General features: G+C 51.1%; 1 protein-coding gene across 1 annotated transcript; it reads left to right on the top strand.

Moving 5' to 3' along the window:
* Nucleotides 1-22976: 22976 nt before the first annotated feature.
* Nucleotides 22977-61703, top strand: IGFBP5 (insulin like growth factor binding protein 5). Its single transcript, XM_029063026.1, has 4 exons — nt 22977-23346; nt 57818-58050; nt 58491-58610; nt 60630-61703. Exons 1-4 carry the CDS (start codon nt 22977-22979, stop codon nt 60759-60761), a joined length of 855 nt encoding a protein of 284 aa, XP_028918859.1. The 3' UTR covers nt 60762-61703.
* The last annotated feature ends 9549 nt before the right edge of the window (nt 61704-71252 follow it).

Raw genomic sequence — 71252 nt, 5'->3', positions numbered from 1 at the left:
CCCCACTTTTGTGACGATGGGGGCAGGAAACGCCAGGAGCCTCTGGAAATGGCTTCCCCGTCTGAGATCCCACCTGGGTCGGGGACGGGAGGAAGATGGGCACTTCCTCGTGGATGGACCGTCTATTGGTGCTGGTCAGGTGGTGGTCATGCAGTAGCCAGACCGTGGCTGGACAGTGACCAGACGATGACTTGAAGGTGGCTGAACCGTAGCTGGGTAGTGGCCGGATGGTGGCCAAAAGCAGTGTGGCCTATTGGATAGAGCCCGGACCTGGGAGTCAGAAGAATCCGTGTTCTAAACCTAGGTCTGTCCGCTGTGTGACCTTGGACAAGTCACTTCACTTCTCTGGGCCTCAGTCCCCTCATCTGGAAAATGGGGATGAAGACCGAGACCCCTCTGTGGGACAGGGACTGGGTCCAACCTGATTATCTTGTACTCCAGCGTTCAGGACAGTGTCTGGCACAAGCAGCGTGGCTCAGTGGAAAGAGCATAGGCTTGGGAATCAGAGGTTATGGGTTCCAATCCCGGTTCAGTCGCTTGCCAGCTGGGTGACTTTGGCCAAGTCACTTTACTTCTCTGTGCCTCAGTTACCTCATCTATGAAATGGGGATGAAGACTCTGAGCCCCACGTGGGACAACCTGATCACCTTGTATCCTCCCCGGCACTTAGAACAGTGCTTTGCACTTAACAAATGCCGTCATTATTATTATTAGTAGTGAGCGCTTAACAAACACCTTAATTATTACTATTATTAGATGGCCAGGAAATGGTAGGACAGTGGGCAATCCAGGCTTTTCCCAGTGACTGTATGTGTTCAGAGCACTGTACTAAGCACTTGGGAGAGTACAACACAACAACAGAACAGACGCATTCCCTGTCCATCGCTATTACTACTATACCGTGGCCCCCGAGAGGATAGCCTGGAATGTCCTCAGTCAATCGTATATATTGAGCACTTACTGTGTGCAGAGCACTGTACTAAGTGCTTGGGAGACTACAATACAACAGAATTAGCAGACTCCTTCCCTGCCCAGAGCGAGCTTACAGGCCAGAGGACTGTATTTATTATCCTATTTATTTTGTTAATGTTTATATCTCCTTGATTCTATTTATCTTGATGATGTTGTCTTGTTTTTGTTTTGTTCTTTTTTTCTTTGCTGTCTGTCTCCCCAGTTTAGACTGTGAGCCAGTCGTTGGGCAGGGATTGTCTCTATCTGTTGTCAAATTGTACATTCCAAGTGCTTAGTACAGTGCTCTGCACATAGTAAGCGCTCAATAAATACTATTGAATGAATACTACTACTATTGCTATGACTGCTGCTACTACTACTGCTCAGAAGGTCATGGGTTCAAATCCCGGCTTTACCCCTTGTCTGTGTGACCTTGGGCAAGCCACTTCACTTCTCTGTGCCTCAGTTACCTCAGTTACCTCAGTTACCTCATCTATAAAATGGAGATGGCGGCTGTAAGCCCCACGTGGGACAGGGTCTGCGTCCAACCTGATTTAATTGTATCCACCCCAGAGCTTAGTACAGTGCCTGGCACATAGTGAGCACTCAACAAATACCATTATTATTATTATTATTACTGCTACTAATGCTACTACTGCTGCTGATATTGCTACTGCTGCTACTGCTATTTTTTAATCGTATTTGTTAAGCACTTACTATGTGCCAGGCACTGTACTAAGCACTGGGGTAGAATCAAGCTACACTTACTATGTGCCAGGCACTGTACTAAGCACTGGGGTAGAATCAAACTAGTCAGGTTGGACATGGTTCAGGGGATTTACTTCTCCATTTCTCAGACGAGTTAACTGATTTGCTCAAGGTCACACAGCAATTAGAACCCAGGTCCTTCTGACTCCCAGGTCTGGGCTCTATCCATTAGACCACACTGCTTAACCTGGGAAGGCTTCCCAGAGGAGATGGAGATTCCCTCAGCCTTTCATTCAGATGTTCATTCATTCAGTCGTATTTACGGAGCGCTTACTGTGTGCAGAGCACTGTACTAAGCGCTTGGAAAGTACAATTCGGCAACAGATAGAGACAATCCCTATCCAACAACGGGCTTACAGTCTAGAATGGGGAGAGAGACAACAAAACAAAACAAAACAAGTATGATCAGGTCAGACACAGTCCCTCTCTCACAAAAATGGAGGGGTGTGGGGGGGGCATTGGAGGGGTGAGGATTCTCTTAGCCTTTCACGGAGGGAAGATGGGATGATGACCTGAGAAACTGGGGGCGGGTGGGCATTCCATGATCTATGCACGAGTGAAGATTGTGTGGCATTTGGTGGATAGCTGTAATAATAATAATAATAACTGTGGTATTTGTTAAGCGCTTACTATGAGCCAGGGATTGCACTAAGCACAGGGGTAGATAGATATATTCCGTGGCATAGTGGAGAGAGAACAGGCCTGGGAGTCAGAAGGTCACGGGTTCTAATCCCAGCTCTGTCACTTGTCTGCTATGTAACCTTGGGCAAGTCACTTCACTTCTCTAAGTCTCAGTTACCTCATCTGTAAAGTGGGAATTGCGACTGTGAGCCCCACGTGGAACTGGGACTGTGTCCAACCTGATTTCCTTGTATTCACCCCAGCACTTAGTACAGTGCCTGACACACAGTAAGCATTTAACAAATGCCATAATTATTATTATTACTATTATTATTACAAGTATATTGGGTTGGACACAGTCTCTATCCCATGTGGGGCTCAGAGCCTCAATCCCCACTTTTCAGATGCAGTAACTGAGGCCCAGAGAAGTGAAGGGATTTGCCCAAGGTCACACAGTAGACAAGTGGCAGAGTCTGGATTACAACCTCTCACCTTCTGACTCCTAGGCCTGTGCTCTCTTCACTATGCCATGCTGCTTCTCAAGTATAGCATGCTTAGGGAACAGCTTGGCTTAATAGAAAGAGCCCGGGCTTGGGAGTCAGAGGTCGTGGGTTCTAATCCCAGCTCTGCCAATTATCTACTGTGTGACATTGGGCAAGTCACTTCATTTCTCTGTGCCTCAGTTACCTCATCTAGAAAATGGGGGTGAAGACTCTGAACCCCACATGGGACAACCTGATTATCTTGTGTCTACCCCAGCACTTGGAACAGTGCTTGGCATATAGTAAGTGCTTAACAAATACTATTATTATTACTGTGTGCAGAACATGTATTAAGCGCTTGGGAGAGTAAAATACAACAGAGTTGGTAGACACATTCCCTAGCCATAATGAGCTTACAGTCTAGGGGTTTGGAAAGCACCAGGAGAGTGAGGGCAGTTAATAATGAAAGCCAATTAATCCATGGAAAGTGTTGAGGGATTACTGTACTGAACACTTGGGAGAGTACAGTATATTTAGAAGCAACAACCCCTGCCCTCAAGGAGCTAAAGCTATTGGAGTGGATTAATCAGTGATCTTTATTGAGTACTTACTGTTTACAGAGCACTGTACTAACCACTTGGGAGAATACACTACAACAGAGTTAACAGACCCAATCCCTGCCCACAAGGAATTTACAAACTCCTGAGGGAGAGAGAGAGATTAAAATAAATTAGGGATAGGGGAAATAGTAGAGTATAAGAATATTCATTCATTCAATCATATTTATTAAGCGCTTACCGTGTGCAGAGCACTGTATGAAGCACTTGGGAAAGTAAGATACAACAACAGTGACATTCCCTGCCCCCAGCAAGCTCAGTGGATGAGTTCTCGAAGGGAGTGAATGTAGATAGAGAATAGAAGAGGACTCAGCCGTGAGCCTTGAAGGATCCCCACAGTTAAGGGATGGGAGGAAGAGGGGGATACGGACTGGGGAGAGAGCCCGGGCCTGGAAATCAGAGGACCTGGGTTCTAATTCCTGCAGGGGCTGTAGCAGACACAGGGAGGTGGTGGGGAAACAGTGGGTACCGGGCAGCATGGCGTAATGGCTAGAGCACCGGCCTGGAAGGCAGAAGGTTATGGGTTCTAATCCTGCCTCCGCCACTTGTCTGCTGTGTGACCTTGGGCAGGAGGAGGAAGAGGAGGAGGAGGAGGATGCAGTGGTGGAGGTGGTGAGGTGCAAGAGGAGGAAGAGGAAGATGGGGGAAGAGCAAGAGGAGGAGAAAGTAATAGTAATAATAATGAATGATTGTGGTATTTGTTAAGCACTTAATATGTACAAGGCAGTGTGCTAAGCACTGGGGTGGATACAAACAATTCGGGTTGGACACAGTCCCTGTCCCACGTGGGACTCAGTCTCAATCCCCATTTTCCAGATGAGGGAACTGAGGCCCAGAGAAGTGAAGTGACTTGCCCAAGGCCAAACTGCAGACAAGTGGCAGAGCTGGGATTAGAACCCATGACTTTCTAGTTCGCAGGTCTGGGCTCTATCCACTACGCCATACCTTGGAAGGGGGGGTGGGGGGGGGTTGGAGCTGGGGAGAAGCAAGAGGAGGAGGAGGGGTGGAGGAAGATGGGGAAGAGCAAAAGGAGGAGGAAGATGAGGAAGAAGGAAGAGAAAGGGAGGAGGAGGGGGAGAAGGCGGAGGAGGAAGAAGGAGGAGGTGGAGGAGGAAGAGGTGGTAAAACAGGGATGTGGAAAGAGTTCTTGGCAGATCTGGTACATTGGAGGGGGAGGGGGAGAGCAGGGAATGGGTTGAAATTAAAGCAAAGCCCATATAAAAGTCCTCCCTTTTAAAGGAGATTTTTTTTCTTTGTTCCTGCACCAGAAGTGCCTATAAAAAAAACCTCTGTTGCTCCAGCAACAGAGACACAACCAGGTCAAGAGAGTTTTTAAATTCCCCTTTGAACACTCCCCATCAGAGAGAAGGGTCAGAGGTCTGTTGAGGCCAACCCAGGCCAGAATCCTGGTTGGAACACAACCCTTCTTTCACTGGGGAGGTTGAGGCAGGAGAGGCACATGGGCTGGGCAGAGAGGGAAGGAGAGAAGTGGAGGAGAAAGGAAGGGAGGTGAGAGGGAGCAGCACGACATAGTGATTAGAGCCCGGGCCTGGGAGTCAGAAGGTCATGGATTCTAATCCCGTCTCTGCCACCGGTCTGCTGTGTGGCCTTGGGCAAGTCATTTCATTTCTCTGTGACTCAGTTACTTCATCTGTAAAATGGAGATTGAGACTGTGAGCCCCATGAGGGACAGGGCCTGTGTCCAACCCAGTTTGCTCGTATCAACGCTTAGTACAGGGCCTGGCACATAGTAAGCACTTACCAAATACCGCAATTACTATTATTATCGTGAGGGAGGAAGGGAGGGAAGTGAGAGGGAAGGAGGGAGAGAGAGTGGAAGGAGGGAGGGATGAAGGGGGGGGGAGAGAAGAAGATGAGCAGCAGAAATGAGTAAGGGGGGTAGACAGTGGGTACCCCCTCCCCCAAGTCACCATCATCAATGGTATTTATTGAATGCTTACTTTGGGCAGAGCACTGTAGTAAGCACTTGGGAGAGTATAACACAACAGAATGGGTAGACAGGTTCCCTGCCCACAGAGAACTTACAGTCTAGATGAGGAGACAGACCTTAATATAAGTACATTCCAAGCACTTAGTACAGTGCTCTGCACATAGTAAGAACTCAATAAATACCACTGAACGAATAAGTAATTTACAAATATATAATTTATAGCTACGTAAATAAGTCCTGTGGGGCAAATATCAAATGCTCAAAGTTTACAGATCCAAAGGGAAAGATGACGCTAAAGGGAGAGGAAGCTGGGGAAAAGAGGTCGTAGTCAGGGGAGACCTATCCAATCAATCAATCAATGGTATTATTGAACTCTTACTAATGTGGAGAGCATAGTTCTAAGCGTTTGGGAGAGGACAATATAGCAGAATACGAGAGAATTAGCAGACACGCTCCCTGTCCAAAATGAACTTACAGTCTAGAGTGGACAGATGTGACCTCAATAAGGCTTTGAAGGTGGGGAAAGTGGTGGTCTGGTGTATATGGCGGGGGAGGTAGTTCTAGGCCAAAGGGAGGATGTGGGAAAGGGGTCGGCAGTGAAATAGACGAGATCCAGATACAGTGAGTAAGCTGGAGCTAGAGAAGCCATGTATGCAGGCTGGGCTGCAGCAGAAAATCAACAAGGTAAGTGGCTTAGTGGAAAGAGCCCATGCTTGAGAGTCAGAAGTCATGGGTTCTAATCCCAGCTCCACCACTTATCAGCTGTGTGACTTTGGGCAAATCACTTAATTTCTCTGTGCCTCAGTTACCTCATCTGTAAAATGGAGATTAAAACTGTGAGCCTCATGGGAGGCAACCTGATTACCTTGTACCTCCCCCAGTGTTTAGAACAGTGCTTGGCACACAGTAAGCGCTTAACAAATACTATCATCAGAATTATTACTATTAAGGCAAGGTAGAGGGCTGGGTGAGCTGAACGAGTGCCTAAAACTGATGCTAAGGAGTTTCTTTCTGATGCGGAGGTGGTTCTTGAGAACTGAAAAGATTTTTAGAAAAACGATCCATGCAGCAGAGTGAGGTATGGGCTGGAGAGGGAAGAGACAGGAGGCCGGGAGGTCAGCCAGGAGGCTGGTGTAGTAATCAAGAGGGGACAGGATAAAGTGCTTGAATTAACATGATAGCAGTTTGGACAGAAAGGAAAGGGTGGGTTTTAGCAAGCCTTGTGAAGGTTAAATTCCTATTTCCCCCATCATGATGATGGTATTTGTTAAGCGCTTACTATGCGTCGAGCCCTGTTCTAAGTGCTGGGGGAGATACCAGGTAATCAGGTTGTCCCATGTGGAGCTCACAGTCCCTATTTTACAGATGAGGTAGCTGAGGCATAGAAAAGTCAAGTGACTTGCTCAAAGTCACATAGCTGATCAGTGGCGGATGCAAATTAGAACCCAACACCTCTGACTCCCAAGCCCATGCTCTTTCCACTAAACTATGCTGCTTCTACACGCCTCCGCCCCCAAAGTCCATGTGCCCCTCCGTGTCCACACCCTCATGTCCACACCCTTCCCCCAATATCCACCCCCCACACACGATAATAATAACAATAATAGTATTTGTTAAGCCCTCACTACGTGCCAAGCACTGTTCTAAACCCTGAGGTAAACACTAGGTGATTAGGTTGGACACAGTCCCTGTCCCACATTCACTCATTCATTCAGTCGTTTTTTTGAGGGCTTACTAAGCACTTGGAAAAGCACAATACAGCAATAAAGAGAGACAGTCCCTGCCCACACCAAGCTCACAGTCTAGAGGGGGGGAGACAGTCATCATTACAAGTAAACGGACAGCAATAAAAATAAATAAAATAACAAATATATACATAAGAGCTGTGAGGAGGGGAGGGGGGGAAGAGCAAAGGGAGTGAGTCAGGGTGATGCAGAAGAGAGTGGGAGATGAGGAAAAGTGGGGCTTAATCTGGGAAGGCCTCTTGGAGGAGATGGGCCTTCAGTAAGGCCTTGAAGGGAGGGGAGAGTCATCGTCTGGCGAATGACTCTAGATGGGGCTAACGCTCTTAAATTCCCATAAGGCTTTGAAGGTGGGGAAAGTGGTGGTCTGGTGTATATGGCCCGGGAGGTTGAGGTTGAGGCCCAGAGAAGTGAAGTGACTTGCCCGAGGTCACACAGCAGACCATTTAGAACCCAAGTTCATACTCCCTCTGCCCCATGTCCATTCCCTCCCCCACACCCACGCCCTCCCCTGAGTGTGCCCTGCTAGGAGCAGGTCCCAGCTTTCTTGGGGAGTCTTCACTGGTGGTTGTCTAAGCCCCAGGACATTCAGTGCAGTGTGAGCTGCGGGGTCACTGAGGGGGCCCCCAGGCCGAAACTGACCACGCTCCTGCCTCGACCCCCGCCAAGACCCACCGGGCCTCCCCTCTTGCCCCTGCTCGGCCTGCAGTCAGTCTGTCAGCCAGTCTTACTGATTGAGTGCTTATTGTGTGCGGAGTACTGTACTAAGCGCTTGGAAGAGTCCAGTAGAACAATAGAACAGACACATTCCCTGCCCTGTCTGGTCTCCCTCACATCTCTCCCTCCATAACTCGAGCTCTCCCTCCTCTCTCCCTGTTTTTCTCTCCATCTCTCTGTCCCTCCCCTCTTTCTCTCTGTTGCTCTCTCTCTCTTCCTCTCTCTTCTCTCCCTCTTCCTTTCTCTTCTCTCCTTCACTCTCTTTCTTTTTTTCCCTGGCTCTGTCTGAAACTCCCTCTCTGCCCCTCTTTTTCTCTGTATCTCACTTTTTCTCCTTTCCCCTCTCTGTTTATCTGTTTCTCCTCTCTTCCCTCATTCTGTCTCCTCCTTACCTATCTCTCTCTGACTGCCCCCTCTCTTTCTCTGCTCATCTTTCTCTATGTTTGTCTCTTTCCTCCCTGCCTAGCTCTCTGACTCTCACTTCTCTTTCTCTATCTCTGCCAATCTATCTCTCTCTTTTTCCTCCCTGCTTATCTCTCTGACTCTCCCTCCTTTCTCTATATCTCCCTTCTCTTTCTCTCTGTCTTTCTCCTCCCTGCCTATCTCTCTCTGACGGTCCCTCCTCTTTCTCTATCTCTGCCTATCCTCTTTCTCTGTGTTCCTCTCTTTCCTCCCTGCCTATGTCTCTCTGTCTCTCCCTCCTCTTTTGCTATCTCTACCTATCTCTTTCTGTTTGATTCTCTCTCTCAATGTTTCTACCTCTCTTTCCTTGCATTCATTCATTCATTCATTCATGCAATCCTATTTCTTGAGTGCTTACTGTGTGCAGAGCACTGTACTAAGCACTTGGGAGCATACAATATAACAATAAACAGACACATTCCCTGCCAACAGTGAGCTTACAGTCTAAGGTGAGCATGAAACCTCAGAGTTTGGTTGAGGATTATACATTTATAGTTAGCTAAAAAGGACTACACCCCAAATCTGCTTCTTTCCCCTTTTATTAATCAGGCCTGGGCCAAGGGGCCTAGGGGCCTGGGTTGGGGGTGGGGGAAGGCTGGGGGGCTGGGAAGACCTGGGACTTGGCCTTGTCTAAAACCTCTGCCCTGCCCTCCCTTCTCTTCTGGCTAGAGCAGGCTCATTATAGAATGACCCCTGGGCAGGTTTGGGTCCTGTGAGGTCCAATTGGCCCCTAGGGCACTAAGCTGGTTTCTGCCAGGTCTGATTCAGTGACCAAATATCAACTGACTTGATCAGAGCAGAGGAAATTACCCTGGGCTAGAAGAGACTTGAGAAGAGCAAGAAAGAAAACTTTCAGGAAGAAAGATATAGTCATTCATTTATTCATTCATTCAATCATATTTATTGAGCACTCATTGTGTGCAGAACACTGTACTAAGCTCTTGGGAAAGTACATTATAGCAACAAAGAGTGACAGTCCCTGCCCAAAACAAGCTCACAGTCTGGGGGGCGGGGGGTAGACAGACAGCAGTGGGGGTGGGGGTGGGTTGGGCTCAGAGAAGAGCCAGTCCTTATTCATTCATTCATTCCATCATATTTATTGAGCGCTTACTATGTGCAGAGAACTGTACTAAGTGCTTGGAATGTACAATTCAGCAAACAGAGACAATTCCCACCCAACAATGGGCTTATGAATAATAATAATAGTAATAATGGTACTTAAGCACTTACTATGTGTCAAGCACTCTTCTAAGTGCTGCGGTAGATACAAGTTAATCAGGTTGGACACAGTCCCTGTCCCCCATGGGGCTCACACTCATAATCCCCATTTTACATATAAAGGAACTGAAGCCCAGAGAATTGAATCACTTGCCCAAGGTACCACAGCAGACATGTGGCGGAGCTGGGATTAGAACCCAGGTCCTTGTGACTGCCAGGTCCGGGGTCTATCCACTAAGCCACGCTGAATCAAAGCAGCATGGCTTAGTGGACAGAACCCTGGCCTGGGAGTCAGAAGACCTGGGTTCTAATCCTGACTTTGTCACTTATCTACTTGGGCAATTAACTTTTTTGCACCTCGGTTACCTCACCTGTAAAATGGAGATTCAGACTCTGAGGCCTCTGGGGGAGAGGTACTGTGTCCAACCTGATTATCTTGTATCTATCTCAGCGCTTAGTACAGTGCCTGGCACATAGTAAATTCTTAACAACTACCATTAAAAAAAAATCAGCTTGGAAAATCAGCCCTGGCTCCTCCTTTCTGTGGACTCCAGAGACAAGGTGGACAACAAGGAATTCAGGCAGCAAGACCAAAAAAATAAGACAGCTGGTCAGATGATCCTCCAGGCTCCTTCAACATGGCTGAATCTCCAGAAACTGCAGAGTGTTGGCCCGCTGGGGAGGCAGGGGGCAGGGCGATGAAGGGACAAAAGTTGCCTGACTTCCTTCCATCCCACTGCCTGGCTTCTTTCGGGCTCTGGGCTCAAAGTGATTTTCCCGGTGCCATCCTATGAGAGGAGCCGGATGCTAAAAGATGGAAGGTCTCAGAGAGTCACGTGGAAAGGTGGTTCAATTCCAGAGAGCCATGAGGGGTGACAATTTGCTTAGAACAGTGCTTAGCACATAGTAAGTGCTTAACAAATACCATCATCATTGTTATTTGCTCCCAGAGAGCCATGAGGGGAGACAGTTCGCTCTCAGAGACCCATTGGGGGAGACATTTTGCTCCTGGAGAGCTTTGAGGAGGGACAATTTGGTCTTAGAGACCTGCGAGGGGGGAAATTTCGCTTCCAGAAAGCCATGAGGGGAGACGATTCACTCCCCGAGATCCATGAGAGAAGGCAGTTAATTCCCAGAGAGTTCATTCTCAGATGGTTCATTTCCCTTCTAGACTGTAAGCTCGTCATGGGCAGGGAATGTGTCTGTTTATTGTCATATTGGATTCTTCTAAGCACTTAGTACACTGCTCTGTACACAGTAAGCACTCAATAAATAAGACTGACTGACAGAGAGCCGTGAAAAGAGATAGTTCGCTCCCAGAGATCCATGAGGGGAGGCGGTTTGCTCCCAAAGAGCCATGAGGGAAAGTGATTTGCTCCCAGAGAGCTGTGAGGGGAGACGGTTTATTTCCAGAGAGCTGTGAGAAGAGATGGTTTCCTTCCAGCGATCCATGAGGGGAGGCAGTTCCCTTCCAGAGTCATGAGGGGAGGTGGTTTGCTCTCAAAGAGCCAGGAGGAGAGATGGTTTGCTCCCAGAAAGTCATGAGGAGAGATGTTTTGCTCTCAGACAGTACAGTACAGAAGAGTTAGGAGGCTCATGGAGCGTACAGTTCTATTGTGTGCAGAGCACTGTAATGAGTGCTCCGGAGAGCTCAAGAGAGCTAGTTAACATGGTGCCTGCCCTCAGCAGCTTTCAGCCTATTGTATACAGAGCAACAGAGCACTATACTAACAGCTTGAGAGAGTACCATACAATTACTTAGATTGTAGCGTGGCTCAGTGGAAAGAGCCTGGGCTTCGGAGTCAGAGGTCATGGGTTCGACTCCCGGCTCTGCCACTTGTCAGCTGTGTGACTGTGGGCAAGTCACTTCACTTCTCTGTGCCTCAGTTACCTTATCTGTAAAATGGGGATTAACTGTGAGCCTCAGGTGGGACAACCTGATTACCCTGTATCTACCCCAGCGCTTAGAACAGTGCTCTGCACTAGTAAGTGCTTAACAAATACCAACATTATTATTATGAGCCGCTTATGGGACAGGGACTGTGTCCAAACTGATTACCTCATGTCTACCCCAATCGTTAGTACAATGTATGGCACATAGTAAGCAGTTAAGAAATATTATTATTATTATCATGATTGTTGTTGTTGTCATTAGATGGGGAAATCGAGGCCCAGAAAAGTTAAGTCACTTGTAGGTCACAGAGCAGGCAAGTAAGGAATGAAATTAGAACCCGGGTCCTCTGACCCCTGGGTCTGTGGACTTTCCAATGGGCCATACTGTTGTTGCTGAATTGTACTTTCCAAGCACTTAGTACAGTGCTCTGAACACAGTAAGCACTCAATAAATACAATTGAATGAATTAATTAATTAATGTTAAGTTCCTCAGAGGATGAGAGGAGAAGGTCAGAGACTGGAAGAGAAAAACAAAGAGAAAAAATGGAGAAGGAGAGAAAGAGAACAGAGGAGAAGAGAACTGGAAGGCCAAAGATGGACAGATGTTCATTGTGGGCAAGGAATGTGTCCGTTTATTGTTGTATTGTACCCTCCCAAGCGCTTAGTATAGTGCACAGTAAGTGCTCAATAAATACAGTGGAATGAATGTATGAATGAAAACACAGGAGGAGTAGATAGGCATAAAACACTAATGTATGGTGAATGTTTTATGGGTCTTCTGCTAGCTAGCATGAGCATGCCCGTGCTGAGTACAGTGCCCAGTGCTTAGTACAATGCCTGGCACACAGTAAGCACTGAACAAATACTATTATTATAATTATTATTACTATTACATCCTAAAGTCACTCTCTGCAGTGAGCCATGCTCTGGGGTGGTGAGCTACCTTTTGTGACTACCAAGGGACTATCACTCAATCAATCAATCAATTAATGGTAGTTATTAAGCACTTACTATGTGCCAAACACTGTCCTAAGAGCTGAAGGAGATAAAAGTTAAACAATCAATCAATGGTAATTTATCGAGCGCTTACTAGGCATTGAGCACTATACTAAGCATCTGGGGGAGTAAGATACAATAGAATTAGCAGACACGTTCCCTACCCATAATGAGCTTACAGTCTAGAGGGGGAGACAGACAATATGAATTAATAAGTCATTTATAACATATAATTTAAAGATATGTATGTAAGTGCAGTGGGGCTGGGGGTGGGGCAAATATCAAAAGTCCAAAGGTCACAGATCCAAGAGTATAGTTAACTCAGAAGGGAGAGGGAGCTGGGTAAAGACGGCTTAATCGGGGAAGGCCTCTTGGAGGAGATGTGACCTTAATAATGCTTTCTAGGTGGAAAGAGTAGAGGTCTGGCCTATTTGGAGGGGAAGGGAAATCCAGGCCAGGGGGAGGATGTGGAAAAGGGTTTGGTGGCAAAATGGATGAGATTGGGGCACAGGGAACCAAGTGGAAGTAGAGGAGTGGAGTATAATCAGGTTGGACACAATTCATAACCCACCTGGGGTTCCCAGTCTTAATACCCATTTTGTAGATGAGGTAACTGAGGCTCTGACTTCCTCTGACTTCCAAGCCCATGCTTTCTCCAATAGGCCACTAGGACCCGCTGTTTACTGTGTGCAGAGCACTATACTAAGCACTCAGAAGAGTACAATACAACAGAGTGGCTAGACAAATTCCCTACCCACAGCGAGCTCACAGTACATGGACTAATAAGAACTTGGCTTTGCCAATATTGTAAATAATAATAATTATTAATAATAATAATGTTGGTATTTGTTAAGCGCTTACTATGTGCCAAGCACTGTTCTAAGCACTGGGGTAGACACAAGGGAGTCAGGTTGTCCCACGTGGGGCTCACAGTCTTAATCCCCACTTTACAGATGAGGTAACTGAGGCACCGAGAAGTTAAGTGACTTGCCCAAAGTCACACAGCTGACAAATGGCTGAGCCGGGATTTGAACCCATGACCTCTGACTCCAAAGCCCGGGCTCTTTCCACTGAGCCACGCTGCTTCGGTATATGTTAAGTGCTTACTATGTGCCAGGCACTGTTCTTAGTGCTGAGGTAGATACAAGACAATTGGGTTCGACAGAGTCCCTGTCCCACACGGGGCTCACAGTCTTAATCTCCATTTTACAGTTGAGGGAACTGAGGCACAGAGATGTGAAGTGACTTGCCTGAGGTCACACACTAAACAAGTGGTGGAGCCAGGATTAGAACCCATGACCTTCTGATTCCCAGGCCTGGGCTCTCTTCACTAGGCCATACATGCTACACCCCTTATCGATCAACCAGTGGTATTTTATGAGTACCTACTGAGTGCACAGAACTGTACTAAGCACTTGGGTCTGTACCTCCTAAGCTTTTATACCCACCCCTCCCTGACTCCCACAGCACTGTTGTCCAGATAATAATAATTGTAGTATTATTTGTTAAGCTCTTACTTTGTGCCAGGCACTCTACTAAGCGCTGAGGTAGATACAAGATAATCAGGTCGGACATATTCCCTGTCCCACATGCCTGGCTTACTGGATAGAGCATGGGCCTGGGAGTCAGAAGATCATGGGTTTTAGTCCCTGCTCTGCCACTTGTCTGCAAGTCACTCAACTTTTCTGTGCCTCAGTTACCTCATCTGGAAAAGACAGGGATTAAGAGTGTGAGTCCATTGTGGGACAGAGACTGGGTCCCACTTGATTAACTTTTCCCAGACTAAGCCCCCCTTTTCCTCAGCTTTTCCTCCCCATCTCCCCAACCTGCTCCCTTTGCTCTACCCCCCTGCCCCTCAGCACTTTTTGTATATGTACCTATCTACAACTCTATTTATTTATATTAATGCCTGTTTACTTGTTTTGATGTGTATATATCGATAATTCTATTTATTTATATTGATGCTATTGATCCCTGTTTACTTGTTTTGATGTCTGTCTTCCACTTTCTAGACTGTGAGCCCACTGTGGGCAGGGATTGTCTCCTTGTTGGTGAATTGTACTTTCCAAGAGCTTAACACAGTGCTCTGCACACAGTAAGCGCTCAATAAATATGATTGAATGAATGAATGTAAACAATAAAAAAGTACACAAGTGTTCTGGGTGGGTATGGAGTTGTCTCCGCTGAGCTATTGTGGGACGGCTTCCTGGAGGAGGTGGGCTTTTAGAGAAGCAGAGTGGCTCAATGGAAAGAGCCCGGGCTTGGGAGTCAGAGGTCATGGGTTCGAATTCAGGCTCTGCCACTTGTCAGCTGTGTGACTGTGGGCAAGTCACTTAACTTCTCTGTGCCTCAGTTCTCTCATCTGTAAAATGGGGGTTAAGACTGTGAGCCTCACGTGGGACAACCTGATTACCCTGTATTTACCCCAGCGCTTAGAACAGTGCTATGCACATAGTAAACGCTTAACAAATACCAACATTATTATTTTAGGAATGTTTAGAAGGCAGGGGAGCTGGGCTCTGGTGGATCTCAATCTCCCTCTAGACTGTTGTGGGCAGGGAATGTGGCTGTTTATTGTTCTATGGTACTCTCCCAACCACTTAGTACAGTGCTCTGCACACGATAAGCGCATAATAAATATGTTTGACTGAGCACTTGGGAGAACACAATATAACAATAAACAGACACATTCCCTGACCACAGGGAGCTTAAAATCTGGAGGGGGAGACAGACATTACCATCCCACTGGGTTGAGCCAAATTGATTGTTGGGAGCTTTATCTGCCGGCAAAGGTGATGTCTACACCAGGCCGGCAACTCACTCTCAGGCCCCTGAAGTCACTTATTAGTTCCAGCAGCAGCTCAAGTGGGGTCCCTCTAGACTGTAAGTTCGTTGTGGGCAGGGAACGTATCTGTTTATTCTTGCTTTGTACTCTCCCAAGTGCTTAGTACAGTGTTCTGCACACAGTAAGTGCTCAATAAATACAACTGACTGCACTCTTCATCAGTAAGAATAAGGCAGCTTCAAAGACACTACCATTTGACATTAAGACCCCCAGATGGGGGAAAGGGGATGGTTTTGGGGAGAGATGGAAATCGATAACCCATTCCCTTATAGGTGGGGGCATGGTGTAGTGGATAGACCACAGGCCTGGGAGTCCAGAAGGTCACGGGTTCTAATCCCTCCTCTGCCACTTGTCTGCTGGGTGACCTTAGGCAAGTCACCTTCACTTCTCTGGGCCTCAGTTAAAGTGGAGGTTGAGATGGTGAGCCCCACATGGGACAGGGACTGTGTCCAACCCCATTTGTTTGTATCCACCCCAGAGCTTAGTACAGTGTCTGGCACACAGTAAACGCTTAACAAATACCACAATCATCACTCATCAGGGGAGCGTGAGAAGCAGCATGGCCTAGGGATAGATGCCAGACCTGGGAGTCAGAGGATCTGGGTTTTAGTCCCAGCTCTGCCACTTGTCTGCTGGGTGACGTTGGCCAAGTCACTTCACTTGTCTGGGCCTCAGTTACCTCATCTGTAAAACGAGGGTGAAGACTGTGAGCCCCATGTGGGGAAAGGGCTGTGTCCAACCCTATTAGCTTGTATCTACCCCAGCACTTAAAACCGTGCCTGGCATATAGTAAACACTTAACAAATAGCTTTTTTTTTGTTTTTTTTAAAAGAGCTCAGCTCCTTCCTCTTGGACAAGAAGCCGTCCTGGGCACAGGTCCGGCTGGGAGCCCATCCAGTCTGCCCCAAGCTTCCAGAGGTTTTCCTCCAGGCCAGGAAGCCGTAGGGAAGCCACTCAGACAGACTGTGCCCAGAACCGACTGCTTCTTCCATTTATTTTTTTTGGATCCCACATACCCTGTGGGCGGGCATGTGTCAAGAAGCCTCTCTCGGCTCCCCTGCCGAGAGAGAGAAAAAGAGAGAGAGAGAGAGAGAGAGAGAGTGCCTACTTTCCCTATTCGGCTAGGTGTGGTCCTGCCTGACCGCAGGGGATTGGCTTGGATGACCTCTTCAGGTCCCCCATGATGGTGGGAGTCCTTGACTTCTTTTGACCCTTGAACCCCTGACCCACTGGTTGGAGCAGAGGGAATGGGAGGGGGGCGGGAAGGAGGAGGCCCAAGAAATCGGAACTTTTGTTTATGTATCTTCTGGGCCCCTTCTTCCTGTACACCTCTCCCAGAAGGCAGCTCACCCCCGACCCCAATTCCAATCACTGCAATGACATTAATAACAAGAGTGGTATTTGTTAGGCACTTATTCTGCACCAAGTGGTGTGCTAAGCGGTGGGGTAGATACAAAAATGTGGTATTTTTTAAGTGCTTACTATCTGCTGAGCACTGTCCTAAGCACTGGGGTATAAGACAATCAGATCAGACACTGTCCCTGACTTATTTGGGGCTCACAATCAATCAATCAATCAATCAATCAATCAATCGTAGTTATTGAGTACTTACTAAGTGCAGTGCAGCGTACTAAGCACTTGGGAGAGTAGAACACAATAGCAGTGGGAGACATGTTCCCTGTCTACAGCGAGCTTACAGTCTAAGGGGAGAGGGAATAGGTTTGAATCCCATGTTACAGATGAAGAGACTGAGGTCCAGAGAAGGAAGTGACTTGCCCAAGGGCACCCAGCTGGCCAGTGGTGGAGCCGGGATTATTATCTTCATTACTATTATTAATATTAATAATTGTGGTGTTTGTTAAGAACTATGTGCCAGGCACTCTACTAAGCACTGGGGTAGATACAAGGTAATCAGGCTGAACACAGTCCCTGTCCCACATGGAGCTCAGAGTTTCAATCCCCATTTTATAGATGAGGTCACTGAAGCACAGAAAAGGGAAGTGACTTGCCCAAGGTCACACAGCAGACAAGTCCTCTGACTTCCAGGTTCGGGCTCTTTCCTCTAGGCCACGCTGCTTCTCTTCAGATCAGACAGAGGCAACAGCCCCCACCCCTGACTGAAGCCCACCTTCCCTCTCCATCCCGACCCCTCAACCCCCACCATCAATCATTCCAACCATCGTATTTATTGAGCGCTTACCGTGTGCAGAGTACTGTCCTAAGCCCTTGGGAAAGAAAAACAGAGTTAGTAGACACATTCTCTGCCCACAAGGAGCCCAAGGTCTGGGAGGTGGGGGGAGGCAGACATTAACCTAAATAAATAAGTTACAAATACGGACTAGAGTACTGTGGGGCTGGGGGAACGGTGAATGAGAAGCAGTGTGGCTCAGTGGAAAAAGCCCGGGCTTGGGAGTCAGAGGTCATGGGTTCTAATGCCGACTCCACCACTTGTCACCTGTGTGACTTTGGGCAAGTCACTTAACTTCTCTGGGCCTCGATTACCTCATCTGTAAAACGGAGATTGAGACTATGAACCCCACGTGGGACAGGGACTGTGTCCAACCCAATCTGCTTGTATCTACCCCAGCGCTTAGTACAGTGCCTGACACATTGTTAAGCACTTAACAAATACCATTATTATTACTTACACACACCCTGTTTCCATCTGTAAGGGGATTGAGGGGCTTCAATAAGGCCCCACCGAGCCAGGGGACTCGAGGAAGGGGCTCAGCTGTTGGGGGAGGGATGACTGGGAGGGTTCCTGCTTTTCTCTTCCTCCCCACCCCCCGCCTCACTAACCAGAAGCAGAGTGGCTTAGTGGAAAGAGCACGGGCTTGGGAGTCAGAGGATATGGGTTCTATTCCCGGCTCTGCCACTTGTTTGCTGTGTGACCTTGAGCAAGTCACTTAACTTCTCTGTGGCTCAGTTACCTCATCTGTAAAATGGGGATTAAAAGTGTGAGCCCCACATAGGACAACCTGGTTACCCTATATCTACCCCAGTGCTTAGAACAGTGCTTGGCACATAGTAAGTGCTTAACAAATACCATCATTATTATTATTATTATTATTACCCCCAATGGGCCAGAGGTGGGACGGTGGTGGGGGGGGAAAGGGGGTCTTTCTGCTGCCTTTGTTGGAGAGAATCCTTGGTGAAGAGGTTGAGAAGAAGCATGGCCTAGTGGATAGACCCCGGTCCTAGGAGTCAGATGGCCACTGGTTCTAATCCCGGCTCTGCCACTTGTCTGCTGGGTGAGCTTTCTTTCATTCAATTGTATTTATTGAGCGCTTACTGTGCGCAAAGCACTGTACGGAGCACTTGGGAGAGTACACTAGAACCACAAACAGAAACATTCCTGCCTACAACAAGCTCACGGTCTAGAGACCTTGGGCAAGTCGCTTCGCTTTTCTGTGCCTCAGTTACCCCACCTGTAAAATGGGGACTGAGACTGTGAACCCCATGTGGGGCAGTTCTTGTGTGTGTTTATGGTTATACTGTCCTCTTCCAAGCGCTTAGTCCAGTGCTCTGCAAGCGGTAAGCGCTCAATAAATATGATCTAATGAATGAATGAATGACAGGGACTGAGTCCAACCTGATTAACTTGTAACTACCCCAACACGTAGCACAAGGCCTGGCACATAATAAGTGCTTAACAAAGACCACAGAAAAGAAAAAAAGGCAGCAGCCTTTCTGACACTGTTGGCAGCTGGGTCACCAGAGGCTTTCATCGTGGGCTCCCTCTGCCTCCCAGTGCCCCTTGGGGGAAGGAGAAAGGTGCCCCCAGGGGCACCAAGAGGCCACTCTGGACTCTGGGCAGGAGCCAGCCCACCTACCTACCATCCGCCCACATGCCTACCAGCCCGGGGCATCATAGATTCCTGAGGACTGGAAAGGCCTTCCAGAGGTCGAGTCCTGTGTAACTCTGCAGGAGGTCTGGCCCCATCCAGAGGAGGACACCTCTCTTTCTCTTTTCTCACTCCCTCTCCTTCTTACCCCCATCTCTCTCCCCTTCTCTTCCTCCCCTCTCCCTCTCTTTTCCTTCCCTCTCTCTCCTCCCACCATCTCTCCCTTCTCTCTCTTTCCCCATCCCTCCTTCCCCCTTTCCCACTCTCTTTCCATCTCCCTTTCTCCTCTCCCACTCTCTTTTCCTTCTCCCTCTCTTTCCCTCTTTCCCCCCTCTCTCTCCCCCCCACCCTCCAATTTTTAAAGTCACCCAGCTTCCCATGGCCTCCCGCCCCAGCTCCTGGCTTCTAACCACAATCCCTCCTGCTGCACCTTCAGTCCTGTTCCTCTTGGCTTGGCCTCAGTTGAGGACGAACAGCGGGCGCCAACCCCCCCACCCCCAAAACTTCCCCCCCACCCCGGTAATGACCTTCCAGAGACCTGAAGCAGCAGCTTTTTGATCCGTCCAGCGCCCCTCCCTCTCGACCCCCTCCCCCTTCAGCTCCCCAGGCTGAACCATCCCAGACCTTTCCCCTTTCCCTTTGATGGAATTCACATCCCCACTGAGATGGGAAATCCAACCCCAAGTCGAGGTGTAGGGGCGGGGTGGGGGTGGGGGGAGGGGGTCTGTCCCGAGGGGGCTAGTGGAACCCCCACCTCCACCCCCTCCCCCAGCCTTCGGGCAGCCCCTCCCCGGTGCAACAAGGACAGAGGGAAAGAAACTGCTTTACAGTTTATTCTGATTTTAATGCACCACCCCGCCAAACGAGATTTGGAAAACAAAAAAATCATTTTTCGGTAGTGGGAGAAAAGGGTGAAAGCTGAAGTTGGGGGGTTGCCTCCCCCCGACTCTTCCCCTTCCGCTGCTGCCTGCGGTGGGGCCCGGAGTGGGCAGGGGTGGGCAGGGGTGGGCAGGGGCGGTGGGACCAGCATTTGAGGTTTCCGGAGCGGGAGCGGGAGGAAGGACCGGCCCGAGTGGGAGGAGGAGAAGGAGGAGGAGGAAGAGGAGGAGGAGGAGGGCCCGGCCGGTCCCGGGAGAAGGACCGGCCAACAGCAGGCGCCCGGGCCGAGGAAGGCCGCAGGGGGCGGGGGAGGAGAAGAGGGGGAGTGGGGGGGGGGGGGGCAAAGAGAAAGGAGGGAGCTGGAGAAGGGGGACACGGGGAAGGGGACTGGGGGAAGGAGGGAGCTGGGGGAGCCGGGTCGGGGGAGCAGAGGGGAGGGGGGCCCGGCTGGGGGGAGGAGGGGGAGCGGAGGAGAAAGAGGGAGCTGGGGGAGGGGGAGCAGAAGGGAGTGGGGGAGCAAAGGGGAGGAAGGGAAGGGGGAAAAGGAGGTGGGGAGGGGGGAACAGAGGAGGAGGGAACTGGAGGAGGGGGAGCAGAGGGGGAAGGAGGGAGCTGGGGGAGGAGGCAGGGTGGGGAGGGGTCGAGGGTGGGGGCCGGTCCTTCTGCTCCGCCTTCGGGGCGGATCGCATGGGGTCGGGTCAGGAGGCCCGTCCGGCGGAGGGCTGACCCCCGTCCCCCGCCCAGCACGGCGCCCACCTCCTTGAAATGGGGGGGGGGGAGGGGGCTGCGGTGTCGACCCCTTCTGAAGCCCCTCATTGGCCCTAGGTGATGGGGGGGGGGGTCTTAGCACGGGAGAAAACACCCAAAGCCCCCCACTCCTGCCGCCATATAAACCTCGCCTCGCCCTCCTTTGCCCCCCAACGTGCCGCACCGCCTCCCGTTACACGCGTGCACGCGGACACAGACACTCCCACGCGTGTCGGGGGGGCGGGGGTCGCCCAGCAGTCCGGAGCCCCGAAAAGCCCCCCGCCCCCGGTCAGCAGGTCCTTGTGCACAACGTTGGCTTTCCCGCTGTCCGGGCCCCGCCCGGTTGGACGGACAGCACCTAACCCCCTCCCCACCCCCGGCCCGAAAACGGGGACACGCGGGATCGCGTTGGCGCGCCCCCCCCCCCCACGGGCCGGCAAGGAGCCTGGGGCGTGTGCACCGGTGTGCACGGGTGTGCACGGATGTGCGTGTGCCTAGGACCCTCCCCCAGCCCCTGCCCCCCTCCGCGGGCCGGCGAGGACGAGGGGGCTGCAAGCCTGGGGCGTGTGCACGGGGGTGCGTGTGCGCGCGCGTGTGCCAGGGGCTCTCCCCCCCCACCCCCCGCAGCCCCTGCGGGACGAAGAAGGCTGGAAGCCCGGGGCCTGTGCACGGGCGTGCGCGCGAGTGTGTGTACGTGTAAATAAAGTCCCCCATCCCCCACCTCCCGCAGCCTCTGCGGGTCGAGGGCACCGGGATGCGTGTGCACAGGTGCGCGTGTGCATGTGTCGGAGGTTCCCCCCACCTCCCGCAGCCCGTGCGGATCGAGGAGGCTGGAAGCCTGGGGCGTGTGCGCGGGCGTGCGTGTGCACGATTGTGTGCCTCAGGTTTCCCCACCCCCCGCAGCCTGTGCGCGTCGAGGGGGGCTGGAGGCCTGGGGCGTGTGCACGGGTGTGCGTGTGCACAGGCGCGCGTGTGTTTAACGTTTCCCCCCTCCCGCAGCCCGCGCGGGTCGAGGGGGGAGCTGGAGGCCTGGGGCGTGTGCGCGGACCTGCGTGTGCATGAGTGCGTGTGTCTACGGTTCCCGCAGGCGGCGCGGGTCGAGGGGGGCTGGGGGCGTGTGCAGGGGGGTGCGTGCGTGTGCCGGCCTCCTCCCCGAGCCGGAGAGAGAGAGAGAGAGACAGACAAGAGAGCGGTGGCGGTGGGGTCCCGGCCTCCTGGCTCCCAGTGTGGCAGTGAGGGCGTCGCGCAGGGCCCGGGCCCGGTCTCGGGTTGCAGCGGCAGCATTAGCGGGCAGCGGGCGGGCGGCTGGCGGGCGGCCAGGGGGGGAGAGGCTATTTAAAAAAGGCGGCGGCCCGACACAACCTCAACACTCGCTCCACAAACTTCTCCAGGGGGGGAAAAAAAAGGCAGTGTGCGGACCTCGACAACCCGGGACGGGACGGGACGGGACGGGACGGGACGGGACGGGACGGGACGGACAGGGCCGGGCGGGATCCTTTTTTTCCCTCCCACCGCCTCCCTCTTCTCCTCCTTCTCCCCCTTCCTCCTCCATCCTTCGCACGCACGCAGTCCCTCCCCGCGCTTTGCAGAAAGCCCCACTCTTTTGGAAGAGGTGGGGGCATCCCTTTTTTTAAATATATATATATATATATTTAAATTCCTCGCTGGAACTTGATTTTCCCCCCCTTTCTCCACCAAGCAGCTTGGCTTCCAACCTGCTAACTCTCGTGCCTCGACCCATCTCTTTTGCACCGCTCCTCCTCCTCAGGGATTTTTCTTTTTATTATTATTTGATTTTGGGGGAGGAGGGGGGACACCCGGTCCTCGCCGGCCGGCGAACGCATTGATTGGCGGCGGCCCCTTCCGAGGGGCCTTTTTATGACCGTTTGGGGCTTCTAAGCGCGTCTCTGCGGGCCCCGTCCCCCTGCCCAACCGAGACCCCCACCCCCCCACCCCCCGAGGACCGGGGTGGGGGCCGAGAGGGGGGCGCAGGTAGATAGGGGAGAGGAGAAAAAGGAGGAAAGGAGAGAGGTGGTGTCGGCCAGCTTGTCTTTTTTTTTCCCCCCCTCCCGATTTTTGAGGTCGGCCAACCTGTTGCGGCCCCGCGGCGAGGTCGGAGTTGGCGGCCCGGTTTCGGGGGGTCCGCGGCCGGTCCTTCCCGGGGGTGCGGAGGGAGGGGGAGAGGCCGAGGGGGGGAGGGGTCGTCGTCCCGCCCCCCTCCCCTGTGTCCGGGGGGGGAAGATGGTGCCGGGGCGGCCGCCGCCGGGGCTGCCGGGGCTGGGGCTGCTGGTGGGGCTGGTCCTGGCGAGCCGCTGCGCGGGGGCGTCGGGGAGCCTGGGGTCCCTGGTGCACTGCGAGCCCTGCGACGAGAAGGCGCTGTCCATGTGCCCCCCGAGCCCCCTGGGCTGCGAGCTGGTGAAGGAGCCCGGCTGCGGCTGCTGCACCACGTGCGCGCTGGGCCAGGGGCTGCCCTGCGGCGTCTACACGGAGCGTTGCGCGCAGGGTCTGCGCTGCCTGCCCCGCCGCGACGAGGAGAAGCCGCTGCACGCCCTGCTGCACGGCCGCGGCGTCTGCCTCAACGAGAAGGCCCATCGCGAGCAGCCCAGGACCGGTGAGGCAACGAGGAGCGGGAGACGGAGCCACACGCCGGGGTCGATTATCCGCGGCGGGGGTCCCGAGACGGTCCTCGGGAGCGCGGGCGCCACCAAGGGGGGGGGGACACGGGGGGAGCGGGGGACGAGGCACCGGGGCGACCCCGATTATCCGGGTCGGGGGGGGCGAGCGGGAAGGCAACACGGGGCGACCCCGGTTATCCGCGTCCGACCGATTATCCGAACTCGTTCCGTCGTGTGTGTCGAGCGTCTGGTGTGTGCAGAGCACTGGGCGAAGCGCTTCATCCGGATCGGGGGGGACGACGACACAGGAGAGCCGAGCGCGGCCGAGCCCCCTCCTCCGGGGGTCGGATAATCGGGCCCCCGGGGAGCAGGGCGCGCGCGGGATCGTGAACGCGCACGGGGGGGCGGCTAAGGGACGCGCGAGCCCGATTGTCCGGCCCGGACGACGGGGCGCGCGCAGCACGGGCGCGCCCCGATTATCCGGGGCGGATAATTGAGCGCGGGCCCGGGCGCCCCGAGGCTGCAGCTCCTAGCCCGTCCCGCCCCCTCCTCTTCTTCCCCCCCCCCCACCGGACCGCCCCCACCCCCAGCCCATCGGGGGCCCCCTCCCCTAAACCGGGCGGGGGTCTGCACCCTTTGAATTTTCCTGGCGGAGGGAGCTGGGGCGGTGGGGGCTTCCTAAAGCGGCCCCTGCATCCCCTCCCCAGGGCCCCGAGGATGGGGGCGGGGGGGGGGGACAGGTGCACCGCGGTCCGGTGGGAACTTTGGGGCCCGTGGGGGAGGGAGGGGCCGCCGGCCGGGACGGCCCCCCAAACCCCCAGCCCCCAACCCTCAAATGCGTGGGGTCCCGCTTGCTGGGAATTCTGTCAACCCTCCGACCCCGGCTCCCGCACACTCACACACTCAGTCGCACTCTCTGTCTCTCTGTCTCCCTGTCTGTGACCCCCCTCAAGTCCTTCCCCGGGTCCCCCTGGATCCCGACCGTTCCCCTCTCTGTCCCCCTCCAGCCCCCACAGGGGTCAGGGGTTGGGGGCCCGGACACTTGGGGAAAGAAAAGTGGCCCCAACTTCGACTTCAGCTTGGTTTTGGTCATCCGGCCCCCCGGTCCCGAGAGCGCGCATACGCGCACACACCCCTGTACTCCCTCTCGTTCCCCTTCTTTTCTTTCTCTCCCCCGTCTCTTTCTCCTCCTTTCCCCACTTTACCTCTCTCTCCCTCCGTGTCTCTCCCTGTCTCATTTCTCTCTTGTCCTCTGGCTCCTCTTTCCTCCTCCTTCTCTCCCCCACTCTCCCTTTCTTTACCCTTCTTTCTCCCCTTTCTCTCCCTCTCCCTCCTCTCTGCCTCCTCTCTCTCTCCTCTCACATCTCTCTTCCTCTTTCTCCCTCTCTCTCCCTCTCTCCCTTTTTCTCCCTTTCTCCCTTTACCCCCTCCCTCTCTCCCATCTCTCCCCCTTTCTCACTCCTCTCTCACTCCCCCCCCCCGCCTTTCCCCTCCTCTCTCCCTCCCCTCCTCTCCCTCTTTCCAATCTCTCACTCCTTTTCTCTCCCCGTCTTCCCTCCTTGTCTCTCCCTGTCTCATTTCTCTCTTGCCCTCTGGCTCCTCTCTCCCTCCCTTTCTCTCTTTCTCTCACGTCTTTCTCCCTCCTCTCCCCTCACTCTCCCTTTACCTTTCTTTCTCCCCTTTCTCTCCCTCTCGCTCCTTTCTGCCTCTCTCTCTCCCTCTCTCACATCTCCCTCCCTCTTTCTCCCTTTCCTCCTCCCTCTCTCTCCCCCTTTCTCATTCCTCTCACTCCCCACCTCTCTCTCTGCCTTTGCCCTCCTCTCCCTCTTTCCCATCTCTCCCCCTTTCTCACTCCTCCCTCACTCCCTTTCTCTCCCCTGTCTCTCTTTCCTTGTCTCTCCTTGTCTCATTTCTCTCTTGCCCTCTCGGTCCTCTCTCCCTCCCTTTCTCTTCTTCTCTCACATCTCTCCCCCCCCCCCTTTGCTCTCTCCCCCTTTCTTTACCTTTCTTTCTCTCATTTCTCACCCTTTTTTCTCTTCCTCTTTCCCTCTCCCACATCTCTTTCTCCCTCTCTCCCTTTTTCTCCCTTTCTCCCTCCTCCTCTCTCCCTTTCCCCCTTCTCCTCTCTCCCTCTCTCACTTCTCTCTCCCCCTTTCTCACTTCTGTCTCACTCCCCTCTCTTTTTCCCCTTCTCTCCTTCTCTCCCTTATCTCTTTCTCCCTCTTGCTCCTCTCTCCTCCCTCTTCCCTCTCTCCCCCCTCTCCCTGCTCCCCATCTCTCTCTGGCTCACCCCTCCCTCCCCCTCCTTCTTTTCTCTCTTTCCCTCTCTCACCTCTCTCTCTCTCTCTCTCTCTCCTCCCAAATCAAAGTTTTCCAGGCTGGGTGGGTTTGTGGCCGGGCGGGAGTGTTCCCTGGCTCCGGCCTGCAGGTTGTTTGCACAGTGTTTTCCCCTCCCCCACTGTTGCCCCACCAACGCCCCCATCTGCTGCTGGCCAAGTGCCAAACCCAAGCCCCCCCGGGGGCTGCAAACCCCCAGACTTGTTCTTCCGTTGGAGGGGAGAAAGGGGGCTCGAGTCTGGCCAGAGAGGGTCCCCAAGGAGAAATGGGGGAGAAATGGAGAGTCTGTGTGAACCTGTCTCTGTGTGGAGGGGTTTGCCGCGTGTGTGTGTGTGTGTGTGTATGTGAGATGGGGGTTGGGGGAGGGGTTCACAGGCCTGTCTTGGGCTGCTAAAGAAAAGGGAAGGAGGAAAGGGTCACGACCGACCTGAGCCTTGAGAAATGTGGATTTGGACTGGAGAATGATGAGGAAAAGGTATGAGCCGACTTCCTGTCTTGGACCCGAACGAGCCCAGAGAGAAGAATCCGGTCACATAAAAACTATGCGAAGCATATCCCCCAGCGGGTCAACTTCTATGCTGCCTGACCTCTGTGTGCGTGCGCGTGCATGCTCACACACGCGTGTCTGGGGGGGACACGTGTATGTGGGCACTCACACATGTATGTTTGGGTGTGAGAGTGCAGGTGCCACTAGGTGGAAATGTGTGTGTGCAAGTGTATGCTTACAAATGTGTGCATGTGTCTAGTTGAGAGGGTGGGCGTCGTGCACTTGGATATGTCGTGGACATGGGGACATGTGTCCATTGTACACATGCTTCTAGGGAATGTCTCTGTGGGCAGACAATGGGTTGGTTATAGTGGGCTCTCCCAAGTGCTTAGTACAGTGCTTGGCACATAGTAAGCTCTCAATAAAGCAGCATGGCTTAGTGGAAAGAGCATGGGCTTAGGAGTCAGGACGTGGGTTCTGACTCTGCTACTTGTCAGGTGTGTGACTCTGGGCAAGTCACTTAACTTCTCTGTGCCACAGTTACCTCATCTGTAAAATGGGGATTAAGACTGTGAGCCCCACGTGGGACAACCTGATTGCCTTGTATCCACCGCAGCACTGAGAACAGTGCTTGGCACGTAGTAAGAGCTTAACAAATACCATCATTATTGTTATTATGATTGATTGATGGGGGTGGAGGGGGTGCTCACTCACATGTGTCTGGGTGGGAGCAGGTGTGTGGGTCCAGTTGTGAGCGTGTATGTTTCTGCCTGCGCTTGTATATTTGAGGGGGGGGGGGAGTGTCTATCTACCCTTGCATGCAGGCCTGTGTGTGGTGGGGGTTAGGAATAAAAGAAGGAGGGAGGAGGGGAAAGAGAGAAGGGGAAGAAAGGAAAGATGGAGGAAAGGAGGGGGGAAGAAAGGAAAGATGGAGGGAAGGAGGGGGAAGCAAGGAAAGATGGAGGGAAAGAGGGAGGAAGAAATGGAAAGATGGAGGGAAAGAGGGGGGAAGAAAGGAAAGATGGAGGGAAGGGGGAAAGGAAGGAAAGATGGAGGGAAGGAGCGGGGAAGAAAGGAAAGATGAAGGGAAGGAGAGAGGAAGAAAGGAAAGATGGGGGAAAGAGGAGGGAAGAAAGGAAAGATAGAGGGAAGGAGGGTGTGGGGAAGGAGGAAGAGAGGGGATGAAAGGAGGGGGGCCACCAGGGGGACAAGGACCCCCTCCTCCAGCCCCCCAGTCTTGCCGCCCTTGCCCAAGCCCCATTTCCCCTCTCCTCCAGGAGGCCTTCCTTAACTCAGTCCCCCTTTTTCTCTTTTCCCTCTCCCTTCTACGTCACCCTGACTTACTCCCTTTGTTCTTCCCCACTCCAAGCCCCACACCACTTAGGTCTAGAACCATCATTTATTTATTTCTATTAACATCTTTCTCCCTCTCTAGACTGTAAGCTCGTTATGGGCAAGGAATGTGTCTTTATACTGTTGAATTGCCCTCTCCCAAGCGCTTAATACAATACTCTGCACACAGTAAGCGCTCAGTAAATATGAGTGAATGAATGAATGAATGAGTAAAGTGAATAAACCACCGTTTGATGATGGCAAGGATCGTGTCTGCTAATTCTCTTGTGCTCTCTCACACTCTCATTCCAGTGCTCTGCCCACAGAAGACTGTCAGCTCCCTGAGGGCAAGAATCCTGTCTGCTAACTCAATTGTCCTCTCCCAAGTGCTCAGTACAGTGCATGCTCAGTACAGTGCTCTCGGCACAGTTAGCTCTCAGTACCGTTGATTGATGGGGTGACGCTGGGAGTGGTGCCTGCTCCCTGCCTGCTTCGCTCTTCCCCTCATCCTGCAGTAACGTCTTGGGCTACCCTGCACCCCTGGCTCGAGCTAGCAGGTGCCGAGAAAGTGCTCAACATTCATTCGTACATACAGGCAGCAACATAGTGGATAGAGCCCAGGCCTGGGAGTCAGAAGGTCATGGGTTCTAATCCCAGATCTGCCCCTTGTCTGCTATATGACCTGGAGCAAGCCACTTCACTTCCCTGGGCCTCAGTGACCTCATCTATAAAATGGGCATTATGTCTGTGAGCCCCGCGTGGGACAACCTGACTACCTTGTATCTACCCCAGGGCTTGGAATAGCACTTGACACATAGTACACCCTTAACAAGTACCATAATTATTATTATGATTTATTGAGTGCTTACTATGTGCAAAGCACTGTGCTGAGTGCTTAGGAGAGTCAATAAACACTATGGATTGATGGGGCTCATGACTTGCCAGGGCCTGAACTGGTGGCCTTTTGAGGAATTTATTCTTGGGTCCAGGGGCCGGAGTGACTCAGCACAACTGGGAAGTGGACAGGTTTTTTTTTTGTTGGGTTTTTTTATGGTATTTGTTAAGTGCTTACTATGTGCCAAGCCCTGCACTAAGCAATGGAGTAGATCCAAGCTAATCAGGTTGGACACAGTCCCAGTCCCCCATGGGCCTCACACTCTTAATCCCCATTTTTACAGATGAGGCAATTGAGGCCCAGAGAAGTGAGGTCACCCAGCAGGCACGTGGCGGAGGCGGGATTAGAACCCAGGTCCTTCTGACATCCCAGGCCAGGGCTCTATCCACTAGGCAGAGAAGAGAACAGAGAAGCAGTATGGCTTAGTGGAAAGAGCCAGGACTTGGGAGTTAGAGGACGTGGGTTATAATCCCGGCTCCGCCACTTGTCTGCTGTGAGACCTTGGGCACGGCACTTAACTTCTCTGTGCCTCGGTGACCTCATCTGTAAAATGGGGATTAAGACGTGGGCCCCACGTGAGACAACCTGATTCCTTTGTATCTACCCCCGTGCTTAGAACAGTGCTTGGCACTGTAAGTGCTTAACAAATATCATAATTATTATTTATTATTATTAGGCCGTGCTACTTCTCCAATTGTGGGCAGCTGGAGCAGAGACCCAGCCCCTCCAGAAGCAGCGCCCCACCGCCCACCTCGGGCCCTGGGGGACGAGGTTGGGGGGAACAGGAGGGTCCAGACTGGGTCTAGGAGCGTGTCTGGATGAGCCACCCCCACCCCGGGATCATCCTGGAAGGAATAGCGGTGTTTCTGAGGTCAGAGAGAGGGAAGGCCGGATGGGGGTGGGGGTGAGGGCAGCCAGGGCGTCCCTACAGTAAAATGTGAGCACAGGGCATGCTCTATTTTCATAGTGTATTTTCACAGACTTGTTGCCGGGCAACTGTAGAGAGGCTGGTCAGATCCCGGGAGGGGGAAAGGGGTGGGGGCTCCAAGCCAGTCCACGGGGCTTGCCTGGCTCCCATCTGAGTCCAAGGGCACAGGAGCTGCTGGGTGTATGTGTTGCGTGCGTGCATGTGTGTGCCCCCAAGTCACTGGTTGCCCCCTGGGACTTCAGTTCTCACAGTTTATCCTTCTATTGGACTCTCCCAAACACTTAGTACAGTGGTCTGCACACAGTGAGCATTTAGTAAATACAATTGACTGACAGAAAGCAGCAGGCATTTAGTACAGTGCTCTGCATACAATAAATGCTCAGTAAATATGCTCTGCATACAATAAACGCTCAGTAAATACGATTGAATGAATGAATGAGAAAACTCTAGGGGAGGGGGCAATTGTAAGCTCTTAGAGGTCGGGGTGCCACTTCCACTCCAGTGTTAGGGCCTGGTGTGGTATCCTGTATGCTCAGGTGCTCAGTAAGGAGTGAGGAGGAGAAGAGTGGGGGGGAGGGAGGAGAAGAGGGAAAGAAGTGCCTAGTACTGTGCTCTGCATGTAGTAAGCACTCAAATACAATTGAATGAAAGAGGAAGGAGGGAGGAGGAGAAGGAGGGGGAAGAGGACAGAGAAAGGGGGGAGAAGGAGGGGAAGGAAGAGGACGGGAAAAGAGAAGGGGGAGGAGGAGGAGAAGTGGAGGGGGTCTCCGTGGAGAAGGGGTTAATTTGTATCTACCCGAGCTGCTTAGTAAGGGAGGGGGTCTGGCACCATAAAAAAAGGGAGGAGGGTCCCAGCCTCCACCTCCACTCCCAGGTTTTCCCACCCTCGGTGTCCCTATCCCTGCTCCCCCTCTGGCTGACCTCAGGGCCCGGGCCACCGGAGTCCATCTTGGCCTTTCGGGGCCAGACCCGGGGCTGCGGGGTTGAACAAGATCATGGAAAAGTCAAGGAGCCAGCCAACATCCTCTCCCCCGCCTCCCTTTTTTTTCCCCTTTTTTCTTCCAGCTCCTAGAAGCTTTCCTCGCCACGGCCTCCATGGCCTCCTCGGCCTCCACCTCGGCCCGGCCCCGGGGAGAGAAGAGAGAAGCCGCCAGGGCCTGGGCCAGATTTTACGTGCTGCAGTTTCACTCCCTCTTTTTCCGCCTTCCTCCCTTCCTCCCTCTCTCCCTCCCTTCCTGCTGTGTCAGCTCAAACCAGACCAGAGCCAGCGAGATGGAGGCTCCGCTGCCTCCCCCTCCCCCTTTTTTCGCTGGCTGCGGCCCTCCCTTTCCTCTTTCTCTCGGCCCCCCCCCACCCCGACCCCCTTCTCCATCTCCCCCTCCTCCAAAGGGTCTCTTAAGGGGCCTGGGTTGTCACAGACACCCACAGCTGTGTGTTGCCTATTTGGGGGGCGGACAGGTGTGTGGCCACAGGGGTCGGGAGGGGTCAGAGTTGGGGCGGAGGTCAAGGGAGCCCAGAGATACACGCTTTGTGGGGGGCTGAGACCAGAAGCCGTGGAGAAATCCTGTATATAGTGTATGTATATAGTTCTAGCTCAGGGTGGAAGGACCACTTCTTTGTGAGTGTATCTATGTTTGTGCGATTTGCCCGTAGGTGTATAACCCCCTACCTACCCACCCCGCAAAATGGGAGATGGCATTTTTCCCCGTGACCTAAAATAAACTGTAAAGGGGCCGTGAAATGAATCCGGTCCCGGGTGGGGGCTGGGAGGTGGGGGTTTGGGAGGCAAGGGGGAAGGGGGGGACCCGTAATTAGGAGGGTGGGGGGAGGCCTCATTCCTGCAGGTTTTTTTCAGGGGATTTGACTTTGGCAGCCAACTGGTTAAGGACTTGCTCCAAGAAAGTGGAATTTTGGGTGAGCACCAGCAAAGCCAAGGGGAGCGCCCGCACTCGCGCGCACACACACACACACTTTTAACATACGCACACACTCTTCTGAAATACACACATTCTTTTAACATACACACATACACAGTCTAAAACACAGTCATGCGGACACACACACGCATGCAGAATCATGGACAAATCCCGCGTTTGCAAAAACCACAAAGTAAGTGTGCGCACGCACACACAGACAGACCTATGCCGGAATCTCTGGACAAATCCCACATTTGCAAGAACTACAAAGCAAACAACCCCCCCCCACACACACACACAGTCTTTTAAAATACACACACACACTCACTCTTTTAACATACACCCAGATACATGCACGCTCCGGAATCCCCCTGGATGAATCCCACGTTTACAAAAACAACAAAACCAGAATGGGGAGAGCGCACACACACCTAACACGCACACTCTCTTCTAGCATACACACACTCTTTTAACTTACACACTCATACACTTTCTTCAAACATACACACTCACATATACACACATGCACACTTTCTTTTAACATACACACAAACACGCCAGAATCCCTCTGGACAAATCCCACTTTTACAGAGCAAGCACACACAAACACACACACACATACACTCTCTTTTAACATACACACACACACTCTCTTGTAACATACACACTCACCGACACACACTTTTAACATACACACACTCTCACTCTCTGGACTCATTCTGGATGAATCCCACGTTTGCAAAAACCACAAAGCGAGCATGGGGAGCTCGCACCCACACACCCACACACTTCTAATACACTCACACTTTCTTCTAACACCCACACCCACACACTCTGGAGTCACTTTGGACGAATCCCACGTTTGCAAAAACCACAAAGTGAGCATGGGGAGCATGCTCTCTCTCTCTCTCTCCCCCTCCCCCTCCCCCATCTCGCGTGTACAAACACACGCACACACACATTTCTAGTACCCTCACACTTTCTTCCAACACACTCACCCTTTCTTCAAACATACACAAATACAGACGTTTTCTTTGAACCTGCAGACTCACATACCCACATACTCTCTTCACAAAAACGCACGTACATTCCTTTAACACACAACGTGCATGCATTGATATATACATCAGTGGAAAGAGCCTGGGCTTTGGAGTCAGAGGGAGATTGGTTCTAATGCCAACCCCGCCACCTCTCAGCTGTGTGATTTCAGGCAAGCCGCTTCACTTCTCTGGGCCTCAGGTCTCTCATCTGTCAAATGGGGGTGAGGACTGGAAGCCTTGCCTGGAACAACCTGATTACCCTGTATTCATTCAATAGTATTTATTGAGCACTTACTATGTGCAGAGCACTGTACTAAGCGCTTGGAATGTACACTTCGGCAACAGATACAGACAATCCCTTCCCATTGACAGGTTTACAGTCTAATCGACGGGCAGCGAGGCTCAGTGAAAAGAGCACGGGCTTGGGAGTCGGAGGTCATGGGTTCGAATGCCGGCTCCCCCACTTGTCAGCTGTGTGACTATGGGCAAGTCACTTCACTTCTCTGTGCCTCAGTTACCTCATCTGTAAAATGGGGATCAAAACTGTGAGCCCCACGTGGGACAACCTGATCACCCTGTATCTACCTCAGCGCTTAGAACAGTGCTCTGCACATAATAAGCGCTTAAAAATACCAACATTATTATTACAGTTTAATCAACGGGCAGCGTGGCTCAGTGGAAAGAGCACAGGCTTGGGAGTCAGAGGTCATGGGTTCGAATCCTGGCTCCGCCACTTGTCAGCTGTGTGACTATGGGCAAGTCACTTCACTTCTCTGGGCCTCAGTTCCCTCATTTGTAAAATGGGGATTAAAACTGTGAGCCCCACATGGGACAACCTGATGACCCTCTATCTCCCCCAGCGCTTAGAACAGTGCTCTGCACATAGTAAGCGCTTAACAAATACCAACATTATTATTACTCTATCACTCTATCAACCCCAGCGCTTAGAAGAGTGCTTGGCACGTAGTAAGAGCTTAACAAATACCAATATTATTATTATCATTATTATTATTATGCATACATCGATATATCGATAAAAAGCAGCGTGGCTCAGTGGAAAGAGCGCGGGCTTGGGAGTCAGAGGTCGTGGGTTGGAATCCCGGCTCCGCCACTTGTCAGCTGTGTGACTGTAGGCAAGTCACTTCACTTCTCTGTGCTTCAGTGACCTCATCTGTACAATGGGGATGAAGACTGTGAGCCTCACGTGGGACAACCTCATGACCCTGTATCTCCCCCAGCGCTTAGAACAGTGCTCTGCACATAGTAAGCACTTAACAAATCCCAACATTATTCTTAGTGTATCAACTCCAGCGCTTAGAAGAGTGCTTGGCATGTAGTAAGAGCTTAACAAATACCAATATTATGATTATTATTATGCATACATCGATAGGGGGAAGCAGCCTGGCTCAGTGGAAAGAGCCTGGGCTTAGGAGTCAGAGGTCATGGGTTCGACTCCCAGCTCTGCCACTTGTCAGCTGTGTGACTGTGGGCAAGTCACTTCACTTCTCTGGGCCTCAGTTACCTCATCTGTAAAATGGGAATTAACTGTGAGCCTCATGTGCGACAACCTGATCACCCTGTATCTCCCCCAGCGCTTAGAACAGTGCTCTGCACATAGTAAGCGCTTACTAAATCCCAACACTATTCTTAGTGTATCAACCCCAGCGCTTAGAAGAGTGCTCGGCACATAGTAAGAGCTTAACAGAGAATAATAATAATACCTCATCTGTAAAATGAGCCTCACATGGGACAACCTGATGACCCTGTATCTCCCCTAGCGCTTAGAACAGTGCTCTGCACATAGTAAGCGCTTAACAAATACCAACATTATTCTTAGTGTATCAACCCCAGTGCTTAGAAGAGTGCTCGGCACGTAGTAAGAGCTTAACAGAGAATAATAATAATACCTCATCTGTAGAATGGGGATGAAGACTGTGAGCCTCACATGGGACAACCTGATGACCCTGTATCTCCCCCAGCGCTTAGAACAGTGCTGGGCACATAGTAAGCGCTTAACAAATACCAACATTATTATTACATCCATATCCCGCTGGCCGCCTTCGTTAGTGGTTTGGGCGCATGCACGGGCCTCTACTTCCCCCTAGCGTCCAAGCCGGGTTTTGATTCCATTTCAGTTGTGGCCACGCCCCCTTTGTCCAGGCCACGCCCCCTTTGGCCAGGCCACGCCCCTTCGATCAGGCCACGCCCCCAGGCGTCAGGTCCCGACTTTGGCAGTGAGAGCTCAGCCAGGCTTAGGAGGCGGCCTCAGCTCGTTCTGGGCAGGTCAAATGCCTCTCCCAACCGCTCAGTACAGTGCTTTGCACCCAGCAAGCTCTCGGTAAAGGCGATTGAATGAATGCATGGATAGTCTGGGGAGTCAGAGGTCATGGGTTCGAATCCCAGCCCCGCCACTTCGTTCAATAGTATTGATTGAGCGCTTACTCTGTGCCGAGCACTGTACTGTGCTCTGTGTTCCCTGAGCCCTCCCCTCCTCCTGGGGTTAGAGGGCAGAAGCAGCGGGAGAAGCGGCCCGGCCTAGTGGAGAGAGCGGGGGCCTGTGAGTCGGAGGTCACTTGTCTGCTGTGTGACCTTGGACAAGTCACTCGCTTCTCTTTGTCTCAGTTCCCTCGTCTGCAAAATGGGGGTTGAATCCCTGTTCTCCCTTCTGCTTAGACTGTACTGTAGCTGTGTGACTTTGGGCAAGTTATTTAACTTTCTTGTGCCTCAGTTATCTCATCTGGAAAATGGGGGTTAATTAATTAACGTTGGTATTTGTTAAGCGCTTACTATGTGCAGAGCACTGTTCTCAGCGCTGGGGGAGATACAGGGTAATCAGGTTGTCCCACGTGAGGCTCACAGTTAATCCCCATTTTACAGATGAGGGAACTGAGGCACAGAGAAGTGAAGTGACTTACCCACAGTCACGCAGCTGACAAGTGGCAGAGCCGGGAGTCGAACCCATGACCTCTGACTCCGAAGCCCAGGCTCTTTCCACTGAGCCACGGGTTAAGACTGTGAGCCCCACGTGGGACAACCTGACCCCCGCCCCAGCGCTTTGCACATAGTAAGCGCTTAACAAATACCATCATCATCATTATTATTATTATGGAGCAGCAGGGGAGACGGACCACAGGCGTCTGACAGCTCCTCCCCTCCCTCCAGCCTGGCCTAGAGATGAACGGCTCACTGGCGAGGGTAGTCTGCTGGGTGACCTTGGGTAAGTCACTTCCCTTCCTCTGGGCTTTAGTTATTCATCTCTAAAATGGGGGTGGAGATTGGTGAGCGCCAGGTGGGACAAGAGACCGTGTCCAACCCGATTTGCTTGTGTCCACCCCAGCACTTACTACTGTGCCTGGCACTTAAATGCCACAATTCTTATTATTAATTAACCAACTCGTCGATCCGTCCCATCCAGAATCTGGCTCTGGGCCTAGCATTACCTCTCCCTTGAGGAGGCAGGGGGCTGGACGTGTTGACCGGGGAGGAGGGGGAAGGAGCCCTGCAAGTCCTGGAGTTCACTGAGCCCTTCCCTCCCCCCAGCCTCCTGGGGTTAGAGGTCAGAAGCGGCGGGAGAAGCAGCCCGGCCTAATGGAGAGAGCAGGGGCCTGTGAGCCGGAGGTCACTTGCCTGCTGTGTGACCTTGGGCAAGTCACTCGCTTTTCTTTGTCTCAGTTCCCTCATCTGCAGAATGGGGTTTGAATCCCTGTTCTCCCTCCTTCTCAGACTGAGAGCCCCATGTGGGGCCTGATTATCTTCTGTCTACTCTAGCAGGAAGCAGCATGGCATAATGGATAGCCCTGTGAGGCAGAAGGTCATAATAATAATAATAAGGGCGTTTGTTAAGTGTTTATGTGCCAAACACTGTTCTAAGTGGTGGGGTAGATACAAGGTAATCAGGTTGTCCCACATGGAGTTCACAATCTTAATCCCCATTTTACAGATGAAGTAACTGAGGTACAGAGAAGTGAAGTGGTCATGCAGCAACCAAATGGTGGTGCCGGGATTGGAACCCACATCCTCTGACTCCCAAGCCCATGTTCTTTCCACTAAGTCACACTGCTTCTCAGCGTGGCTTAGTGGAAAGAGCCTGGGCTTTGGAGTCAGAGGTCATGGGTTCGACTCCCGGCTCTGCCACTTGTCAGCTGTGTGACTGTGGGCAAGTCACTTCACTTCTCTGGGCCTCAGTGACCTCATCTGTAAAATGGGGATTGACTGTGAGCCTCACGTGGGACAACCTGATTACCCTGGATCTCCCCCAGCGCTTAGAACAGTGCTCAGCACATAGTAAGTGCTTAGCAAATTACCAACATTATTATTATTATTCTCCTGCCTTAGGTCATGAGTTTTAATCCCTGATCTGCTACTTGACTGTGGTGTGACCTTGGGCAAGTCACTTCACTTCTCTGTGACTGAGTTACCTCATCTCAAAATTGGGGATCAAGACAGTGAGCCCCATGTGGGACGGGGACTGTGTCCATCCCGATTTGCATGTATCCACCCCAGGGTTTAATACAGTGCCTGGCACATAGTAAGCACATGACAAATATCATAATTATTTTTAGTATTAATAGTAGTAGTTTGTGGGACAAGGTCTACGTCCAACCCGATTTGCTTGGATCCACCCCAAGGTACAGTGCCTGGCATATAATAAGGCTTAACAAATGCCATAATTATTATTACAGTGCTCGGTGCATAGTAGCGCTTAAACATCGCAGTTTTCATTATTATTATTATTCATTCAGTTGTGTTTACCGAGCCCTTACTGTGTGCAGAGCACTGTACTAAGCGCTTGGAAAGTACAATTCGGCAGCAGATAGATTCTACCTAACAGATTCTACCTAACACTGAGAGTCGTCCTCACTGTGGGCCTGGTTTCACCTCCTGCTGCCAGACCCCCGACCCCCCACCCAGAATGACTCCCACCCCAGACGACCTCCCCACCCCCACCAGCAGGACACTCCCCTACCTGACCACCTCCTGCCAGGACATCATCCCCTGTCAGACCACCCCTCTCTGGACTGCACCCCCATGCTGGACCACCCCCTGCTGGGTCATCCCCCCCACCAGAATACCCCCCAGGCCAGACCTCCCCCCAAACAGACCAGCACCAGACCACCTATTGGCCCACCTCCCCCCAGACCCTCCCCCTGCCAAACCACTGGACCCCCCTCCCCTCAGACCTCCCCTACCAGCCCACCCATTGAACCACCTCCCCCGAGATTTCCCCCTCCCACACCACCCAATGGGCCACCCCCTCCAGGCCCCCCAACAAGCCACCCACTGAGCCACCCCTCTCTAGGCCATAATAATAATAATGATGATGGCATTTGTTAAGCGCTTACTATGTGCAAAGCACTGTTCTAAGCGCTGGGGGGAGACAAGGTGATCAGGTTGTCCCACCTGGGGCTCACATTACATTTTACAGATGAGTAACTGAGGCACAGAGAAGTGAAGTGTCTTGCCCAAAGTCTCACAGCTGACAAGCGGCGGAGCCTGGATTTGAACCCATGACCTCTGACTCCCTAGCCCATGCTCTTTCCACTGAGCCATCCACCCCAACCCCCAGGTGGCCACCCCCTTCCAACCCCCCACTGGTCCACCCCTCCCCCACCCTGGTCTCCAGTGTGTGACCCAATGGCCACCCGGGATCCTGTGTCCACCCACTGAGCAGGTGCGAGAGCTCATGGAACCCGCTGAGAAATAGCACTGCCTAATGGACAGGGCACGAGACTGGGAGTCAAAGGACCTGGGTTCTAACCCCACCTCTGCCACTCATCTGCTGTGTGACCTTGGCCAAGTCACTTCACTTCTCTGGGCCTCAGTTACCTCATCTGTAAAATGGAGATTGAGACTGTGTGCCCGTCCAACCCGATTATCTCGTATCTTCCCCAGCCCCTAGTGTAGTGCCTGGTACATAGTAAATGCTCAATAAATACCACTGATTGGTTGATGGGTTGATTAATTACTGTAAGCAGAGCACTGTACTAAGGGTTTGGGAGAGTACAATACAACAGAGTTGGCAGATGTGATCTCTGCCCACAAGGAGCTTACAGTCTAGAGGGGGGAGAGGCAGGCATTAATAATAAGAATAATAGTAATAATAATTATGGTATTTGTTAAGTGCTCACTACATGCCAAGCACTGTTCTATTATGTTGGTATTTGTTAAGCGCTTACTATGTACAGAGCACTGTTCTAAGCGCTGGGATAGACACAGGGGAATCAGGTTGTCCCACGTGGGGCTCACAGTCTTAATCCCCATTTTACAGATGAGGGAACTGAGGCACAGAGAAGTTAAGTGACTTGCCCACAGTCACACAGCTGACAAGTGGCAGAGCTGGGATGTTCTAAGTGCTGGGGTAGGTAAAAGATAATCAGGTTGTCCCATGTGGGGCTCACAGTCTTAATTCCCATTTTACAGATGAGGTAACTGAGGCACAGAGAAGTTAAGTGACTTGCCCAAGGTCACACAGTAGACGAACGGCGGAGCTAGGATTAGAACCCGCATCCTCCGGCTCCCAAGCCCGTGTTCTTGCCGCTAAGCCACCGCTGCTAATTACGGATATGGACCTAAGTGCTCTGGCTGGGGCTGAGGGTGGAGTGAATATTAAGTTTTTAAAAGGGACAGATCCAAGTTCATAGGTGACGCAGAAGGGAGAGGGAGTAGAAGGAATGAGGGCTTAGCCAGGGAAGCCGACGGTGAGGTGTTTTTGTTGGATGTGGAGGTGGATGGGCAACCGCTGGAGGTTCTTGAGGAGGGAGGAAACATGAACAGAACATTTTTGTAGAAAAATGATCGAGGGACCAGAGTGCAGAATGGACCGGAGTGGGGAGAGACAGGAGGCAGGGAGGTCAGCAAGTAGGTTGATGGTAATCAAGGCGGGATAAGATAAGAGTTTGGATCTGTGCGATAGCAGTTTGGATGAAGAGGAAAGGGCAGATTTTCGCATTTATTCATTCATTCAGTCGTATTTATTGAGGGCTTACTGTGTGCCGAGCACTGTACTAAGCATTTGGAAAGTACAGTTCAGCAATATCGTGAAAGTTGAACCCACAGGATTTGGTAACGGGCTGAATACGTGGATTGAATGAGAGGTGCGTCGAAGATAATGCCGAGGATCTAGTAATAATAATCGCTGTGGTATTTAAGTGCTTACTGTATGCCAGGCCCTGTACTAAGCTCAGGGATGGATACAAGCAAATCAAATTGGACACAATCATTGATTCATTCATTCAATCATATTTATTGAGCGCTTACTGTGTGCAGAGCACTTACTAAGCGCTTAGCAAGTACAATTCGGCAACAAATGGAGACAATTTGTACCCAACAACAGGCTCACAGCCTAGAAGCGGGGAGACAGACAACAAAACAAGTAGACAGGCGTCAGTAGCATCAATGTAAATAAATAGAACTGTAGCTATATACACATCATTAATAGAATATTAAATATGTAAGTATATACACAAGTGCTGTGGGGAGGGGGTTAGATTAGAGGGAGCGAGTCGGGGCAATGGGCAGGGGAGGAGGAACAGAGGATAAGGGGGGCTCAGTCTGGGAAGGCCTCCTGGAAAAGGTGAGCTTTCAGTAGGGCTTTGAAGGGGGGGTAAATCCCTGTCCCTTCCCATATCCCTGTCCAACAATCCCTGTCCTACATCGGGCTCAGAGACAGGAAGGATGATGGTGCTGTTTGCAGTAATGGGACAGTGAGGAGGAGGACAGGGTTTGGGTGGGAAGATGAAGAGTGCTGTTTTGGACATGTTAAGTTTGAGGTGACAGGAGGACAGCCAATTAGAGATGTCTTGAAGGCAGGAGGAAAATGTGAGACTGCAGTGAAGGAGAGAGGTCGGGGCAGGAGAGGAAGAGTTGGGAATCATCGCATTATTTCTTGGTTGACCTCCCTCTGCTCCTGGCCCGGCTATCGGCTCAGTGCCAGGCCGGGGAAGGGGCCGGAACTTCGAGAAGCAGCGTGGCTCAGTGGAAAGAGCCCGGGTTTGGGAGTCAGAGGTCATGGGTTCTAATTCCGGCTCCGCCACGTGTCAGCTGTGTGACTTTGGGCAAATCACTTCACTTCTCCGTGCCTCAGTGACCTCATCTGTAAAATGGGAATGAAGACTGTGAGCCCCACGTAGGACAACCTGATGACCTTGTATCCCCCCCCAGCACTTAGAACAGTGCTTTGCACATAGTAAGCGCTTAACAAATGCCATCAATATTATCACTAATTCGGGGAACGCCACTGTCCAGAGAGAGTCAGCCACCACCGCAGCTGCTGTTGCTGCTGCAAGCATCCCTGATCTTCTCTACCTCTTCTGCTTCGTCCCATCGTCGGGGACGGGGGGTAGGGGGCATGTGAGAGTATGTTAGCAGGTGCATGTGGGGTGTGCACAGCCTGGGATTCAGAAGGTCATGGGTTCTAATCCCAGCCCTACCACTTGTCTGCTGTGTGGCCATGGACAAGTCACTTCACTTCTCTGGGGCTCAGTTAGTTCATCTGTAAAATGGGGATTGAGACTGCGAGCCCCACGTGGGACAACTTGGTTTGGTTGTCTCCTCCCCAGCGCTTGGTACAGTGGGTGGCACATAGTAAGCGCTTAGCAAATGCCACCATGATTTCAGTTTTCCATTCAATCATATTTATTGAGCACTTACTGTGTGCAGAGCACAGTACTAAGCGCTTGGGAAAGTGCAACACAACAATAAACAGTGACATTCCCTGCCCACAACGAGCTTACAGTCTAGAGGGGGAGAGACACCCATCAATAGAAATAAGTAAAATGACATTTATGGACGTAAGTGCTGTGGGGCTGGGAAGGAGGGGGGGAAGAGCAAAGGGAGCGAATTAGAAGGGAGTGGGAGATGAGGAAAAGTGGGGCAGAGTCTGGGGAGCTCAATTCCCTCATCTGGAAAATGGGGATGGAGACTGTAAACCCTACGTGGGACAGGGACTGTGTCCAACTCGATTTGCTTGGCACATAGTAAGCGCTGGACAAATACCTCAGTTATTATTATTATGTATGAATGCATGTGTGAGTATAGGAGTGAATGTGCATGGGTCAGTACAGGTGTATATATGAGTTTGTGGGGGTGCCTAAATAACAAAAATATCACGATATTTGTTAAGAACTTACTATATGCCAGTTGCTGTAGTAAACTCTGGGGTAGATACAAACAGGTCGGTGTGTGTCTGTAGGCCAGTGCTGGGGGGTGCACTTCACTTCTTTGGGTCTCAGTTCCCTCATCTGGAAAGTGGGGATTAAGACTGAGCCCCTTGCAGGGCAGGGACTGTGTCTAATCCGATTGTATCCACACCAGCACTTAGTACAGTGTCTGTAATCTAGTAAATACTACAATTATTCTTATCTGTGCTAGTGGGGGTTGGGGGGTGTTCTGGTGTGAGCTGCCTATATTCTGTCGGGTGTGTCTATGTTAAATCAATCACTGGTATTTATTGAATGCTTACCGTGTGTAAAGTGCTGTACTATGCACTTAGGAGAGTGGATTTCTGCATCAGCCTCCTTACTGATCTCCTAACATCCTCTCTCTCCCCACTTCAGTCTATACTTAACTCTGCTGCCCAGATTATCTTTCTGTAGAAACACTCTGGGCATGTCACCCCCTCCTCAAAAATCTCCAGTGGTTGCCTATCAACCTTCATATCAAGCAAAAATTTCTATTGGCTTCAAAGCTGTCCATCTCCTTTCCCCCTCCTCCCTCACCTCCCTTCTCTCCTTCTCCACCGCAGCCCCCACAGTCCGCTCCTTTGCCACCGCTAACCTTCCCAATGGGTCTCGTTCTCACCTGTCCCACCACCGACCCCTGGCCCACGTCCTCCTGCTGTGCTGGATTGCCCTCCCTCCTCACATCTGCCAAACTAACTCTCTTCCCCTCTTCAAAGCCCTACTGAGAGGTTACCTCCTCCAGGAGGCCTTCCCACATTGAGCCCTCCCTTTCCCTCTGCTCCTTCTCCCCTCCCCACTGCCCCTACTCTCTCCTTCTGCCCTATCCCCTTCCCCGCCCCTCAATACTTGTGTATATTTGTACATATGTATAATTATAATCCTATTTATTTTTATTAATGATGTGTATATATCTATAATTATATTTATTTATAATGACGCTACTGATGCCTGTTTACTTGTTTTGGTGTCTGTCTCCCTCCTTCCAGACTGAGAGCCCGTTGTGAGTAGGGATTGTCTCTATTTGTTGCTGAATTGTACTTCCCGAGTGCTTACAGTACAGTGCTCTGCAAACAGTAAGCGCTGAATAAATACAATTGAATGAATGAATGAGAGGAAATAGAGTTGGACCCAGTCCCTGTCCCATATGGGGCTTACAGTCTTAATCCCCATTTTACAGATGAGGGAACTGATAATAATAATAATGATTATGCTATTTGCTAAGCACTTAATTTGTACTAAGCACTGGTCTAAATGCTGGAGTGGATACAAGCAAATCCGGTTGGACACAGTCCCACACACGTAAGTCTCACACACTTAATCCCCATTTTACAGGTGATGTGACTCAAGCTCAGCGAAGTAAAGTGACTTTCCCAAGGTCACACAGCAGAAAGTGACTGCAGTGGGATCAGAACTCAGGTCCTTCTGACTCCCAGGCCCGTGCTCTTATCTACTAAGCCAGGCTGCTTCTCGGTATGAAAGATGAGTCGAGAAAATGCCATGGTTACAGGTTTGTGAGATGGTGGTGCTATCTTAGGGTGATGGGAAAGTCATGGGGGAAGGCAGGGCTTGGGCGGGAAGACCAGGAGTTTGTTTGGGATATGATAAATGTGAGGTGTTGTTGAGCATCCAGGTAGAGATGTCCTGAAGGCAGGAAGAAATGCAGAGGAGAAAGGTCAGGGCTGGAGAGGGAGATGTGGGAATCATGCACATAGAGGTGGTGGTTGAAGCCATGTGAGCAAATGAGTTCTCCAAGGGAATGGGTGCAGATGGAGAACGGAAGGAGACCAGAACTGAACCTTGAGGGACCCCCACAGTTAAGGGATGGGAAGAAGAGGAGGAGCCCGCAAAAGAGACTGAGAATGAGCTGCCAGAGAGCCAGGAGGAGAACCGGGGGACGACAGTGTCAGTGAAGCCAAGGTTGGATAACGTTTCCAGGAGAAGGGGGTGGTTAACAGCGTCCAAGGCAGCTGAGAGGTCGAGAGGATTAGAATAGAGTAGAGGCGGCCGGATTTGACAAGAAGGAGGTGTTTCCGAGGATTGAAGTCGGCAGAAACTAGATTGGAGGGGATCGAGGAGGGAATTAGAGGAGAGGAAGTGGAGACAGCAGATGTAGACAGTTCTCTCAAGAGTTTAGAGAGGAATGGTAGGTGGGAGATGGGGCGATAAGTGGAGGGAGTTGTGGGGTCATGGGAGGGTATTTTTTAGGATGGGGAAGACATGGGTGTGTTTAAAAACAATGGAGAAGAAGCCTTTGGAAATGTATAGTTGAAGATGCTGAAGCAGTGTGGCCTAGTGGAAAGAGTCTCTACCATGTGTCTGCTCTGTGACCCTGGGCAAGTCACTCAGCCTCTCTGGGCCTAAATTCCTTCATCTGTAAACTGGAAATTAAGACTGTGAGCCCCATCTGATTAATTTGTATCTACCCTAGTGCTTCGTACAATGCCTGACCGAGTAAATGCTTACCAAATACCATTTTAAAAAGTTACTGCGGGGAATATCAGGAGAGTCAAAGAGGGCTAGGGCAGGTGGGGAACGGTGGTGGGAGAGGAGCAGGGGGGATTTTTAGATATATCAAGCCCAATGGTTTCATTTTTGTCTAATGAAGTATGTGGCATCCAGATCATTAGGAGAAAGAGATGATGGGGGCCGGGGAACAGGAAAATCAAGGAGGGAGTTATAGGTCTGGTATCAGCTGTTATGGGAATCATTTAGGAAGAAGTAATAATAATAATAATTGTGGTATTTGCTACACGCTTACCATGCGCCAGGCATTGTACTAAGCGCTGGGGTGGATATAAGCAAATCAGGTTGGACACAGTCCCTGTCCCACATGGGGCTCACAGTCTTCATCCCCATTTTCCAGATGAGGTAACTGAAGCCCAGAGAAGTGAAGTGGTTTGCCCAAGGTCACACAGCAGGCAAGTGGTGGAGCCAGGAATAGAAGCCATGACCTTCTGACTCCCAGACCTGCGGTCTATCCATTACATCACGCTGCTTCTCGAGCAGTACTGTCCTCAAGCAGTGGAGAGGGTGGAAATGTTGCCTGACAGTGGAGAGGACAGAACTGAAGCAGGTGAGGGTGAATTCAAGGTGGACAAGGTCAGAGAGATGTCTGGATTTCCACCAGCTGCATTCCATGGCTCGTGGGAAACAGCATGGCCTAGTGGATAGAGTACGGGTCTGGGAGTCTGAAGGACCTGGATTCTAATCCTGGCTCCACCACTTATCTGCTAGGTGACCTCGGGCAAGTCACTTCACTTCTCTAGGCCTGTTACCTCATCTGTAAAATGGGGATAAAGACCATGACCCCTATGCGGGACAGGGACTGTGTCCAACCTGATTAGCTTGTCTCTACCCCAGTGCTTAGAACAGTGCTTGACAGATAGTAGTGCTTAACAAATACCATCAGTATTGTGCGCAGGAGCAGAGAAAGCAGGCTGTGGAGGGTTATCCAGGGCTGCGGGTGGGTGTAGGAGATCAGTGGAGGGTCAGGGGAGGGAGGGATTTCAATTTAGTAGAGAGGGTGGAATTGAACATGTGGATTTGTGCGTCAAGAGGGTAGTTTGGGGATCAGGTGACCTGACTTTAGAGTATTGATAGGGGGTCAAAAGATCAGAAGTCTCTGTCGGAGCAGGACAGATTTGCAGGGAGGAGGTGCGTGGGAGAGAAGGCAGGTGAAGAGGTTGTGGTCAGACAGAAGGAATTCAGAGTTGGCGAGAGTAGAGGTTGGGCAAAGACTAGAGATGATGAGGTCGAATGTGTGTCCAAGTTGGTGAGTGGGTGAGGTGCGGGTGGAGCAGGAGGGCGATGGAGTTGAGGAGTGAGAGGAAGTGGACAGTGGAAGGGGCCTCATGAAGTGGGAGTAATAATAATAATGATAATGATGGTATTTATTAAGCACTTATTATGTGCCAAGCACTGTTCTAAGCACCGGAGTAGATACAGGGTAATCAGGTTGTCCCAGGTGGGGCTCACAGTCTTACTCCCATTTTACAGATGAGGTAACTGAGGCACAGAGAATTTAAATGACTCACCCGAAGTCATACAGCTGACAAGTCGCAGAGCCGGGATTAAAACCTATGAGTAGTAGAGAGAGCACAGGCCTGGGAATTGGAAGGTCATGAGTTCTAATCCCCCTCTGCCTCTTTTCTGCTGTGTGACCTTGAACAAGTCATTTCACTTCTTAATCCCCATTTTACAGATGAGGGAACAGGGATGAGGGATTTGGGGGAAGGGTGGGTGGGGGGACAGATAACAGGTGGCGGGAGAAGGGGTTGGTGAGGGATGGAGCTATGTCCAGGGTGAGGGGGTCCTGTGTCCAGGATGAGGGAGGGGGAATGTATCTGGGTTGAGAGGGGCTGTGTCCGGGCTGAGGTGGGGCTGTATCCGAGTTGAGGGGGAGCTGTGTCCGGGATGAGGGTTGGGGGGAGGCTGTATCCTGGTTGAGGGGGGCTCTGTTTGGCCTGAGAGGGGGGCAGTGTCCAGAATGAGGGGGCACTGGTCTGGACTGGGAGGAGGAGGGCTGCGTTGGGAGGGCTAGGGGGCCGCATCTGGAGTGAGGGAAAAGCTATGTCCAAGCTGAAGGGGGACTGAGTCTGGCCTTTTGGGGGCTGTGTTTGGTCTGAGGGGCTCTGTGTCTGGGCCGAGGAGGACATTGCATCCAACCTGAGGAGGGGGCTGCGTTCGGTCCGAGAGGGGGCTGTGTCTGGGCTGAGGTGGGGCTGTGTCCAGGATGAGGTGGGGTTGTGTCCAGGATGAAGTGGGGTTGTGTCCAGGCCAAGGGGGTGGGCTGCAACCGGGGTCAGGGGAGAACTGTGTCCAGGCTGCAGCTGTGTCCAGGCTGCAGAGGGGCTGAATCTGGCCTTGCTGGGGGCTGTGTCGGGTCTGAGCGGGCGCTGCGCCCGACCTTTTGGGGATTGTGTGTGGTCCGAGGTTGGGCTGTGTTCAGTCTGGGAGAAGGGCTGTGTCTGGGCTAAGGGGGAACTGTTGTGTCCGGGCTGAGGGGCACCGTGTCCTGTCTGAGGGGGCTGCGTCCGGCCTTTTGGGAGCTGTGTCCGGTCTGAGGTGGGGGGCTCTGTTCAGTCTGGGAGAGGGCCCTGTGTCTGGGCTGAGGGGGAATGTTCTGTCCAGGCTGGGGGTGCTGAGAAGAAGGAGGGGTAGGGGCAGAAATGATTTACAGCTGGGGCAGGGGGCCGGGGCAGGGCCTAGGCAAGCCAAAGGAGCAGCCAGGGTTAAATGAAACCCGCCATTATCAACACACTCATTTTATCTGCCTCCCAGGGATTAGCAGGCATCTCTTAAAAGAGACCATGGCTTTAAATAAAAGTCCTGACCGGAGATACCAGAGCCCAGGCAGGGGCTGCTGCCAACCACCTTACCCTCAGAGCCAGGGTCGCAGCCCGGAGCCCCTCTCCTGGATAGAGCTGAACCCCTTGTGGACAGAGAATGGGTCTAATAATAATAATAATGTTGGTATTTAAGTGCTTACTAGGTGCCAAGCATTGTTCTAAGCGCTGGGGTAGATACAAGGTCATCAGGTTCTCCCAAAAGGGCCTCACAGTCTTCATCCCCATTTTACAGATGAGGTAATAATAATAATGATGGTATTTGTTAAGCGCTTATTAGGTGCCAAGCACTGTTCAAAGCGCTGAGGAAACAGGCAGAGAAGTTAAATGACTTGCCCAAGGTCACACAGCTGACAAGTGGCAGAGTCTGGATTAGAACCCATGCCCTCTGACTCCCAAACGCATGCTTTTTCCACTGAGTCACGCTGCTTCTCAGCGCTTACTATGTGTCGAACGCTGTTCTAAGCACTGGGGTAATAATAATAATGATGGTATTTGTTATGCACTTACAATGTGCCAAGCATTGTTCTAAGTGCTGGGGTAGATACAAGGTAATCAGGTTGTCCCACGTGAGGCTCACAGTCTTAACCCCCATTTTACAGATGAGGTAAATGAGACTCAGAGAAGTTAAATGGCTTGTCCAAGGACATACAGCAGACAAGCATTGGAGCCAGGATTGGAACCCACGTCCTCTGCCTCCCAAGCCCTTGCTCTTGCCACTGTGCAGCCCGTCATTGGGCAGGGATTGTCTCTATCTGTTGCCGAATTGTACATTCCAAGCGCTTAGTACAGTGCTCTGCACATAGTAAGCACCCAATAAATGCTATTGAATGAATGCCACACTGTTTCTCTAGGTTGGAGAAACAGTCCCTTTCTCACATGGAGCTCATAGTCCAAGTAGGAGGGAGAACAGGGATTGAATCTCCATTTTACAGTCAAGGAAACTGAGGTGGAGAAGTTGTGAATTTCCCAAGGTCACACAACAAGCAACTGGCAGAGCCAGGATTAGCACCCAGCTCCTCTGGCTCCCAGGCCCAGGATCTTTCCACTAGGCCATGCTGCTTCCCTACTGTGTTGTACTGTTCTCTCCCAAGTGCCCAGTACAGTGTGCTGCACGCAGGAAGCGTTTAATAAATACCATTGACTGATGGATTGTCCAGTTCCCCCGACAGAGACCTCCAATTTTTCCATCTGCCCCAGTTCTCTAAAGCCATCCTGCCCCATTTGGTCTCCAAACCCAGTCTACCTTTTCTTGATGCAGAAATTGACACCCTCAACTCTGCCCTCTCCACAGAACTCCACTGGGGTGGATACAAATAGATCGGGTTGGACACAGTGAATTAATTCCCATTTTACAGATGAGGTAACTGAGGCACAGAGAAGTGAAGTGACTTGCCAAGGCCACTCAGCAGACAAGTGGTGGAGCTGGGATTAGAACGCAGGTCCTTCTCAGGCTCATGCTCTATCCACTAAGCCATGCTGCTTCTCCTTCCTTCTCTTCCTTCCAGCAACATTATTTCTCCAGTCACGGAGAGCTGCTGCGGAAACCCAGACACCAGGCCGACCTCATCCATCCAGAATTCATCTTTGCCTGCTTTAACTCTGTCCTCTGCTCCTCCCAGCAGCGTTATTTCTCCGGCTGTGGAGCGCTGCTGGCGGAAATCCGGGCACCAGGTCGACCTCATGCATCTCACCTCCTCCCAGAAACTTTATTTCTCTTGAAATCCATCTTGACTCCCTGTCTCCCCTCCCCACCTCTGCCTCTCTTGCCCCTAATGAGTTGGTCACGTACTTCATCAATTAAATTGAAACCATCAGGCGTGATCTCCCTAAAATCTCCCCTACTCTTCTTCAGTCCCTCCCTCCTCTTGCCCCTTCTCCGACTCTCCCAACATTCCCAGCAGTATCTCTAGAGATCTCCAACCTCCTCTCCCAATCCACTCCCTCTACTTGCGCTTCTGACCCCATCCTGTCACACCTTATCAAAGCGCTTATCCCCTCCCTGACCTCCATCTTCAACCGTTCACAGCATGACTTGGTAGAAAGAGCCCGGACTTGGGAGTCAGAGGTCATGGGTTCTAATCCCGGCTCCTCCACTTACCAGCTGTGTGACTTTGGGCAACTCGCTTAGCTTCTCTGTACCTCAGTTGCCTCATCTGTAAAATGGGGATTAAGAATGTGAGCCTTACGTGGGACAACCTGACTACCTTGTATCTACCCCAGCACTTAGAACAGTGCTTGTCGCGTAGTAAGCGCTTAACAAATGCCACCATCATCATTATTATTAATATTCCCCACTGCTTTCAAACAGTCATTCATTCAGTCATATTTATTGAGGGCTTATGGTGTGCGGAGCACCGTTACTAAGAGCATGGGAGAGTACAGTACAACAATAAACACATTTCCTGCTCACAATGAGCTTACAGTCTAGAGGGGGAGACAGGCATTAATATAAATAAATAGATTACAGATATGTACATCCCCCCTGTACTAAATCAATCCTTCCTGGATCCCACGACTCCCTCCAGTTACTTGCCCCATCTCCATCCTCCTATTCCTCTCCAAACTCTTTGAGCAAGTTGTGTGCACCTACTGCCTCCACTTCCTCTCCTCCAGTTCTCTCCTTGACCCCCTCCAGTCAAGCTTCTGCCCCCTTCGCTCCACAGAAACTGCCCTCTCCAAATTCACCAGTGATCTCCTTCTTTCCAAATCCAACAGTCTCTACTTCATTTTTTTTTAAATGGTATTTGTTAATCGCTTACTATGTTCCACGCGCTGTACTAAGTGCTGGGGTAGATACGAGATTGTCAGATTGGACATAGGCCCTGTCCCACATGAGGCTCACAGGCTTATTACCCATTTTACAGATGAGGTGACAGGCCAAGAGAGGTGAAGTGACTTGCCTAAGGTCCCACAGTAGACAAGTGGCAGAGCCGGGATTAGAACCTGGGTCCTTCTGACTCCCAGGCCTGTGTTCTATCCAGCAGGCCACACTGCTTCACGCTGCTCATTGTGGGCAGGGAATGTGTCTACCAACTCTATTGTATTGGACTCTCCCAACCGCTTAGTACAGTGCCCTGCAGACAGGAAGTGCTCAATAAAGAAGCAGCGTGGCTCAGTGGAAAGAGCCACGGGCTTAGGAGTCAGAGGCCATGGGTTCTAATGCCGGCTCCGCCACTTGTCCGCTGTGGGACTTTGGACAAGTCACTTCACTTCTCTGTGCCTCAGTTCCCTCATCTATAAAATGGGGATGAAGACTGTGAGCCTCACGTGGGACAACCTGAATAGCCTGTATCTACCCCAGCACTTAAAACAGTGCTCAGCACATAGTAAGTGCTTCACAATACCAATATTATTATTATTATTATCATCATTATCATTATTATTATTATTATTTGAACGCAGCCCTGTCTGCTCTAGCGCAGTGGAGCACCCTTTGGGCCCGTGCTGCCACCTGCTGGCCAGTGACCGGAACAGCACCTTCCCCTAATGCTAATAATGATGATAGTATTTTTATTCAGTCCTATTTATTCATTCAATCAGTAGTATTTATTGAGTGCTTACGGTGTGCAGAGCACTGTACTAAATGCCTGGAATGTACAATTCGTCAACAGATAGCAACAATCCCTGCACACTATGTGCCAGGCACTGTTCTAAGCGCTGGGGTAGCTACAAGGTAATCAGACTGGACACAGTCCCTGTCCCACCTGGGGCTTGTAGTCTTTATCCCCATTTTACAGATGAGGCAACTGAGCCCCAGAGAAGTGAAGCAACTTGCCCAAGGTCACAGAGCAGGCAAGTCGCGGGGCCAGGATTAGAACCCATGACCTTCTGGCTCCCGGGCCCATGCTCTACCCACTTTGCCATGCTGCTTCTCCCCAGGAGCTGACATGCCTGGCCCTCATGCCCAAGCCCTCTCTGCTCTGCGACCTTGGGTGAGCCACTTCACTTCTCTGAACCTCAGTTTCCTCATCTGTAAAATGGAAATTAAATATCATCTTCAATCTTATTTAATGAGCGCTTACTTTGTGCAAAGCACTGTACTGACCACTTGGGAGAATGCAATACTACAACCAATGGACACATTCCCTGCCCACAACGAACTCACAATCTAGAGGGGGAGATAGACATTAATATAAGTAAATATCTGCTCTCCATCTTCCAGGGAATGGGTCCAATCTCCTCACCATTGGCTTTACAGCACTCAGTCAGCTTGCCCCCTCCTACCTCACCTGGTTACTCTTCTACTGCATTCCAGCCCACACACTTTGCTCTTCTAATGCCAACCATCTCGCTCTGCTTCCATCTCGTCTACCTCACCGCCGACCGCGTCCTGCCTCTGGCCTGGATCGCCCTCCCTCTTCATAACCGACAGTGGTTCTCCCCCCTCTTCAAAGCCTTACTGAACCATCTCCTCCAAGGAGCCTTCCCTGACTAAGCCCTCATTTCCTCTTCTCTCACTCCTTCTGCATGGTCCTCCAGATACACCAGACCACCATTCTGTCATTCATTCATTCAATCTTATTTATTGAGCGCTTACTATGTGCAGAGCACTTCACTAAGCGCTTGGAATGCACAATTCGGCAACATAAAGACAATCCCTGCCAAATAATGGGCTCATAGTCTAAACGGGGGAGACAGACAGCAAAGCAAAACAGAACAAAACAAACATTACCAAGGTCACATCTCCTCCAAGAGGCCTTCCCCTATTAAGCGTTATTTTCCCCAGGTCGCTCTCCCTTCTGCCTTGTCTGTGCACTTGAATCTGTGGCCTTTAGACACTGGATATTCTCCCCACCCCTAACCCCACAGCACTTATGTAAATATCTTTAAATTATATATTATAAATTATTTATTTGTATTAATCTCTGCCTCCTCCTTTCATTCATTCAATAGTATTTATTGAGCGCTTACTATGTGCAGAGCACTGTACTGAGCGCTTGGAATGAACAAGTCAGCAACAGATAGAGACAGTCCCTGCCATTTGGCGGGCTTACAGTCTAATCAGTCTAATCTAATCTAGTCTCCTCTAGACTGTAAACTCCTGCAGGAAGCGTGTGTGCTAATTCTGTTGTATTGTACTCTCCCAAGCACTGAGTACAGTGCTCTGCACATAATGGACACTCACTATATACCACTGATTTATTGATTGATCTGCTTATCTTGTGTCTTCTATAGTGCTTAGTTCACTAGCACTTTATGGTATTTATTAAGCACTTACTATGTGCCAGGCACTGTACTAACCAATGGGATAGATACAGGCTAATCAGGTTGGGCACAATCCATTCCCACATGGGGCTCACAGACTTCATATGTCACCATTTTACAGAGGAGGTAACTGAGGCCCAGAGAAGTGAAGTGATTTGCCCAAGATCACCCAGCAGACAAGTGGCAGAGCTGGGATCGGAAGCCAGGTCCTTCTGATTCCCAGGCTCGGACTCTAGCCATGAGGACAGGCTGCCTGGCACAGAATAAGCATTGAATAGCCACAATTATTACTTGGTCAGGTTTGGGGATGGGATGATACAAGGCTGAAAGCTCGTCTCTAGATTGTAAACTCATTGTGGGCAGGGAATGTGTCTGCTTATTGTTGTATGTGTCTGCTTATTGTTGTATTGTAGTCTCCCAAGCACTTAGTACAGTGCTGTGCACACAGTAAACACTCAATAAATGCGATTGACCTACTGAATTCTGTCACCAAAATCTATAACATTATTATTTATTGCTATTAAGATCTGTCTCTTCCTCTAGACTATAAGCTTGTTGTGGGCAGGGAACTGTGTTTATTGTTCTATTGTCATCTCCCAAGCACTTAGTACAGTACTCTGCACACAGTAAAGCGCTCAATAATTACGACTGAATGAATGACCCAGCCTGTGGGAAGTAGATAATAATAATGATCTGTGGTATCTGTAAAGTGCTAACTATGTGCCAGGCACTGTACAAAACACTGGGGTAGGTGAGAAACAGCGGGGCTTAGTGGAAAGAGTACAGGTTTGGGAGTCAGAGGACTTGGGTTCTAATTCTGGCTCTGCCACTTGTCAGCTGTGTGACTGCGGACAAGTCACTTAACTTCTCGGTGCCTCAGTGACCTCATCTGCAAAATGGGGATTAACTGTGAGCCTCACGTGGGACAACCTGATTACCCTGTATCTATCCCAGCGCTTGGAACAGTGCTCTGCACATAGTAAGCGCTTAACAAATACCAACATTAATATTATTATTATTGTTATTATTATTAATCCCGGTTCCGCCACTGTCTGCATTGTGACCTTGGGTAAGTCACTTAACTTCTCTGTGCCTCAGTTACCTCATCTGTAAAATGCGGATTAAAAGTGTGAGCCCCACGTGGGACAACCTGATTACCCTGTATCTACCCTGGCACTTAGAACGGTGCTTGGCAGATAGTAAGTGCTTATTTAGTAAGTGCTTAGCAAATACCATTATTATTATTATTGTTGTTATTATACAAGCAAATCAGGCTGACACAGTCCCTGTCCCACATGGGGCTCACAGTCTCAGTCCCTTTAAGCAGCGTGACTCAGTGGAAAGAGCCCAGGCTTGGGAGTCAGAGGTCATGGGTTCGAATCCCGACTCTGCCCCTTGTCAGCTGTGTGACTGTGGGCAAGTCACTTCACTTCTCTGGCCCTCAGTTCCCTCATCTGTAAAATGGGGATGAAGACTCTGAGCCTCACGTGGGACAACTTCATTCCCCTGTATCTCCCCCAGCGCTTAGAACAGTGCTCTTGCAGTGTGCCTTAGTGGAAAAAGCACGGGCTTGGTAGTCAGAGGACATGGGTTCTATTCAGATGCCATTTGCCTGCTGTGTGATCTTGGGCAAGCCACTTAACTTCTCTGTGCTTCAGATACCTCATCTATAAAAGGAGGATTAATACTGTGAGCCTCACCTGATTACCTGGTATCTACCCCAGCGCTTAGAACAGTGCTTGGCACATAGTAAAGGCTTAACAAATACCATTAAAAAAATACCACTACAGACATTAATCTAAATAAATTACATAAATTATAAATCTAAATAAATAAATTATCCATGGACATAAGTGCTGTGGGGCTGACTCAGACCGAATCGTAGATTTAGTCTGGACTCAGAATAAATCGTAGGTAAATAAATAATAAATAGCTAGACGAGCTGCCCCTCCCCTGTCTCTGTGAAAGGTCACAAGTCAGCTAAATATAGGCTATAACCAATCCCTCCTATCGAAAACCAACCACAGTTCAGTCCAAGCTCAGCTGACTCCTTTCTTGACCCAAGGCAGTAACCCCTGCAGATCTGGTCTGTGTCTTCTCCAAGGCCTAAAGCAGTCCATTCATTCATTTCTTCAGTCAGTTGTATTTATTGAGCGCTTACTGGGTGCAGAACACTGTACTAAGCACTTGGAATGTACAATTCAGCAACAGATAGAGACAGTTCCTGCCCAACAACGAGCTTACAATCTAAATGGGGGAGTCAGACAACAGAACAATGAGTCAATCATCCAGTCAGTCTATCAGTGGCATTTATTGAGTGCTAACTGTGTGCAGAGCACTGTACTAAACCCTTGGGAGAGTACAATAGAGAAGCAGCGTGGCTCACTGGAAAGAGCACGGGCTTTAGAGTCATAGATCATGGGTTCAAATCCCGGCTCTGCCACTTGTCAGCTGTGTGACTTTGGGCAAGTCACTTAACTTCTCTGTGCCTCAGTTACCTCATCTGTAAAATGGGGATTAAGACTGTGAGCCCCACGTGGGACAACCTGATTCCCTTGTGTCTACCCCAGCGCTTAGAACAGTGCTCTGCACATAGTAAGCACTTAACAAATACCAACATTATTATTACAATACAACAGAGTTGGTAGACACATACCCTACCTATCAGGAGAAGCAGCATGGCCGAGTGGCAAGAACACCGGCTTGAGAGTCCGAGGGCGTGAGTTCTAATCCCGGCTCCTCCACTTGTCTGCTGTGTGACCTTGGCCAAGTCACTTCTCTGGGCCTCAGTTCCCTCATCTGGAAAATGGGAATTAAGACTCAGAGCCCCATGAGGGACAGAGACTGTGTCCAACCTGATTACCTTGTATCTATTCCAGTGTTTAGAATAGTGCTTGGCACATATTAAGCACTTAACAAATCCCATAATTACTGAGGAGAAGCAGCATGGCCTAGTGGATAGAGCACAGGCCAGGGAGTCAAGGATGTGGGTCTAATCCTGCCCCCCCCCCCCCACGTGTCTGCTGTGTGGCCTTGGACAAGTCGCTACATTTCTCTATGTGTCAGTTACTTTATCTGAAGAATGGGGATTAAGACTGTGAGCCCCATGTGGGACAGGGACTGTGTCCTGATTTTATCTTATATCTACCCCAGAGCTTAGTACAGTGCCTGGCACATAGTAAGCCCTTAACAAACACCATAAAAAAAAAGGAGTTTATAGTCTAACCAGGAGACATTCGTTAAATAAATAAATGATAGATATGGGCATAAGTGTTTTGGGGCTGAGGGAGCTGTGAACGAAGGGGGAAGTTCCAAGCGCAAGGGAGAGGGAATAGGGGAAATAAAGGCCTAGTCAGGAAAGGCCTCTTGGAGGAGAGGGGATTTTAATGAGGCTTTAAAGGTGAGAAGCCTGATGGTCTGTCAGAAATGAAGGGGGAAGGCAGAGGAGGAGCAGGGGAGGGAAGAAGAGAACTGAGGTAATCCCTGACATCAGAACTCTGCACGCCAGGGTGAGCAAGGACAGGTTTTGGGCGTTGGGTCAGAGGAGGAGCAGGAAAGGGAGGAAGAGACGTGAGGTAACCCCTGGCGTCAGAACCCCGCGGGCCGGGCTCAGCATGGACAGGTTATGAGGTCGAGGATCGGAGGAGGAGTGGGAGAGGGAAGAAGAGACCCGAAGTAATCCCTGACGTCAGAACCCCGCAGGCAGTGGTCAGTGGGGACAGTACGAGGGGTGCAGAGATGTGTGTCTCTCTTGGACTGTGAGCCCCAGCTGGGACAGGTTCTGGGGTCTGTTCTGATTGTCCTACATCGGCCTCAGTGCTTAGCGCAGTTCTAGCCACCCAGTCAGCACGTAATACCCAGCAACGCCGTCATCACCACCCTCGTCTTGTGCATCCCCGGCCACAGCTCCATCCCCCAAAATCCTGGAGGGGGAGGGGACAGGTGGGGCCTAGACCCCCACTCTGCTCTGCCCCGTTGACTCCACTCCCTGACCCGCTCTGTTCTCCCCCACTGACCCTGTTTTGTCAGCGTAGTGAAAAACAGCATGGTGTAGTGGACAGAGCCCAGGCCTGGGAGTTAGAAGGTCATGGCTTCTAATCCCAGCTCCACGGCTTGTCTGCTGTGTGACCTCGGGCAAGTCACTTCACTTCTCTGGGCCCCAGTTCCCTCATCTAGAAAATGGGGATTGAGACTGTGGGACAGGGATGGGGTCCAACTCGATTTGCTTGTATCCACCCCAGCACTTAGCACAGTGCCTGGTACATAGTAAGCACTTAACAAATAGCATTTTTATCATTATTCTCCCCCAGTGACCCTATTCTGCTCTACCCCACTGACCCCGCTCTCCTCTCCCCCACTGACCCTGTTCTCCCCCACTGACTGCTTTGCTGTTCCCTTCTGACTCCGCTCTTCCCTCCCCTTCTGACCCCACTCTCTGACTCCATTCCCATGGCTTCAACTCCCACTTCTATGTGGATGATCCCCAATTCGACATCTCCAGCCCTGATCTCTCTCCCTCTCTGCAGTCTCAAATTTCCTTTTGCCTTCAAGACATCTGTACTTGGATGTTCTTCCATCACCTTAAATTTAAAATGCAAAACAGAACTCCTTTTCTTCCCACCCAAACGCTGCCCTCCCCATGACTTTCCCATCACCATAGATGCCACCACCATCCTTCCTGTCTCACAAGCCCACAGCCTTGGTGTTTTCCTTGAATTCTCTCTCCTCACTCAACCCACATATTCTATTCATCACTAAATCCTGTCAGTTCCACCTGTACAACGTTGCTAAAATTGTTGCTTAGAGAAGCAGTGTGGCTCAGTGGAAAGACCACAGGCTGGGGACTCAGAGGTCATGGGTTCAAATCCCAGCTCCACTGCTTGTCAGCTGTGTGACTTTGGGCAAGTCACTTAACTTCTCTGTGCCTCAGTTCCCTCATCTGTAAAATGGGGATTAAGACTGTGAGCCCCATGTGGGACAACCTGATAACCTTGTATCCTCCCTGGCGCTTAGAACAGCACTTTGCACATAGTAAGCGCTTCACAAATGCCATCATTGTTATTATTAACATCCTTGCTCACCTTGATTACTTTATCAGCCTCCTTGCTGACCTCCCTGCCTCTCCCCGCTCCAGTCCATACTTCACTCAGCTGTCTGGATCATTTTTCTACAAAATTTTCAGTCCATATTTCCCCACTCCCCAAGAACCTCCAGAGGTTGCCCACCCACCTCTGCATCAAACCGAAACTTGTCACCATTCACTTTAAAGCCCTCAATCCCCTTGCCCCCTCCTACCTCACCTCGCTGCTCTCCTACTCCAACCCAGCCCCCACACTTCACTTCTCTAATGCCAACCTTCTCACTGTACCTCCGTCTCTTTTATCTCGCCACCGACCTCTCACCCACGTCCTCCTTCTGGCCTTGGCATACCCTCCCTGCTTATATCCGACTCTCCCCCACTTCAAAGCCGTATCAAAGGCCCATCTCCTCCAAGAAGTCTTCCCTGACTAGGCCCTCCTTTCCCTCTTCTCCCGCTCCCTTCTGTGCCACCCTGATCTTCTCTCTTTATTCTTTCCCCTCCCAGCCCCCACTTATGTACATATGTGTAATTTTATTTATTTCTATTAATGTTTGTCTCCCCTCTAGACTGAGCTCACTGTGGGCAGGGAATGTGTCTGTTTATTGTTCTATTGTCCTCTCCCAAGCACTTAGTACAGTGCTCTGCACACAGTGAGCACTCAGTAAATACGATTGACTGACTGACTGTCTGACTGACTGACCCCACTCTGTTCTCCCCCAGCGGAACGGGAATCCCGGGAGCACGAGGAGCCCACTACATCTGAGATGGCGGAGGAGATGTTCCCGCCGAAGGTTTTCCGCCCCAAGCACTCACGGCTGTCGGAGCTGAAGGCCGAGGCGGTGAAGAAGGACCGCAGGAAGAAGCTGACCCTGTCTAAATTCGTGGGCGGTGCCGAGAACACCGCCCACCCCCGGGTCATCTCCGGTCCCGACCTGCGGCAGGAGTCTGAGCTGGTGAGTGTCCTGGGGCCGCCCCCTGCTCCGGCAGACAGCTGCCTTGGGGTCGTTCCCTCGGTGGGCCTGGCTGGCAGGCACTGGAATGGCTCCCCCTGAGTCCTCGCGAGACTCCACCCGTCTGGCCTGGGAGGTTGGAGGGACACGCTGGGTGGAGGCAGGGGAGTGCTCTGAGGGACCCCCAGCCCAGCCGGAACCCGCCGCCCAACATATACACCCATTTTGGGTCCCAGTGGCCACAGACCCCAGCCCGGACACCCCCCGGCTGTGGACACAGGGCAACTCGGTGACTCCATCATCCACAGCCTCCCAATACCCCCTGCCCTCCCTCCCTTCGGGTTGACCGTGTGTCTGCCCAGGCACTGGGCATGTGATTAGCGCTTACCCAGCGGCCCATGGCCACTGACGATGGTCTCTGTGCCCCCCGCCCCCCCCCACAGGGCCCGTGCCGTAGGCAGATGGAGGCGTCACTACAGGAGATGAAGGCCAGCCCACGCATGGTCCCCAGGGCCGTCCACCTACCCAACTGCGACCGCAAGGGCTTCTACAAGCGCAAACAGGTGAGCCCCCTGCCCCATTCTCCCCCCCACCAGACCCCACCCACTTTCAGCCTCTTGCAGTCTAACCCGATTTGCGTGTACCTACCCCAGTGCTTAGTACAGGGCCTGGCACAAAGCACTTAAATAATAATAATAATTATGGCATTTGTTAAGTGCTTACTACATGCCAGGCACTGTACTAAGACCTGGGATGGATAGAAGCAAATCGGGTTGGACACAGTCCCTGACCCACGTGGAGCTCGCAGTCTCAATCCCCATTTTTTAGGTGGGGGAACTGAGGCCCAGAGAAGTAAAGTGACTTGCCCAAGGTCACACAGCAGACACATTGCGGAGTCAGAATTAAAACCCATAATCTTCTGACTCCTAGGCCCATGCTCCATTCCCTGCGCTATGCTAATACCAGAATAATTATTATTACTTCTTCAGGGATAAGGGACCTGTTTTCCCTTCCTCTTAAACTGGGAGCCTCATGTATTTCAGGGTTGGTGTCCAAATCGGATTACCTTGTCTCTGCATGACCCTGAGCATGGCACTTGGCAAAGAGAAAGCGCTTAACAAATGCCACAGTTATTATTAACATTACTCTCTCTCATGTTAAGAGGGTATTTACCCCACCCTCAGCCCTAAAGCTATCCAGCACTTAGAACAGTGCTTGACCTAAAGTAAGCATTTAAGAAATGCCATCATCATCATCATCACCTATGCACATAGCCATAATTGATATGAATGTCTGTCTCTCCGGCTAATAATCATAATCATAATTCTGGTATTTGTTAAACTCTTTCTCTGTGCCAGGCACTGAACGAAACGCCAGGGTGGATCCAAGCAAATCGGGTTGAACACAGTGCCTGACCCACGTGGGCTTCCCAGTCTCCATCCTCATTTTACAGATGAGGAAACTGAGGCCCAGAGAATGAAGTGACTTGCCCTAGGTCACACAGCAGACAAGTGGCAAAGCTATGATTAGAACCCACAACTTTCTGACTGTAAGCTCCCGCTGGGCAGGCAATGGGTCTACCAACTCTTTTGTATTGTACTCTCCCAAGCACTTAGTACAGTGCTCTGCATACAGTAAGTGCTTAATAAATACCACTGAGTGACTGATAGAAGAGAAATGCCCCCATTTAGAACCCTGCCAAGTTGATAAGGATTAAGGCAGATAGTCAAAGCGGTAGTCAGTCAGTCAATTGTATTTATTGAACACTTACTGTGGGCAGAGCACTGTACTAAGCACTTGGGAGAGTACAATGTAACAATAAACAGATATAGCCCTGGCCCACAATGAGCTTACAGTCTAGAGACAGCAGTTTTGTGTGTGTGTGTTCTTGTGTGTGCATGCATTGGCTTAGGAGGCGCATGCCCTAGTGTGAAGGCCTGGAAGTCAGGAGACCTGGGTTCTAATCCCAGCTCCATCACTTGTCTGCCAGATCACCTTGGGCAAGTCACTTCTCTGTGCCTCAGTTACCTCATCTTTACAATGGGGTTTCAATACATGTTCTTCCTCCTGTTTAAACCGTGGGTAAGGGACTGTATCCAACCTTATTATCGTGTATTTACCCCAGCGCTTAACAATCAATAAATCAGTCAGTCGTATTTATTGAGCATGTACCATGGGCAAAGCACTGTACGAAACGCTTGGGACAGTACAAGATAGCAGAGTTGGTAGACACCATTCCCTTTGCATGAAGAGGGAGACAGACATTAATATAAATAGATAAATTACGTATATATGCAAATGTGCTATAGGGCTGGAGGGAATTTTACATTCCAAGCACTTAGTACAGTGCTCTGCTCACAGAAAGCGCTTAATAAATGATTGAATGAATGAATGGATGAATGGATGAATAAATAAAAAAGGGTGCAAATCTAAGACCAACTATGACACATAGTAAATGCTTAACAAAGACTGTTGTTGTGTTATTATCATTATTAATAATCATAATAAATGTTAATGACTACTTCTGCTGGTTCTAACTGGTGCCACCCTCTCTCTTCCCCTCGCCACCCCCACTATCCCAGTGCAAACCCTCACGGGGTCGGAAACGTGGCATCTGCTGGTGTGTAGACAAGTATGGGCTGAAGCTGCCGGGCAGCGAATACGTGGCCGGAGACTTCCAGTGTCACCCCTTCGACAGCAGCAACGTTGAGTGACAGCGGCCGGCTGCCCCTCCTCCTCCTCCTCCCGCCCCCCCCCCCCAACCCACCCCCTCGGCACCGCGATTTCCGCCTGCTCGTTTCATCTCATTTTAAGGAAGAAGAAGAAAAAAGAGAATTTTTTTTTTTGAAGAAACTGAGGACCTCGGAATCTTTAGCAAGTTCTCGACTTTATTGATTTTTTTTTTTTTCCAAAGCAACGACGACGGAGACAAGGGACCACGCGGACACGAAACCCGCTTTGTGGGGACGAGGGTGGACCCGGGGAGGGAGCCAGCGGACGTTTCGAGGGGCAGGTGCGGAAAACCAGGCGCGGGCCTCCTGGGGGTCAAGAAGCCTCCGGCCAGCGGCCACCCCAGGGGGGGCTCTCTCTCAGACCCCCCAATTAGGGAGCCATGGGCCCCAGGCCGGCCTGCGAGGAGGGGGGTCCGGGCCTTCGGACGGGTTCTCCGGGGCTTGGTTGCGGGGAAGATGAGGTCAGCCTCTCCACCATCCGCCTCTGCAGGTTTCTCTCCTGAGATGCATTCCATTCCTTGTTTTCCTTCTCTCTCCTTCCACTGACTCTGAGCAGAGGGTTGTATGGACAGGTGTACGTTGTATACATGCCCACTGGCTATATTCACGCATGTATACAGGACTCATAGCTGTCAGCGTGTGCTTGTGCGCACAGTGTCGACCCTCTCGGCAACCCTTCCCAGCCCCAGCCGAGCCCCAGGGCGCGATAGGTCGGTGTGCTCACCCAAATGCTTAGTACAGTGCTCTGCACACAGTAAGCGCTCAACAAATACCATTCATGGATGGATTGATTGGGCCCCATCGGGACTGGTCTAGCCGACTTTCAGGCTTTCCCACAAAGCCGGATATATTAGTACAGTGCTAAGCGCTTAGTACAGTGCTCTGAACACAGTAAGCGCTCAATAAATGCGATTGAATGAGTGAATCCGGGGGGGGGGGGGGGGGGGCTTTTTTCTTTTTTTTTTTCTGTTAATGGTTGCGTTAACTCTTACAAGTCAGCTCCTCGAGGGGACTGAGGCAACGAACTGACAGACCGCCAGGCCCAGGGGGTCACAGTTCCCGCACGTGTGAGTGGCGGTACGTGTGTGTGTGTGTGTGTGTGTGTGTGTGTGTGTGTGTGTGGCGCGGGGTGGGGGCCCGGCTGGAGAGGTCACAACCGCTTGTGCAGGCATGTCATGTGTGCATGTGTGTTTGTGTGTGTGTGTGTAAGACACTTGACTCCCACTCCTGCCTCCCACCTCACTCCCCAAACCCTTCCCACCCCGGGTTCCCAAGCTGACTTGGGCATCTCTGACCCCTGCCCTCAGCCCCAACAGGGGCCGGGGGGCGGGGCGGGGGGGAACGAGAGCAGTTCTATGGACCGCTTATCTCCCCACCTTCTTCCGTTTGGGCCACGGGGGAGAAAACAACAAAGCATATTTTTTTTCTTTAAAACAACCAAAGCAATCCACCTTCTCAGCAGCACCTCTGGAGCTGCCGGTGGTGAGAGATAGAAATGGGGGGAAGGCCGAGATCCTGCCCCCCACACCCCGAGATGGGGAAGGGGGTGGAGGATGGGGGTTCAGGGAGAGGAACGTGTTGCTCTGGGACACTGTCGGGTGGGATCGCCGTGACGGACGGTCCCCCGGGGGGTGGGAAGTGAGGGGGACCGGCCCCTGCTCCCCGATGCACCCAGTGAGCGCAGGAAGGAGGGGAGGCACCGCAGCTGAGCTCTGACAACCCTGGGGGCTGGAGGGGAGGGCAGGAGAGAGTTGGGAGGCCGGGCCTCGGTGGTGAGGGGTAGCTGGGCAGGGGGACGTTTTGGGCTCTGCTGGGCGGGGCTGGACTTGGTGCGAGAAGCTTCCACCGTCCTGAGCCGTGGCTGGTCTCCGGGATGGCCAGGACCCTGGTCGATTTTGGTGTGTTGGCCGGGGTAGGGGCATCCCCTGTGACTCGGTCTCCAGTTGGGGCCCGGGTCTGGATCTGCCACGGGCAGGGAGAGGCCCAGATGGCCTAAGGAACCAGGAGAAGGCAGACGATGGTTGGATACAGTACTCCCTGCCTCCTCCCAGGACTCTGATCTTCTTAAGGAGACCGGCCCTGGGGCCGAGGGGGCCGGAAGAGGGTTTGGAGGGATCGGAGGGGTTGGGGGACCCCCATGGGGGTGGGAGAGGTGGGTCTCAGCAGCTTCTTACAGGACGCTTCAACCTGTTCCTCTGTCAGAATCAGTGGAATTTATTAAGCGCTCAACCTGTGCAGAGCACTGTTCTAAGCCCCAGGGAGGGTACCAGAAGTAGTGGGGACTTGCCTACGCCCCCTCCCCAAGGCTAGAACGATTCCAGGCCCCCTCAGAAGAGAGGGCCGCGGCCACGGGTGATGACCAGAGGTGTGGCGGAGGGCTCCCCGACCCCCAGGGGAGGCAGAGCCAGGGTTTGCCCTGGAGGGGGCGGGGTCCATAGCCCCCAAGCAGGCCCCCCCAAAACAACCTGCCTCCTGATGGGGTCACCCCCTCCCCACTCTCCATCCCAGCCTGGGGGAGGGACCGTGGCCCACCCCACCGGCCCATCCCAGCCCCTGGCACCAGAGGGAACCCCGGGGGCGGAGGCCGGCGTGGTAGCCGAACTCGAACCCAAAGCCCGGGGGCCTTGAAGCTTCCACTTTCCGGGGCCCCTGTGGGCAGCCAGATGAGCAGCACCTCCTTCCGGGGCCCCCGAGCAGAGGCCTGCGGGAGCGCGTGGCCTGCAGGGCCCAGGGACTTTCTAAACCACTAATAGCAGAACATAACGGTTTCTCCTCTCTTTTTTGCACTATTTCTCCAGTTTTTCCTCTGTTGGGTTCTTGTATTCTTGGATTTTCTAGCGGGGCTACAAGAAGCCCCGCTCCCCGCTCCGTCCTTCCGCCCCACGCATGGGCGGCGACCCTCACCCACAGCGCAGTTGTCAGGCAGATTCCGAGTTTCCTACCTGGTTGATTTTCGTTTGGATTTTTTTTTTCCTCTAAAAGCAATAACCACAGCACATTACAGCACATGTACGGTAGATCTTTATAGCTTTACATACATACCATAGCTCTCTTCTCGCCTTTCTTTTCTCTCTCTCTCTTTCCTTTTTTTGGTTCTTCAGTAATTTTTAAACAAATAAGTACTCATAATCTTTACCAGTGAAATGGATGAACTACAAAACAAAAGTTTGTGAAAACAAAAGACCTGAATGTCGGAAGAGGTCCGCTCTCCCTGTTTAGCATTTTGTACTTTAAAAGAAATTAAAAAAAAAACGAAAGATCTCACGTTTTATTAAAAAAAGTGAAGATTGCTGTATACTATTTATTCAACTTATAATTTATGTTACTCTTTGATCTTTGTCTTTTGTCATGACAAAGCATTTATTTAATAAAGTTATGCATTCAGCCTGCTTTGCTGCCGTTTTTGAGGGGGCCTGGGGAAGGGTGGGGTAGTGGAGATGAAGGGTAGGGACCCTCCTGCTAAACTGCTTCATAAAAAAGTGCTTGACTCCACACTGGGGAAAGAGCTACTCTGGGTAGGTGCCGGGGCATGGACTAGATGACCTTTGAACCCTGTAAACCCAAGGAGACGGGGATTATGTGAGTTCTGTTTCCAGCAGGTCCTAAATTTTTACTTTGCTGGTCTGCTGGGAAGCAACACGTCAGGATCACAAACAAAATTGAAATTCACAGTTAGCACAAAGTAATAGTAGTAATAATAAAAATGTTGGTATTTGTTAAATGCTTACTACGTGCCCAACACTGTTCTAAGCGCAGGTGTAGATACAGGGTAATCAGGTTGCCCCACCTGAGGCTCACACTTTCAATCCCCATTTTATAGATTAGGTAACTGAGGCACTGAGAAGTTAAATGACTTGCCCAAAGTCACACAGCTGATGTGGCGAAGCGGGGTTTAGAACCATGACCTCTGACTCCTTAACCTGTGCTCTTTCCACTGAGCCACGCTGCTTCAGTAGTTGTTGAGAAACACTGTGGCTTAGTGGAAAAAGTCCAGGCTTGGAAGTTGGGTTCTAGTCCCAGCTCTGCTGCTTATCAACTGTGTGACTTCGGGCAAATCGCTTCACTGTGAGCCCCATGTAGGACAACCTGATTACCTTGTATCTACCCCAGCGCTTAGAGCAGGGCTTGGCACACAGCGCTTAACAAATACCATCGTTAATAGCAGGAGTAGCAGTGATAGTAGCCGCAGTCCTCTACCAGTCTCGACTATGGGAGGGAGAGTCAAGCAGAGGCCCGTCCAGTCTATTCCTCGCTCGGCTACTGGCTAGCGAGTGGCAGGTCATCGGCTACAAATCAAAACTAAAACTCCCCCGTGCTGGGGAGCAGCAGCACAGGAGAGAGTCGAGGGTGGAGACTCGGGTTTACTGTGTGGAAGGCGGCCATGGTCAACCACTTCCAGATTTTTACGGAGAAAACTCTCCGGATCCACCACCAGAACAATGGCAGATGGAGGTGGGGCGTGCTGGGAGAGATGGGTCCATGGCCTTGCTATGGGTCTGAGATGACTCGACGGCGTTAAGTCAAGACAAGTAGTTGTAGTAATAGCAGCAGAAGTAGTAGTAATATTTGTATTGATATCTGTCTCCCCCTCCACTCCCCCAGACGGTAAACTCGCTACGGGCAGGGAATGTCACTGTTTATTGTCTTGTACTTTCCCAAGTACTGTTCTTCACACAGTAAGTGCTCAATCAAAATGATTGATTGATTGAACGAAGGAATAATAGCAGTAGTAGCACTGTACTGTGAGCATGGGGTAATACAATGAAATTAGTAGACATGACCCCTGACCTCAAGGAACTTACAGTCTCCTTTCTGAAAAGCCATACTAGGCACTTGGGCAAGGGCTGTAGAGTTTGAAGACACTATCCCTGCTCCCGAGGAGCTAACAGTCTACTGTGTGCAGACAGTATACTAAACTTTTTGCTTGGGTGAGTACAGTAGAGTTGGTATCAATAAATCAATATTTATTGAGCATTACATGCAGAATGCTATACTAACTGCTTGGGAAAGTACAACAGAGTTGGCAGATGTGTTGCCTGCCTACGATGGGCTTACAGTCTAGAGGGGGAATCCTGGCTCTGCTACTTTGCTGTGTGGCCTTGGGCCACTTAACTTCCCTGTGCCTCAGTTACCTTATCTGTAAAATGGAGATTAAGACTATGAGTTCCACGTGGGATAGCCTGATTACCTTGTATCTGCCCCAGCGCTTAAAACAGTGCTTGGCACATAGTAAGCACTTAATACCGTAATTGTTATTATTATTATGTACATAAGCCCTAAATAAATCACAGTAGGCTGAGGGTGGAGTGAATATCCAGTGCTTAAGCGGACAGATCCAAGTACATAAGCGATGCAGAAGGGAGAAGGAGTAGGGGAAAATAAGACTTAGTCAGGGAAAGCCTCTTGGAGAAAATGTGATTTAAGGAAGGCTTTGAAAGTAGAGACGGGGCGGTCTATATCATGGGGGAGGGAGTCCCAGGCCAGAGGGACAATCAAACATTGAACACTTAGTGTATGCAGAGCACTAAACTAAGTGCTTGGGAGAGTACACTACAGCAGAATTGGTAGACACAGTCTCTGCCCATGAGGAGCTTCCACTCTAGAGGGGGCCACAGGAGTCACTTAAATATAACAGTTCTTAGAACAGTGCTTGAAACACAGTAAGTGCTTAACAGAAACCAGAGTAATAACTACAGTCGCAAATTCATCCTTATCTGCTTTAACTCTGCCCCCTCCTTCTCCTGCTGGCAACAATCCACTGCCCCACCAGCTGTTGCAGAAATTGATTTCCCTCCTCGAACCCCATGTTCCCCTTGCCCCACCCCACTCTCTAGTCCTTAATGACCTGGCCATCGACCTGATTGGTATAATTGACCATCAGGGGTGGTCTAATTAAACTCTGCCCAGCTCCTCTCTAGTCCCTTCTTCCTCCTGCTCCTTCTTCAACTTTCCCACCTTTCCCAGCAATATCTTAGGAGGTGATCTCCATTCTTCTCTCATCATCCAACTCCTCCACCAGCCCTTCCAACCCCATCCCATTGAATCTTATCAAACCTCTAGCTTCCTCCCTTCTTCTCTACCTGACCACCAACTTCAGCCGTTCCTTTCCCAATGGTTCCTCCCCACCTTTCAAACCTGCTCATATCTCCCTTGTCCTAAAAAGAGTGTTCCTTGACCTCTCAGCTCCATCATTACCGCCCCATTTCCCTCCTACCATTCCTCCTCAAATTCCTTGAGCGAGTTGTCTCCACCTGCTCTCTCAAGTTCCTCTCCTCCAATTCTCTCCTTGACCCCCTCCAATCTGGCTTCTGCCCCTTTCACTAAAGTCAACTGGGATGAGAAAGTCGAGGGGAAGGCAAGGTTTGGATGTTAAGATAAGACGTTCTGTTTTAGACATGTTAAGTTGGAGGTGACGGGAGGACATGCAAGTAGAGATGTCTTGAGATGTGAGGCTGCAGAGAGGGAGAGAGATCAGGGCTAGAAACGGAGATTTGGGAATCGTCTGCATAGAGGTGGGAGTTGAGTCATGTGAGTGAATGAGATGTCCAAGGGAGTCGGTCTAGATGGAGAATAGAAGGGGACCCAGAACTGAGCCTTGAGGGACCCCCACAGTTAGGGAGTGAAAGGCAGAGGAGACTGTGAAAGAGGCTGAGAATGAGCATCTAGAGCAATAGGAGGAGAACCAAGAGAAGCTGAGGTTGGATAAAGATTCCAGGAGAAGGGGGTGGACAACAGTGTCATAGGCAGCTGAGAGATCCAAGAGGGTAAGGATGGAGTAGAGGCCTTTGGATTTGGCAAGAAAGAGATCACTGGAGACCTTTGGAGGGTGGTTTCTGTGGAGTGAAGGGCATGGAAGCCAGATTGGAAGGGGTTGGAGGAGAGGAACTTGAGACAGCAGATATAGACAAGTCGCTCAAGAAGTTTCGAGAGGAAGGGTATGAGGGAGATGGGGCAATAACTGGAGGGAGCTGTAGGGTCAAGGGAGGGGGTTTTTTAGGATGGGGAGACATGGGCACATTTGAAAGCAGTGGGAAAGAAGCCATTGGAGAGCCAACAGTTGAAGGTGGCGGTTAGGGAGACGGAAATGGAGGGGGCGAGTGTTTTGATAAGGTGTGAAGGAATGGGGTCGGATGAGCAGGTAGAGGAGGTGGATTTTGAGAAAGCAGGAGATCTCCTGAGATAACACTGGGAAAAATAGAAGAGTTGAAGAAGGGGCAGGAAGGGGGAGGGACTGGGAAGGGGTAGGGGAGATTTTTGGGAGATCACGCCTGATGGTCAATTTCTCAATAAAGTAGGTGGCCAGGTCTTTAGAGACAAAGGTTGGGGGAGGTGGGGAGACTGAGCTTGAGGTGAGAGCAATGGTCGTGGGTGTCAATAAGGATGGAGAAATAGTTTTGCCAGGCAGAGGAGAGGGCAGAAGTACGGAAGGATAAACTTGAAGTAGATGATGAAGTTGGCCCGATATCTAGATTTCCACCAACAGCGTTCTGTGACTCATGCACAAGAGTGAAGGAGGAGGACTGTGTCGGTGATCCAGGGCTGTGGGTTAGTGGTTCAAGATCAACAAAGGGGTGGGGAGTGAGTTGAGTTTAGTAGAGATGGTGGTGTTGAGAACATCTATTGGCTCATCTAGGGAGGGTAGTTTGGGTATGGAGGCTAAATGGGGCATGATGCTTTGAGAAAATGGGAAGTAGTCAAAAGAGTGGGGGTCCCTGTGGGGAAACCACAAATTTCCAGGGAGGGGGTGTGTGGGAGAGAAGGCAGGTGAGGAGATTGTTGTCAAATAGTGGGATTTCAGAGTTGTTGAGAGTAGAGATTGTTCAGTGGTTGGAGAGGAGATGTAGTGTGAGTCCAGGTTGGTGAGTAGGCAGGGTGGGGTGGAGCAGGAGGTCAGAGGAGTTGAAGAGCAATAGAAAACAGGCAGTGGAAGGGTAGTCAGGAACTTCTATGTGGATATTGAAGTCCCTAAGGATCAATGTAGGGATGGAGAAAGAGAGAAGGAATGTGATAAAGGGATCAGAATGGTTCAAAAAGTTGGAGATGGAGCCTGGAGGGCAGTAGATGACTGTAATTCAATTCAATTTATTGAGCGCTTACTGTGTGCAGAACACTGTTCCAAGCTCTTGGGAGAGTTACAATATAACAATAAATAGACACATTCCCTGCCCACAGCAAGCTCACATTCTAGAGGAAAAGATAGACTGGGTGATAGAGGCGGAAGATATGGGCTTCAAAGGAAGGAAAAGAAAAAGAAGGGAGAGGTGGAATGGTGGGAAAACTGCAATGGGTCATGAGAAGGAAGCTCACACCTCCTCCTTTCCCACTGAGTATGGGAGAGTGGGAGAAGATGAGATTCCCCCACTGGAGAGAGCAGCAGAGAGCAGCAGGGGAGACCGTGGAGAAGCAGCGTGGCTTAGTGGACAGAGCCCAGGTTTGGGAGTCAGAGGTCGTGGGTTCCAATCCCGGCTCCACCACTTATCAGCTGTGTGACTTTGGCAAGTCACTTAACTTCTCTGCGTCTCAGTTACCTCATCTGTAAAATGGGGATTAAGACTGTGAGCCCCACATGGGACAACCTGATCACCTTGTATGCCCCCAGCACTTAGAACAGTGCTTTGCACATACATAGTAAGTGCTTAATAAATGCCATCATTATTATTATTATTACTATTACTTGTCTTGTTACATGCCATCGAGTCATCTCCGACCCATAGCAAGGCCTGGACACATCTCTCCCAGAACACCCCACCTCCATCTGCAGTCGTTCTGGTAGTGGATCCACGGAGTTTTCCAGAAGCGGTTTACCAGTGCCACCTTCCGCGCAGTAAACTCAAGTCTCTGCCCTCGACTCTGCCATTCAGTTACTAATATCAAAATCCAGCCCCTCCTCCTGTGCATCGGACCCTATTCCTTCATGCCTCATCAGAACACTTGCCCCCTTCCTTCTTCCCTCCCTAACTGCCATCTTCAACTGTTCACTCTCCAGTGGCTTCTCTCCCACTGCTTTCAAAACTGCCCATGTCTCCGCTATCCCAAAAACACCTCCCTTGACCCCACGGTTCTCTCCAGTTACTGCCCCACTTCCCTCCTCCTATCATTCTTTTCCAAACTCCTCGAGCAAGTTGTCTACACCCGCTGTCTCAAATTCCTCTCCTCCAGTTCTCTCCTTGACCCCCTCCAATCTGGCTTCCTTTCCCTTCACTCCACAGAAACCAATCTCTGAGACACTGACACTTTGACACTGTCGACCACTCCCTTCTCCTGGAAACATTATCCAACCTTGGCTTCACTAACACTGTCCTCTTGATTTTCCTCACCTCTCTGGCCGCTCATTCTCAGTCTCTTTCACGGGCTCCTCCTCTGCTTCCCGTCTCCTAACTTGTGTCCCTCAAGGTTCACCTCTGGGTCTCCTTTTCTCCATCTACACCCACTCCCTTGGAAAACTCATTCGCTCACACAGCTTTAACTATCACCTCTATGCTGATGACACCCAAATCTACATCTCCAGCCCTGATCTCTCTCCATCTCCGCAGTCTCACATTTCCTCCTGCCTTCAAGACATCTCTTCTTGGATGTCCTCCTGTCACCTCAAACTTAATATGGCTAAAACTGAACTTATCTTCCCTCCCAAACCCTGTCCTCCCATTCACTTTCCCATCACTGTTGATGGCCCTACCATCCTTATGTCACAAGCCTATAACCCTGGCATTATCCTTGACCCCCCTCTCGTTCCACCCACATTTTCAAGCCATAACTAAATCCAGTCAGTTCTATCTTCACATTGCCAAAATCTGCCCCTTTCTCTCTGTCCAAATGGCTACCACAGTAATGCAAGCACGCATCCTATCCCGTGTTGACTATTGCATCAGCCCCCTTGCTAACCTCCCTGCCTCCTCTCTCTCCCCACTCCAGTCCATACTTCACTCTGCTGCCCAAGTCATTTTCCTTCAAGAAGTTCAGACCGTGTTTCCCCACTCCTCAAGAAACTCCAGAGGTTGCCCATCCACCTCCGCATCAAACAAAAACTCCTCACCATTGTCTTTAAAGCACTCAGTCACTTCCTACCCCACCCCCTTATTCTCCTACTACAACCCAGCCTGCACACTTTGTTCCTCTAATGTTAACCTTCTTGCTGTATCTCAATCCCATCTATCTCATCTCTGATTTCTCACCTACATCCTACCTCTGGTCTGGAATGCCCTTCCTCCTCCTATCAGACAGATAATTGCTCTTCCCTACTTCAGAGCCTTCCCTAATTAAGCCCTCCTCTCTGCTTCTCCCACTCCCTTCTGCACCACTCTTAACTTGCTCCTTCATTCATTCCCCCCGCCCCCAGCCACGCAGCACGTATGTATATATCTATCTATATATATATATCTCTAATTTATCTAGTTATATATCTTTATATATAATTCCCACTATTATATATATATCTATATAGATAGATATATGTATATATATCTCTAGATAGAT

This window comes from Ornithorhynchus anatinus, chromosome 1 (assembly GCF_004115215.2).
Source record: "Ornithorhynchus anatinus isolate Pmale09 chromosome 1, mOrnAna1.pri.v4, whole genome shotgun sequence".
NCBI classification, from domain to species: Eukaryota; Metazoa; Chordata; class Mammalia; order Monotremata; family Ornithorhynchidae; genus Ornithorhynchus; species Ornithorhynchus anatinus.
The sequence above is the reverse complement of the archived record's forward strand: the minus strand, read 5'-3'. Positions and strand labels throughout refer to the sequence as shown.

Excerpts from the sequence above, each read along its gene's own strand:
- IGFBP5 (XM_029063026.1), top strand. The coding sequence starts at position 22,977 with ATGGTGCCGGGGCGGCCGCCGCCGGGGCTGCCGGGGCTGGGGCTGCTG. Across the intron at positions 23,347-57,817 it reads TCGCGAGCAGCCCAGGACCG|CGGAACGGGAATCCCGGGAG; the intron begins GTGAGGCAACGA and ends GTTCTCCCCCAG. Across the intron at positions 58,611-60,629 it reads GCTTCTACAAGCGCAAACAG|TGCAAACCCTCACGGGGTCG; the intron begins GTGAGCCCCCTG and ends CCACTATCCCAG.